General features: G+C 36.3%; 2 protein-coding genes across 2 annotated transcripts; both read right to left on the bottom strand.

Annotated features, from left to right (window-relative positions):
* Positions 1 to 14,153: 14,153 nt before the first annotated feature.
* LOC18436395 (WAT1-related protein At3g30340) lies at positions 14,154 to 38,829 on the bottom strand. The gene is made up of 6 exons (XM_088847784.1): positions 38,571 to 38,829; positions 38,426 to 38,496; positions 38,135 to 38,327; positions 24,373 to 24,775; positions 15,546 to 15,697; positions 14,154 to 14,220 (listed from the first exon to the last, which is right to left on the bottom strand). Exons 1-6 carry the CDS (start codon positions 38,777 to 38,779, stop codon positions 14,154 to 14,156), a joined length of 1,095 nt encoding a protein of 364 aa, XP_088703910.1. The 5' UTR covers positions 38,780 to 38,829.
* A 20,622-nt stretch (positions 38,830 to 59,451) lies between these two features.
* LOC18436394 (berberine bridge enzyme-like D-2) lies at positions 59,452 to 61,255 on the bottom strand. Its single transcript, XM_006846414.2, has one exon. It carries the CDS (start codon positions 61,093 to 61,095, stop codon positions 59,515 to 59,517), a length of 1,581 nt encoding a protein of 526 aa, XP_006846477.2. The 5' UTR covers positions 61,096 to 61,255; the 3' UTR covers positions 59,452 to 59,514.
* Positions 61,256 to 72,089: the final 10,834 nt, after the last annotated feature.

Below are 72,089 nucleotides of genomic sequence, written 5' to 3'. Positions count from 1 at the left end.
ATGTTTGACTCCTATTTGTTTTTCATACGTCGTTGGTTAGGAGTCTTCACGATACTGACATGGTTTGGTCACCGTCTGCTGTTCATAAGCTGACAGTTAGGAGTCTTCGTGATACTAACATGCTCAGCTCACCTTCTGATGTCCATAAGCCGGCAGTTAGGAGTCTTTGCGAAACTAGCATGCTCGTTTCTGCTTTTAATACCCATAGCCAACAGTTAAGAGTCTTCATGACACCAACATGACTAGCTCACTATCTGTTGTTCATGGTGCAGTGGTTAGGAGTCTTTGCGACACTAACAAGCTCTACTCACCTTCTGAAGCCTATGGACCGACGATTAGGAGTCTTCACGACACAAACATTCTCATTTCGCCTTTTGATGCCCATAGGCCATCGGTTAGGAGTCTTCGTGATACCGACATGCCTGACTCACTATCTATTATTCATGGACTGGCAGTTTGGAGTCATCGTGACACTAATATGCTTAGCTCGCCTTTTGATGCCCATAGGCTGGCAGTTAGGAGTCTTCACAACACTAACATGTTGGCTCCCCATCAGATGTTCATAAGTCGTCAGTTAGGAGTCTTTGTGACACTTACATGCTTGGATCGCCATTTGTTGTTCATAAGCTGGCAGCTAGGAGTCTTCATGACACTAACATGCTCAACACACCATCTCTTGTTCATAAGCAGACAATTAGGAGTCTTCGCGACACTAAAATGTTCGTTTCGCCTTCAGATGCCTATAAGTTAGTGGTTAGGAGTCTTCGTGACATTAACATGCCCGGCTCGCTTTCTGCTATTCATGGACTGGTAGTTTTGAGTCTTCACGACACTAACATGCCTAGCTCCCTTTTTAATGCCCATTGGCTGATAGTTAAGAGTGTCCGTGACACTAGCAGACTTGGCTCCGCATCTGTAGTTTTTTAAGTCGATGGTTAAGAGTATTTGCGATACTAACATGCTCGGCTCGCCTTCTCATGCCCATAAGCTGGCAGTTATGAGTCTTTGCGACATTAACAGTCTCACTTTTCCTTCTGAAGCCCATAGGCCGACAGTTACGAGTCTTCACGATACAAACATACTTGTCTCCCCATTTGCTGTTGGATGCTCTGAAATGTGGATGCTTAAAAAATGGGAATGTTTCGACAAATATTAGACTTCAAATAGAAACCTAGAGGATATCACATTCGGGGCCAAATTCACTCGTACACTTCATATTAGAAATACATGCTTTATATTATACTAGGCATTGAATAATTCCAAAGGTTTATTCATCTATTACAATTTACATCAACTGAAGGAAAAAAAGATAAGTAGAACATCTTTGATTTTGACATTGAAACCTATACATTCGTTTCTAAAGGAAGAAAATACATAGGCATATCAAAAGGGAAAAGATAACATCGAGGGCATATCGGCCCATATACTTGTGGATGTAAGCAGGGATATTATCCTTCGAGTTTGGTCTTCTTAAGAGAACGGGCCTCAAATGAATTGTAGGAAACAATTATCTCTTTCTTGGTGTCATGAATATCTCCCTCTCTTTTCCACTCTTACTTCTTATGAGGTAGAACCTCGCAAGAACACCTATCTCTACTGAACTTTGTTTATTAGAAATGTGAGACTTCTCTTCAATAGAGAGGTACCCTTTTTATACTGCTAAATTATGATTTTCAAGGGATAACCATGCATTTCCCATCTTTGAATCTTCATCCTTCATCTTTATCTTGATTTTATCCATTCATTTGAATCACAGTTTGCAAGGCATAGTCCGTCTTCATAATGTTGTTTACCTCTTGTGTTATCTTTTCATGTTGCCAATCTCATTACTGGGTTGTTCACGCAGATATAATCGTTGTCGCTTATCTTTGAATTTCAAACATTCGAACCTTATGATCATGCGGGAGCAAAATCAGGGATCCGTCAGTGTTGTCAGTGGGCTGTAACCACATCTATTTGTTCAACTCAATCCATGCTATATGTTTTAAGGGTGATAAAGCAACAAGCCAATAGTTCTATGGTGCTGATCTTATGAGAGAATTCCTTATACTGAGGAAGAAATCCCTCATTTGGGAACCAAATGATGCACGACACGTAAAGCTTTTAAGGCCTTAATCATTGGGCGATGAGGATGATGGGTTAAGCCATCTTCAGGCAGCTTTAGACTGCCAATTGATATGGTGATGGGTTAAGCCATCCTTGAGTAGTGTTATACTGCCGTTAAGGCGGTGATGGGTTATGCCATCCCTGAGTAGCTTTAAACTGCCGTTGATACAAAGATGGGTTAAGCCATCCTTGGGCAACTTTAAACTGCCATTGATGCGGATATGCGTTCAGTCATCTCTGTGCAGCTTTAAACTGTCGTTGATTCGGAGATAAATTAAGCCATCCCTAAGCAACTTTAAACTTCCGTTGATGCGAAGATGCGTTAAGTCATCTCTATGCAACTTTAAACTGTCGTTGATTCGGAGATAAATTAAGGCATCCCTGAGCAACTTTAAACTGCCGTTGAGGCATAGATACGTTAAGCTATCCCTGGGTTGCTTTAAATTGCCGTTGATATGGAGATGGGTTAAGACATCCCTGGAACATCATTAAGGGCACATTTGGGCATAAGCCTGCAGTTGATATCCCTGCAGTTGAGACAAAAAGTTCACCCAACAGTTGGGCATAAGCCTGTAGTTAGGAGCCTACGCGACAGTAACATACTTGGCTTGCCATATGTTATTCATATGACGAGACTTTGTGACCCTAACATGTTCGTCTCGCCTTTTGTTTTCCATAAGTTGGCAGTTAGGAGTTTTCGCAACATTAACATGCCCGTTTCGGCTTCTGATGCTCATAGGCGGCGATTGGGAGTCTTCATGACACAAACATGCCTGATTCACTATCTGTTGTTCATGGATCTGAGGTTAGGGGTCTTTGCGACCCTAACATGCCTGACTTGCCTTCTGATGCCCATAGGCTGGTGGTTAGGAGTCTTCGTGACACTAATGTGGTTGGCTCACCTTCAGATGCCCATAAGCTGGAAGTTAGGAGTCTTTGTGACACTAACATTCTCAGCTCGTCTTCTGATGCCCATAGGTCGATGGTTAGGAGTCTTCGCGACATTAACATGTTTTGCTCACCCTCGGCTATCCATAAACAAGCAGTTAGACGTCTTCACCACTCTAATCTGATCGATTCGTTTTATGATATTTGTAGGCCAGTGGTTGCATCTCTGTTTGAATCGGCAGGACTCACCCGTACACAGGAGGCCCATATGAGGACGATTCTAAAAAAGCGCAAGGGGCCGTCAACCAGTTCGCAACTCTTGTGAGGTTTCATCAGAGATCTCTCTGGATTTAGCAGTAAACACAATTATTGTCAAAGAAAGTCTGGGATATCAATCAAGGACAAGAAAACTATAAAGATAACCATGATTAGATCCTCCCTGCCACCCAAAGGAATAAATGATGATCGAGTTCTTATATGTTTCTAGGATGAATTGCTACAAAAACAAGAACACCACCGACTCTTCTTCTTCTCCTCCTCCTTCACTCTTTCTTCATCCTCTTCAAACGTGAAAAGAAAAAGAAAAATAAATAAATGAAATTCCATTGAGTTGATAATCCGAAAGGAACCCCAAGTGTTGGAAAAAAGGCCATCAGGCTAAACACCCGAAAGAAAACCTGCGGGGTGATAAATAAGAAAAAGAAAAGAAAAGGAAAAAGAAAAAGAAAAAGAAAAAGAAAAAGAATGAAAAAAATAATAAAAAAGTTCGATATGTTTTTGTTTCTTCTCCAGTATCTCTAGAAATTCTTGTCAATGTCTCTACTTAAGTCAGAATGGTGCCAAAAGTGAAAGGAATGTAAAGACATCAGTCCAAGTAAATTTGAAGAGCATCGACTATCTAAACTTCAAAGGGTCAGTAGTGAAGCACCAAAATTGGAAGTCTAACGAGATTTCGAGCACTAAAGGACAGTATACCTTATTATTCAAGACATCGGCTTGCACGAAAATTTTTAGAAAGCTCTCTCTTGAGTAGTGACACAAGAGCCAAGATTGACAGATGAAAGAATACTCGATGATTCCTTGTCTTGAATAGTTCCCAAGTAGAGGCTCGGCAAGCACATATTCAAAAGAAAAAAAAAAAAACGGGGGGCTATATGGTAGCCTCAGCCGAAACTACTTACCAACCCATATTTCGAAATTCTCCTCTATTTAAAAATTCCCTCATGTGTATTAGTGCGTTTTCTAAGAAAACCTTAATTTCTTTTTTAAAATGGTATAACTAGGCACCTGGTTTCTAGTTTAAAAAATTCTCTCTTTATTTTTCAAATTTGATAAAAACGAAGGTGTTGGACAACCAATATATGATGTTACCATGTTTCTGCCTTCTCTTGAAAGCTTGAAGCATGGAATTAAATACTTATGAAAATCCTTAGGAAGATGTACCCATAGGTGTAGATACCTCATTTTTAAAAACTGGAAAATTTCGTGATTTTTCTAACTTTAGACAACCCTTGGGACCATACTATTCCAGAAATCTCTTGAACCATAGACCATCATAGTTCGTTATCCATATTCTGTGATCCAGAATCCTATAGGACCATTGTTTTAGTAATAAACAAAGTAAAAAAAGCAAAACAAATTATTTTTACTTGATTTTTAATAGGCAATATCACAAAAACTCAACTGCTAATTTTGGTCAGATTTAGGCTCCCTTTGACCCCCCAAAATGGAAATTTGGCTGGCAAATCTGCTTAAAATTGGTATATATCCATTATGGTATGATTTGAGCCTTTATATAAGCACATTTTGTGACCCATTTAGGATTGGACTGTGAGAACCCATAGGCCAGAAAATCTTAGAGAGGGAGAGAGAGCCTAGAGAGAAAACTTATGAGCAAACCTTAGAGTTAGGAAAACTTAAGCTTTAAACCTACAACCCTTAGGTTAAGAAAGCCATTCAACCAAACCAAGGCCTGGTCAAAACCTGAAAAGAGATAAAGATGACCCACGACATAAACTCAGCCGGTCTTTATACGAGCAAGGCCTCGAAGCCGCGGGAGTGTCAGGCCAACTTGCCTGGTCTAGTATTTTTTTACTCTTTCTACATTTATTTTATGTATTTATTTATTTTTATTGGTATTAAATTAGTTTTATTACATTTTATGTTGTATTTCATATTTCGGATCAATGATAGCTCTGCTACTAATCTGACAGCAGATCTGTTCACTTCTGAGAAGATTTGGCCTTAGATAAGATATTGATTGTCCCACTCTCTATCACAAATTTAAATAATTAGTTTGTGGTACGGATCTGAGGGATCTTCCTCTGAAGATCTCTCCGATTTGCATCGTAAACATTTTGGCGCCCACTGTAAGGCATTCGAGCTAGATCTGTGCATGAAAAAAAGGAAAAAGAAAAAGAAAAAGAATAAAAACATACCCAGATCTTCTTTCGAGGAGGAAGTTTTGAAAAGAAAAAAAATTAATTAAGAAAAAAGGGGCACTCAAAGACCCCTAAACATAACACCTTGTTCATATTTTCTCTCTCTACCTACTCTAACTTGCTTATAGGTTTTGGTGTTTCTGTTCCTATTACTTTGCTTGTGTTTCAAGTGGTCTTGTATGTTTTGGTTATTGGCTGGAAACTTCCAGACCTCATATTTCTCCTTCTGTATTCACCTCACTTAATATTTGTGTGTGTGTTGTGTGTGTGTGTGTGAGTGAGAGAGAGAGAGAGAGATGCATTATTATTTCTTAGTGATATTTGTTGTGAAATCGTTTAAAAGAAACTTGTTTTAGATTTAAGGTTGGTTTCCAAAAAAAAAAATCTTCCTTATTTCTTGTAACTTCTACTCTTTCTTTTCTTTCACGCCTCTAAGACCTTTATGTTTCTTTCCATAAAAAATTTTGTTAACTTGCTATTAGCTTGCTAAAGGGATAAGATTATGGTCATTTCCTTCTCTTCTTAAAAAGAGGCGGTTGATCTCTTGCTCACACCTTTCTAATTCTTTCCATCATAAATTTCTTAACTTGTTATTAGCAACCTAAAGGGATAAGAGTTCCAGTCATCTTCTTTATCTTCTTTCCTAAAAGGCTATTCCATTTGTTAAAAAACAAAATAAAACAAAGCACTTCTATTACAAAAAAAAAAGAATTCTTCTTCTACTTAAAAAAAAAACGAAAAAAAAAAAAATTTCCTTTAAAAGAGAAAACAAAAAAAGCAAAAAAAAAATTGAGGCCTTTTCAGTTTAAAAATAAATAAATAGATAATTTTGTCGATCAAAAAAGATTTTTTTTTTATAAGAAGTCTTTTTCTTTCAAAAAAAAAGAAAGATCTATTTTCCTTCAAAATAAAAATTTATTCTCTTGTAATCTAGCACTTGAATTAAAAAAAAATCACTTTTTAGGCAATTTTTCTTTCCAAAAAAAATTAAATTGTTTGGCCTTTATTTGTTCTTTTTTCCTTCTTTTTCTTAGTTTAAACAAAGCAGGAAAATCACTTCTTTTTTTTGGGGTCTTTTCCATTTCCAAAACAAACAAAGAAAACCCCTCTTTGCTTCAAACAAAAAAAAAAAAAAAACATCACTTTTGCAAAAAAACAAAAAGGGTTCATTATTGTTGAAAAGTTGTTTTTATTTTTGTAACACCATTCTTTCTCCAAACTCACACACGCACACACATAAAAAATAAAAAATAAAGGGTTTTTGATGCCATTTTTCTTATCCACTAAAAAAAGAAAAAGTATCTTTAGCCATTTTTATTTTAAAATAAAAAATCACTTTCCTAAGCAATAAAAATCAGCAAATTTTTTAGGCATTGTGCCTGATTGAGTCACCCTCAATTTGGGGCGTGCTCAACTAGGCACGGGTTGTACCCAGTTCCGCTTTTATTAACTGTATACCTTCTTAGGAGTTGCTCACCCCTACACCTCAACTGTGTTCTCAGTTGGTTGAACTCCGACTTGACGCACACATCACTTGGCACGATTTGTACTAAGTGCTCACATTCTTTCATAGTGTGTTTGCCTATTTGCTATTTTCTTTTCATTTGCATGCTTCTTTATACACTCTTTCATACAACGGCCCAGGGAAGCTTGGAAAACGAATAAAATTTTTCGAAAACCCCCAAAATCCGACATTAATTGTCATGAGGGGAACCTAGCCTTGAGAGCTGAGGCGGATGGGATTCACGTAACTTTAACAGTGATCACCCCTCCATAATCCTTAGCCTCAAAGTAACTCCACACACAGTAGGGCCTGACTGATTCCTTTAACAGGTGGTGAGGACCTACGTGGGGACCCACTCAGCCTAGCTGCATTTCTATAGTTAGGAACCCACTCAGACCTAGCGTACCCACATTTTAGGACAAAGTTTTCGAGTTCTTTGTTTGCTTATTATAATTTATTAGTCTTAGATCTCAATTCGGATCCGCTATTGGTCCGAGATGAACCCTACTGCGTCCAAGTCCAGGCTCATACTCAGCCCAGCTCAGGTTAGAACCAAATTCACAACTGGGTCTGAACCTAGGCTCCCTTTTGGTCTGAGCCAGGCTCACACCAAATCTCACCTAGACCTTAGTCCAGGTCTACACTCAGCCTAAATTTGAAACCTTCTGAGTCCAAGTCCAGGCTTGTGCTCAGCCTAACCCAGGTCCAAACAAGGTTCACACCTTGGTTTGAACCTAGGCCCCTTTTTGGTCTGAGCCAACGACTTGTACCTAACCCAACCTTGATCCAATCCGAGTCAATAACCCGTCTGATATTTGAAACCCACTAGGTCCAAGTTTAAGCTTGGACCCAGCTTAGTCCAGGTCCGAACCAAGTTCACACCCAGGTCCAAACCTAGGCCCCCTCTCGGTCCAAGCCAAGACTTGTACCCATCTAGTTTAGATCTTAGTCTAGGTCCTAGTGTAGATTTAAGGATAGAGTTATCTCTAGATATAGACTAGGTTCATCTTAGCTCAAGGTTCAAACTAAAACCCATCGAGTGTAGCAAGATCTATCCAATCTGGTCCTAAAGTATGTCTAGATTCAGAGTTATCCGAAGACATAGATTAGGCTCACCTTAGTTTAGAGTTCAAACCTAAGTCCAAACAAGGCTCACCCTTGGTCTAAGCCTCAGTTTAACATATATTCAGTCTAAGTTTAGTCAGATTCGAGTCTTAGTCCAACTAGGTCCGTTGAGGCTCAAGCAAAGCCTAGTCTAGGTCCATGTTCAAGCCAAGTCTAACCTTCTAGTTTATCACAAGTCTAGGAGTCCTGGCCCGAGATCAAAGCAGAGCAAGGTCCCACCCTATGACTCTAGCCCTGTTTAGATCTAGGGAACCCAATTAGTCTGAGAGGCACCATCATGGTGCTCCCTCACAAATCCATAGCACTCACGTCAGTGAGCCAAGTGTTGACCCACATAGAACCATACCTAGTGGTCTGAGCCGCCCAATTGGTAACCCTCAGGGCATGATTTAGAAGTCGTGGGCCAATAGTTAGTAGGGTCTGTAACACCCTAAACAGTCGAGGAGTTAAGCCTGGGGCAATCCTCTAGGAAATGGGGGTTTGCCTTACATCCAGTGACATGCCAAGAGTAAGGCCTCGGCTCAGATCCCTTAATCAACCAATCCCAGCCGGGTTAACCCCGTTGTTCAATTAGCAGCCTAGCATTTTAATCTTAGCAATCAGCTAGTTAGGGGGGCAAGTGGGTTCACACACAGTCAGCGAAAGTCTACCCAAACAACCCAACACCAGTAAAAGTAAGAGTTTTGACCTAACCAGGTATTAAGACAATCCTAGGGTAAATGCATACTTTCAAGACTTGTTGAGCTGATGGTACACTATTCAGCATAGTCAATCCAAGCAGGTTAGGTTAGAATCTCAAGCTATAATGCATGCCCAACCTATTGGCTTAAACTAGGATAATCTTAGGAGTGCTAGCCTGCCAATCCAATCGACTAGGGGCTAGGGGTCTAACTCTAGTCATCACTCGAGCCCAGGACTACCTAAGGGGCAGACTTCATTTGGCAATAGCTAACGACTCCTTTCACGCTTCCGGTCTAGTTGTGCGACAAGAGAATATCCCGACCCTAGCGTCAAATCATCGAGTAAAGATCAGGGACAAATGGACCTCACTGCCCAACGTCTGAGGGTTAATTATCATAGCAGCTCGAGTTTTCCATCCTAGTCAAGTGGTGATCCTATCCTGTAAGTCTGCATGGCCACATAGTCCAAACTCCGAGAGACGGGTCTGCTCTGACCCAATTCAACTCGGGTGAGTCTATAGGCCGACAACCAACACACCAAGTTCAACACACTCGTTTGATAGGCATGACATTAGAGAATCAGAATATGTCACTTTCTTCCGCAATGGGGTGGTCCCTTACTCATTTGACATTATGCTCAAAATAGTAGCGCATTATGAACGGGCCAAGGAGGATGAGGCCATAGTCTTTGATAACTCGACTGGTGAAGAATCCTCTCAAGAAGGAGAGGTGAATATGATCAAGAAAAACAACCTTTCTGCAAACTATTCACAAGAAAAGACTAAAAATTACTCTACCACATGGAGAATGCAAACTTCCACACCAAGGGAATTCACTCCCATTAATGAGCCTATGGTCGACGTCATTAAGAAGTTACTTAAGACAAGGTTCATAGAATTACCTGCAGTAGCAAGGATTCCTCCTTTCCATAGAGGCGATACATCTCGATGGTGTGATTAGCATCAAAATTATGCCAAAACACTGAAGAATATTGAGCTTTCAGGCATAAAGTTCAGAACCTCATTGATAACGACACGATAAGTGTTAGAAAGAAAGAGGTTGATGACAACGAAAAACCAAAAACTCTAGATGCCTCAACAAACAGTTCTGATGTCGACTCGATTAACTCAAAGGAATCACAAACTGCGCCCAAACCTGAAGAATATTCACAATGGCCTTGGAGCACAATAAGAAATCAACTGGAAAGTCCAGTAGGTGAAGAACAAATGAGCATAACCTCACCCAAGGATACTCAAGATCAAAGTAATGAGGATAGCCTTAGCTCCAAGCCCATTACCCAAGAAAGGGCAAGAGAAAGAATCATCACATGTGGAATTCCACTTCAAGATACAATCCCAAAAGTGGCAAAAGAAGTCCCCATCATCGAAAATCAAACTAGGGCAGATGATCACTTCAACCTGTACTTCCAAATTAACACAATAAATGATTCACACATGTGTGATAGTAAATCAAACTCGCAAAAGAAAAATGGAATTGAGCATAAGCTCAACCAAGACTCTGAAGCTAATGGTCTCCAAGTTCACAATGGTGAAGAATGCCTTGGTTATAGAATTATTACTCTTAAGGAAATAGAGGAGCAAATTCTTCAAGAAAACTTATTTCCTCAAAAACCAAAGGAAGCTGGTCTTTTAGAACTCTTAACAGACCCACCTGAGCCATCTTCACCAGACTCCCTCGCCAACCCACCTATATTGGGTGAGGAGCCAAGCTTAGAAGATTAATCGAGTCACCCTTTGAGATGAACCCAATTATAGATGATGGAGAAACAAAGAGCTTATATTTGACTATTCCAAAAGATTTTACACCTCCACTAATGTTGAAAGACCTCGAACCTTTAGAACTTATAAAGGGGTCACCCGGGCCACCTTCACAAGACTTTGTGGATGATTCGCCCATCTGGGACAAAGAACAAAATGTTAAAGGCCGAATTGGTCATCTCCTAAAGAGGAAGGATTTCCAGAACTTAAGTAGGGCAGAAGCACAACTCCGATAACCGGGGTACCCCCATATCAAGAAAGTTCATCTCATGAAGAACAAGTTACTAACAGAACCGAAATCCTTACAGGGGCAATCCCATCAAGCTACTCAATAGGGACAGTCTCCTCTCATGAAGAGAGCACAACAAGGGTAGTTAATAAGATTGAGCCATTATCGGTTAACTCCCAACATACCATAAGGCCATCTAAAATAACTCATTCACTCTTCTTGTGCCAAAGTCTCACCTGAACTCAAATACTGATAGGAGCTTACTACGGAATTAGCTTCTGAAAAGAAATACAAAATTTGGAATGAAAGAGAATTGAAAAGGAGTTCGATGATCACTCACCCCTTGCAGAAAGCCAAATGGGGCATTCATGCCTCAAACTAAAAAAGACATTAATGCCTAATGAGTACAACATTATCTCATTAAGAAAAAAACCTAATGATGTTGTCTGTCCACATAAAAGATTGAGGGATTAGGAAAGTAATAATGATTCTTAGTCCCAAAATCAAGGTTCAAGTGGGGCAATTCAATGGATAAATCTAAGGGGAACTCGACGACCATTGTCAACGAGATATTAGATGCCAACCTAGGGTAAGGGAAATCAAAGGATAACTGATATTAGAACCTCCTTACTACCTAGATAAGGGAAAGATGATCAAATTCTTACATAGCCTTGAAGAAAAATGCCAAAAAAAAAAAAAAATTCTTCTCCTTCTCCTTCGTCATCTTCTTCAAAAGTAAAGAAAACGTTCCGCTGGGATGAAGATCTGAAAAGGACCCCAAGCTTTGGAAAAAAGGCAACGGGGCCAAACACCCGAAGGAACCCCGGGTGATGAAAAATAAATTAAAAAAAAGAAATCCTTCGGGCTTAAATTCCGAAAGGAACCCAAAATGTTGAAAAAAAAGCTATCGGGCTGAACACCCGAAAGGTATCCTGGGGTGATGAAAATGAAGAAGTTCTCTCCTTTCCTTATATTCTCCAAAGTCTTAAACATCTTCTCTTCCTTCTTCCTGAGTCAGAATGGTGTCAAAGTAAAAATCAATGACCATTAGCTTGATGGAACATTGTTAATAGCCTCGATCATCTGGATTTTGAAAGGTGAATGGCGTAGGAACAAAATTAGAAATCCAAAGAGATTATGAACACCTAGGGGTAGTATCATGTATTTTCAAGACTATGTTTTGCTCGCAAACTCTACAGAACTCTCTTTTGAATTGAAATACAAGAGCTAATATTGGAAGATAAAGGAACGCTCGATGATTCCTCATCCCGAAGATTCCAGCAAGGACCCGATACACTCATATAGGGTCCATCAAAGGGGTCGCAAGTGGATAAACTGTAAGTCTCACATTTTTTAAAAAAAATAAAAAAAAAAAAATTTTAGTTCAAATCTTTTCTTTAAAAAAATATTCCATGGTTGTATGAGTATAACTGCTAACTACCCTATCCATTGCTGCATCATGTTAGACTGCTTAGAGGGTTATATGGTTGTTGAAGCTAAAATTGCTAACTAAAAATTTGTTTTTCAAAATATCATTATCTTTTCGAAATGATTCACTATATATCTTGTGTTATCGAAAAATTTAATTTTTATGTTAAAATCATGACCTGCCCAAATACTGGGTTCTATTTCAAAACTCTCCCTGTTTTCAAAATTTTTAAAATTTCTTTTGAAACGAATGAGCTTGGACACCGGTATATGACGATTATTGCGTTGTCGCCTCATCTCTCTTCAGAATTGATCAGGAAAACATTTTCCTAAAACAAGTAAAACCTATAGAAGACCTTAGGAAACCCTAAGGAAATCAAAAAAATTGCCAAGTTTAAGAATTTGAAATTGTGAAAACCCATAAAGTTTAGTGGCATGGCCGAAAATCCAACTCGAATTTCAAGCTTGTGTAACTCACCGATACCTCATGCCGAAAACCCTAAGATTAAATACCCTATGTGGGTGAGCAAGGAATGCAATGTCTTGGAGGGATAGTTGGTGTGCCATCTGACCACGAAACGTAAAGATGAAATTTAAAATGATTGCATTATTTTTGCCACTCACCTGCTCCTTGAAGGATATGGAGCGCCAAAGAGTGTCCATATTTTTGCCACGCACCTGTCCCTCGAAGGACAGGGAGTGCCAAAGAGGGGCAACTGTAGATACCCCATATTTAAAAACTGGCAAATTCCATGATTTTCCTAACCTTAGATAACAACCCCCTAGAAATTTTGGCTAAGTGAATTCCTAAAAACCTTGATTCCGAACTCTAAGACCACACAAACCCTAGTGAACCTTGGAATACCTAGACCCAGTTACATTGTCCAAAAACCATCCAAAACCCTATCCCAAAACATTGTAGACCCCAAGATCTTTTCCACGATTTATGAATCACTCAAATCGGACCTACAGATCAAAAGTTAGATGACTTAAAAGATAATATAGGAAAATTACAAAATTGCCCCTAGGCCAGGGCCACGCAAGGTGCCATGTGTCACACAAGGTTTCGCAACATGCCATGCCTCGACGGCCCGAATGCCCTTATCCATTTTTTAGAGAGATAAACTATCTCAAAAAAATTTGAGAGAGAAACTTTCTTAAATTTTTAAGTTGGATGTGTTCTCGCTCTACGTGCATGTTTCCAATGATGTTTGTCAAACATGGGAAAAAGCATGCTTAAGTATCATTTTCCTGTAAATTGTTTGCATATGTAAATATTTTTCATGTAAATACTTTCTTGGCAAACTTTCACCAGTACAAAACGACCCCTAATAGCAAACTAGGTTATGGATAAAAGATGATCCAAACATGAGATTTGCATAACTTGGGTACCATTCAAAACCATCCAAATAAGTCCTACTTGAGTAACCAAGATTTTACATAATCAAGGTTTGATATAACAAGTATATGATAAACAAACACTTTATAGATGTTTGCTCTAAATGTATATGAGGCCCTCAACTTTGGGACAAGGATGACAAGAACTATGCAGTGAAAGTAGAATACAAATATTTAAAGAACATGGAGTTAGGAAAAGAATGGAGCAGGAAGAATGTGCTTATTCACAGAGTACAGCAAGGCATTTTGCCAACTATTTAGATGGCATTGGATGCATTTTCCTCATTTGTGGTGGTAGTGGTGGTGGTGGTGGTGGCGGCGGCGGCTCGGACATTATTGGTAGAGAAGCTGCAGCAGCAGCCTTGCTTCTCCTTGTTTATCCCCCACAACAAACAGTACAACCCGCCACCTATCAATATCGATCCAAGCAAACTGCACAATGAAAGATGGAATAAGTGAAGGTAGTACCGTGGATCATTATTAGTACAATGTCTTTGTTTTTTAGTAAACGTTTCACTATACAGATGACAAAAGTACTGTGTTTTTTTTTTTTTAGTGATTATCAGACATGCACCATTACATAACCAGCAACATACTACAAAGAACTAGCCTTTTAAAAAATGCAACAACATTGCTAGTAAATCTATTATTCATAGTTGAAAATATAAATGTTAATGTTAGAATGGGTTTAAAAAAAAAAAAAAAAAGGTGAATTATGCATTTAGTGACGTAGTCTTACATGTAACAGCATTGTAAAGATGGATGTGAAGTGATGGTCCCTCGACAAAAAAACAAAAAACAAGGGTCTAAAATTATTCCTCATAGTACTATCATTTTTTAGTCTTTAATAGTTATTTATCTTTTACATATTCATAAGAGCACGTATATTATGTTCCCTTAGGAGAGAAGTTTACTTCAGTTACTTCTATTCCTTTGGTAAGAAGAACTATTGATATGAGTTTTTTAATCTGAAATTTTGGGAAACACCTAAGAACTAGTAAATGATTATTCTCAAAAAAAAATTTAAGTTTTCTAACGCTTAGAGCTCATTATTTATAAATTGGATAGCCTCTACTCAATATCAAGAAATAACTTTTTTTTCAAGTGCATAGAGCGTATAATTAATAAAAAAAATTATTAAGGTAAATACGTGGGTTGAATAGATTATATTACCAATTGAGATCTTAAAATTAGTTTTAGGTGGGATTTTATTTGAGGGAGTGAACGGACATCTCTACCTCCTAGAATATATTTTGACTATTAATAACCATGTCAGGGATTATATATTACTAAAAACAACGAGACTAAAATTCGTCTCAAAAATAGATTTCGAAGAGAGGATGCATTTTTACATACGAGTCACTAGATCCATTAAAACCGTGTCGTTCAAAAAATTTCACATTTTGTGGTAGTTTGCTAATTAAATAAGGCCGGATGTGGAAATATAACTAATGACGAGGGGTACACTATCTTTATGACGGCAAAGTTCAAATTTATAGTAAAAGATAAGGGTATTGTACTAACAAAGTTCTAAGACACAGGGAATGGGCCAGGTCAGATCCATATCGACTAGAACCCAGGCCCGACCTGACTAGGTTTTTGTTAGTCCGTGGCTCAACCCGAACCATTTCTCATATCTACTGCCAAATAACAAATGTGTTTTTTTATTAGATACTAATTATTTAATAAATACATCCATCATTATCTTTCTAATCTTAATTTTCGTATATTGAGGAGATTGTTAGTCCATTATCGAGATCCAGACCCACACCCATGTTTGGTCGACCCTTTGAGTAAAAGGGTCAACCTGACCCCTTTGGCACCCCTTGTTAGTGCATATTAAAAATGGTTTTCAACCCACCATGATGCCATCTCTTCATGCCAAGTAGTGCATAAGTTTTCTTTGGAAAATTAGAAAGGTGAAGAGAAACATTATAGTTGAAGAGAAAAACTAGGATATGTATCAACCTTCCTAGATACAGCTTCTTTCTAAGCCCTAGCAGATCTACAGCAGCAACTATGAGTTGAATAAGGGGGGTGAATGCTGCTGAAACGACCGGACCCCTTTGCTCCACGCACCATGCCATCCATATGAAACCTAGACCCGAGGCAACCACTCCCTGTAATTTAAAAACCATATTATATTGTTCATGTGTAGATGAGTAGATTAATTTATGTTTTCATGTTGCAGGGAACCTAGAATCATAGAATAAAAGAAGGAAAGCATATTGATAAACTGGCGTTTTTGTCAATTTATTCTTGCAAATTATTTTTTTGATATTTTTATTAGATTCTCCTGTTTTTGAAGAATACACGCTTAAAATTTTAAATTATTTGGATTTGTAAAAAAAAAATTAAAATTAAAATACAAAATGAGGTTGTGACCGTCAGATCGGCTTAGATTCAATCTAAACCGTTGGGCTCATAGGAACACATATATTGATATGACCTAATGGGCTAATCTCAGCATTTTATATATATATATATATATATATATATATATATATATATATATATATATATATATATATATATATATATATATATATCAAGGTAAAGCTTAGGTGAGCCCACTAGCTCACATGAAAAGATAAGCCCAACGGCCCAGATTGAATCTGGGCCGATCTGACGATCACGGATGTCCGGTAGTATTTGAATTTTATTTTTTTTTTTTAAAAATCTAAATCACATGAAATTTTAGGCATGTGTTTTTCTCATAAAGCCGTACCTAATAAAAATATAAAAAATTATAATCCGTGAAAAATAAAGACCAAAATACCCCTAAAATATTTTGAGGGTATTTTGATCAATTTATTTCATGTAAAAATATTTTTGATATTTTTTTAAGATTCATCTATTTTTTATGTACACACGTTCCAAATTTCAAGTGATTTAGATTCGTAAAAAAAAAATTAAAATTCAAATACTACCGGACATCTGTGATCGTCAGATCGACCTAGAATCAATCTGGACTGTTGGGTTCATTTTTTCCAATGAGCCCACTGGCTCACAGCATATATATATATATATATATATATATACAATAAGACCATTTACCTTTGATACAAGGTGGTCACATTTCCTTGTAACCATTTGATGTGAAATTTGATAGCTTAGATGTGTCACAAAGTTCGAAAAAAAAAATTTTACAAGTTTGAGCTTGGTCTATGAAATAATTGTAGCCACCCAATTTCACATCCAATGATCAAGATTAATATGACTACCTTGTATCAAAGATAAATGGTCTCACTTTATATATATATATATATATATATATATATATATATATATATATATATATATATATATAGATAGATAGAGAGAGAGAGAGAGAGAGAGAGAGAGGTGGTAATGCACAATACTAAAAGTTATTTATATTTGGGATTGTATACAATGAGATCATTTATCTTTGGTATAAGGTGGTTACAATTCCTTACAACCATTTGATGTGAAATTTGATAGCTTGGATGTGTTACAAAGTTCGAAAAAAAAAAATTGAAGTTTGAGTTTTGTCAATGAAATAATTGTAATCACCCAATTTTAGATCCAATGATCAAAATTAATGTGACCACCTTGTATCAAAGGTAGATGGTCATATTCCATACTTTCCCTTTATATTTTAGGTTAGAGAGAAATTGCCTTGGTTATGGGACATATATGGGAATAAGAGACCTTGATCATTATCCTTCCAAATAATTAAAGGACGTACGGGGTAGAGATGAGAGACTTAATAAATCCACAAAAGAGAGACAAAATTCGATAGGATGACAAGGTTGGCGTGTTTGAGGTTCATAAGAAGAAGGCTATAGAAAGATTTGAACTTGGAAGGTTCATGGTGGCAGGCAGGCCATAAAAGATGGTCACATGTGGTGGGCCATAAAAGTGGGTCATATGACTACCCAATAACAAGGAGAGCGGCCGGACATTCTACCATTCTTCTTGCAGTACCAAGAATTTCAAATAACTTTTTTTTAGAAATTACAAATATTAAACCAAGAATTTCAAATAAAGGTTTTTAGAAATTACAAATATTAAAAGTTTGAGAATAGATTGTGTTTTGTGAGCCACTATTTTAAAAGATGCGCCACCGTTTAATAATGTCCAAATGAAATGATTGTAAATGAAATGATTGTTTTGGAGATTGCAACCTTATATAAACAACATCACATAAATAAATACATAATGACATGGACTCGACCACAGGTTGGGTCCAAGTCATTTCGACACAGACCTGACTCACGGCATCAGATTTGGACCGAGTCTAGAAAGAAAAGAATAGAAAAAATTATTTTATGCTTTTCATTCTTATATATACCAAACGTGTATAGTGGGTTCAACCCCAACAAGTCATTTCAACCTGGTCGCTTCTTGGACCTGAACCCGAACCCAGTTCAGATCGATCCGCTCGATCGGCATGTTTACCCAACCCAATTGCCACTACTAATTCTTAGTAAATTAGTGTGAGGGATTAGATATGTTTGTATCTAAAAAAAATGCATTTTTTTTTTCCATTTTACTCTAATTCTCATCAAATTAGTGTGAGGGACTGGATATATTCGTATCTAAAAAAAATGAACTTTTTTTCCCATTTTACATTCGGGAACATACGATAAAATTGGTAAATGGCTTTTCCCATCTCATAATGTCCCCCAACATAGTTTAGGCTTCATTTGACATTAGCGGTAACAATGGATTGCATGATGCGTGATAGAGAAAAATGCAGGTCCTATTCCTTTTGAAAAAGAATATAGAATAACATGCAATTGCAACATTTGAGCACGAAGACCGCTCATGTGTTGTTCGTCAAAGTCCATTTTGTAGACATTCATTAGATTAAGGGATTGTCCATGTAGAGACCGTTTCTGATTTGTAGGGATTGTCCATGTAGAGACCGTTTATGATTTGTACATGAAAGTCACAATTATTCCCACGCATTAGATGTTCTCTGCTCCTTTTTGTCCATTCCTTTGTCGAGAGGTCGTTGGATGGCTTAGGTGAGTCCCGAAGTCCGATAATTCTTTTTTGGAACTTTGGTCTATCCAATGACACTCTTACAACCACCGATTTTGAAATTGAAGGGACAAAAATAATTGTGACCACTATGTTATGGACACTAGAAAGGTGTAATTAGTGTATGCAACATCCACCATATGTTGCAATGGTAGCAACTTGAGAATGTTGCGTACAATAATTGTACGTTTTTGGTATCCATAACAATTAGTGTATACAATATCCATCCAAATAGTAAACCCCTGCTTTCAAGAATAGATCAGTTTTATTAATAACAGCTGGGACTCTCTCTTCCCAAAAGCCTTTGTCAAAGTATTACCACACATCCTCAGATCATGCTCCAATGGTACTAGATATTCTTGGAGGCTCTTTTGAGCCATCACCATTTAGATTTGAACTCATGTGGTTGGAAAACAAAACTTTGCACTCGGAAGTGCTTTTGGTATGGCAAAACACAATTGTTCAAGAATGCGGTGGATTCGTTTTGGCATGAAAACTTATGGTGCTAAATCACAGGCTAAAAGATTGGGCTAACATGAATTTTTGGCATATAACAGCAAGAGTAAATCAATTTGAGAGACGTCTCAATGCTCTAAACCAATTAGAACAGTCACAAGGGGACCTTACCCCAGATCAAAAGGCTCCTAGAGACTTGATACGATACGAATTTAATAAAAAATTAAAGGCTCAGGAAATATTATGGTATCAAAGGTCTTGATCAAAATGGATTAAGGATGGGGACAACAACACCAAATACTTTCATGCTATTGTAAATTCTAGAAGAACTAATAACTTGGATGGTATTACTATCCCTTGTATCAGTGAGGGAGACCGAGAGGGTAGGGAGTCTTACATCGTGCAATTCTTTGAGAAAGCCTTTTCTTCTCATGAAAGGCTTCCTTTTTCAACAGAAGACCTTACTTTTCAAACAAGTAGAAACTGGAACTGAATCACACTTGGAGATACCTTTCACGATGAAAGGAATTAGGGAAGCAGTTTTTTCCCTTCCCAGAGATAAAGTCCCATGTCTTGATGGATTTCAAGTTTCTTTCTTTGAAGAATTCTGGGACATAACGACGGAAGACTTAATTGTTTTTCTTTGATGAATTCTACAATAATGCTACTATGAATAAAGCTCTGAACTCCATCTTTATAACCCTTGTACTTGAGAAACATCAGATAGAAACCTTACAAGATATTCGGCCTATCAGTCTTCTGACTTCGGTGTACAAGATATAAGCTAAAGTCCTTGCCAATAAATTGAAAAAAGCCATCACCAAGGTTGTACAAGGCCCCCAATCAGCCTTTATTAAAGGAAGACATATTACATATGGTATTTTGATTGCTCATGAAGTGATCCACTCAAATAGGAGTCAAAGTGGTTCAAGGATTATGTGAAAATTGGATTTTGAAAAGGCTTATGGTCGAGTTGAGTGGAGATATTTAGATGACTTCATGAGACTAATGGGATTTTGACTAAGATGGAGGCGGTGGATTAAGGGATGTCTGGTTTCATCTCACTTCCCAGTCTTAATCAATGACATGGATTGCGGTTATTTCAGGGCCACAAGAGGACATAAACTGGGAGATCCTCTGCCCCCATATCTATCTACTTTGATAGGAGATTCTTTTAGCATTATGATGAGGAATGCTATTGAGGCCAATGTTATTAAAGGATGGAAGATCCGAGGCTATGGGAATCCTATATCCCATCTCCAATATGTTGATGATACCCTCTTGTTATCTGATGTCCCTATTGGTTAGATTCAGAGTATCTAGTTGTTTCGTAAGTGTTATGAGCTGATTTAAGGGGCAAAGATAAATTTATCTAAGTCTAAACTCATTGGGATAAACTGTAGAAATGAGGATTTGAGAAGATGGGCAGCATGGTTAGGATGTGGTCTCAAGTTCCTCCCTTCACCCTACCTGGGGGTTCCACTTATTAATGGGAGATTGCCTATAACTACCAAGGATCCTCTCATCCAGAGAGCAGAACACAAACCGGATGGGTAGAAAAGCAGATATCTTTATCTGGGTGAAGGATTACCCTGATAACCTCTACAATGGCTAACTTGCCAATCTATTTTCTCTCCCTCTTCAGAGTTCCTGCTGCAGTACTTAATAAATTGGAAAAATTGATGAGGTACTTCTTATAGAGTGGCTCCTCAAAGCAGCATAAGTACAACCTGGTTAAATGGGAAAGTGTTTGTCGTCCTAAGGGAGAGGGGGTTTAGGTATTCGGAGGCTAAAACACTTCAATGATACACTCCTAACAAAATAGTGGTGGAGGGTTCGTTCAGAGTCCAGAATGCAATGGCAAGATATAATCCTGGCCAAATTGGAGTTGACCAAGCTGGGCAGTTTACCAAAAGATTACTTATAGACAGGTCAGCTTCCTCTATATGGAAAGGGATCGATTCAGTTAGGGGACTCTTCCTGACATATGCTAGAAAAAAGATTGAGAATGGTCATTCAACAAAGTTCTGGCTAATGAAATGGTTATGGAATATGCCTCTCAAAGCAAGTCAACCAGAACTCTTTAAGCTCGTCGTGTCTAAAAAAGCGACAGTATAAGAAATGGTGGATGGAGAAGGCACAGGTTGCATTTGGAATATTGTTTTGAGAAATAGAAGAATAGATCTCACTACTAAGTAACAATACATGTCTCTCTTATAGATGTTGGACTCTTTTGTTTTGTTCCCTGGAAGGGATGATGGATTCAAATGGGAACTAACAACAAATGGCTCTTTCTCTGTCAAATCCCTCTATAATGAACTCAATAATGACAGTTTTCAACCCCATAAATTGATTGACCAAGATGTAGTCTATTAAGGTTCCTCTTAGAGTCAGAGCTTTCTTGTGGTTGTTGGAGTAGGAAAATGTGTTAACGGACCAGCATAGAAAAAGTGGGAAGATATTGGTGAATGTATGTATTTTATGTAAGCTGGACACAGAGGATGGCAATCATCTCATCCTCCATTGCTCTTTTGTAAGTTCTATTTGGAATTGGGTTGCTGCCCTATCGAATTGGAAATGGGTTATGCCAGAAAGACTACATGGTTTCTTGTCAATGATTTTCCAACCCCCATTCCCTATAAAGGGTTGTGGAGGATCCTGGTAGTTGCTATTTTGTGGTTTGTTTGGAAGGAGATGAATTTACGAAGTTTCGAAGGAGAGGCAAACGATGCCAACTTCATCAAATAACAAGTTGTGAGAGGAACAATTCATTGGGCTCATTCCCTCATGAACCTCACTTGCTATCCCAAAGAGCTATTCATTTCGAGGTTATCTGATCTCTTACTTCTCACACCTAAGAAGTTATCAAATCTACCTGCTACTCTCTGCCCCCTACAGGATGGTTGAAACTTAATTTCGTCAGATCACAGGTTTGGGGGGATTTTGCGCAATCACCCTGGTGAAACTATCTTCTCCTACAGCGGCTCACTGGTATTTTGTGATATTAATGAAGCTGAACTCTGGGCAGCTAGGGAAGGAGTGACAAGATTCAATGATGACCAGTGGCAGATTATTATTGATGGAGACTCTACAAATGTGATAAATTGGTGTGAGCACCCCATTTCCACTCTTTGGCATTGGACTTTTGTTATGGACGAAATCTAGCTGGCTATTCTAGGAAAAGAGGTTCTCTTCTGTTATATTAACCGAGAGAAAAATGGCGCTGCAGATGCCTTAGCTCACCTTCTTTCTTAACCCTCCCCCTCTTCTTCTCCCTTTCTCCCTCCCCTTCCTCTTGTCTCTCCTCTCTTCCCTCTCCCCCTCTTCTTCTCCCTTTCTCCCTCCCCTTCCTCTTCTCCCTCCTCTCTTCCCTCTCCTCTCTCCCTTTTCCCCTTGCCTTTTTTTTTGTTACGTTCTTTGTAAGAACTGTAACTCTAAGCTTTACTTTTTTTTAATGGAAGTTAATGCTAAAAAAAAGAAAAAAATTAAGGTAGAGATGCAAGTGGGCTACGTGCGACTAGCCCTTGGGCTAACTTAAGCCCACTCCGATTGACTAATAGTTAGCTACAAGCAAGAAATTTTGGGCCTTGGTCCCAAATACATAGCATTGATTCTAACAACTCTAGGATTTGAACATCAAGTATAGAATCATGGCAACCAAGGTTTAAAAATACGAACCAGTGACCTAAATAGCTCGAAATCAGTCGGTTTGGCAGATCAACAGTTTGGAGTGGCGATCCGAACAAGTGAACCAGCGAATAAAAATATTTAAAAATTAGGGAATAAAAAGTAAATTGAAAAATTAAAACAATAAAAAGTGGAGACCTCTGTCGTGTAGTAAATGTTTTAACTTTGTCCTTATAAATACGATAAAAGTACGTATTATCCTTTAGTAATAATTACTCATACACCCTTACATAATGACAAAACCGCCACAAAAAGTAACTTTTAAAAAATAAGATCACATACACAACCCATTATGATATTAACCTTGTATTTTCAAGTGCATTTAATTATAGAAAAATTATATGTACCTTCCAAAATTATAGTTTCTCTCTCTCTCTCTCTCTCTCTCTCTCTCTCTCAAGTGCATTTAATTATTGCAAAAATTATAGATAGCCCCCAAAATTATAGTTACCCTCTCTCTCTCTTTCTCTCTCTCTCTCTCTCTCAATTTGTGTTCTGGAATTCTAACTGGTCCGACACAATGGATGCCCGACCAATTTTTTTTTTGTCGTCCAAGACAAAAACGTGTCAGACTACAAAAAAATTTCAATCCTACACCAAATGTACTGGACCACATTATAGGCATTCTCTAGAACACTAGTCTGACACAACGGGTGCCCAATTGCATTATAGGCACTCTGGAAAACTGATCCGGTACAACGGGTGCCGGACCACATTATAAGCACTCTGGAACATTGGTCCAGCACAACGACTGCCAATCCAAATGGCAGGTAGAGAGAGGGTGGGTGGAGAAAGAGAGATGGCAGGTAGAGATAGAGGGCAGTTTGAGAGAAAGAGAGAGGGCGGGTAGAGGGAAAGAGAGAGAGAGAGAGAGAGGGTGGTAGAGAGAGAAAGAGGAGAGAGGGTACGTAGAGAGAGTTGTAAAGGAAAAGTGAGAGAGTGTGGGTAGAGAGAAAGGGTTGTTATAAAGACACCGAAAATCATGAGGGAAGAGTGTGTTGAGAGAGTTGTAGAGAAAAAGTGAGAGAGTGTGGGAAGAGAGAGAAAGAGAGAGAAGAGAGAGGAAAAAAGTATTTTTGTTCCAATGTTATTGATTTTTTTACTGGGGAGTTAATACAAGAAAATACAGTGTTGGGGTCTAGGGTGTGATACAAAAGGCATTCTAGGGTAGGATTGTCTAGAAAGTTGATTTTGGGGGATATCTATAATTTTCCCTTAATTATACACACTGCTTAGTCAAATTCCACAAAATTATCTCAGAAATTTGTTTGACCTCATATGCTATTGTTATTCTCAACATCAAAAGACGAACCTTTCAAAAATAAAAAATTGGTTTTTAAATTCTTGATGACTTTTATCTAAAGTGAAGAACCAATCTTTTCTCTCTTGTAAGGAGACACATTTTCTAAGGTTTTCTCAAATTTGATCTGTTAGCTTGGTCTTTTTTTTAAGATAGTGTCTGTGCGGAATTTGGAGTAAAACAATTCTCTACTAATAATTTTTTTAGGATTTGTTGGACCATGAAAGTATGCTGACCCTACACATTATGTGGGGTTTCTAGCCGACCCTAGATAGTTGAGATAAGGTTTAGATTATGATGATAAAGTTAGGATGTCTAAAAACAATGAAGGAGACTACTTACCGAATAAATAATAGTGATGAGCTCCATGTGGCCTTTCAAAGCCCAATAAGAAGGCTTTCTATCAACTGATAATGTCAGTATAGCTGATAGAATCGCACCAAACAAGGACATGAACGCATTGGTAGTGTATTTAAGCGGGTATCTTGTGTCAATCTTTGCCTCTATGATGTACCTTGCCAACCAGCATATGCAGCCACCGACAAGAGCCATGGAGCCTAGGGTCCTGTTCTCTGACTGCACCATGCTGAGCTGGTAGTTGTGGTATTGTAGCCCCATGTTCCCATGCCACAAGGTAAAGATCCGGCCTCTATAGAGCATGAATAGCGTCGCACCAGCCACGCACACATGCGTGCCCACGGCCTTTGCAATATCCACTTTGCTTTTCAGGTTAATACTTTCTAACCTACAAAAACATAGGACAAGCTCCTAAGTGATTTTGGGGACTGCATAAAGAAATTAGAGGTGTTGTGAACTCTAGATATGATCCAATATTTTTATTCTTCCTGCAACAAAACAAATAAGAAAAGTGTATAATGAGATCATTTATCTTTAGTACAACGTGGTCACAATTAATTTTGACTATTTGATGTGAAATTAGATGGCTGCATTTATTCCATCACCAAACTCAAACTTCAAAAAAAAATTTCTTGAACTTTGTCATACATCTAAGCTATCACATTTCACATCGGATGTTTTGTAAGTAATTGTGACCTTGTATCAAAAGTAAATGGTCACATTGTATACATTCCCGAACAAATAATGTTGTTGACAATGACATGGAATATTTGTTTTTCCATAGAATTCCCACTTTTGTATGTGCATTAATATAAACATGTTAATATTTCATGTATACATCCAAAATTTAGGCTCAATATGATGTATAAAAATAATACTAAAAAATAATCGAAATACTTATACATACTCTAAACTGATCGATTAAGATCTGACAACTGAGATAAGAAACATTGTTATTTGTTCTATTCAAGAGGTGTTATCCCTCTGCCTTTCATTCAGATCAGACTTCACCTCTAGATTCACCTACCTATAAAAATATCTAAAAATAGAGAAAATGCTTATATTTCCCTAAAGTTATGTTTTTATGAAAATCCCACCCACCCCAACACCTGGGGAGGGGGGAAAATTACATTCAATACCCTTTATTCTTTTTTATTATATTTTCCCTAAATGGCCCTACAGTAACTTCAGATCTTGAAGCTCCAAAGTCAAGAGTCAAAATATTGATGGAAAGAATTTAAAAAATGTCAACTTGACAAATGACTATGGACCTTAAAGTTTCAAAACATTTCAACAAAACTTGGTTTTGGACCACGAAGTTCCATAGTCACAAACGGGAGTATAAAATGCCAATTATTCCCTTGAGTAAAACCTAATATAGAAGTAATTTTTGGATTGTAAATTTTGGGGTATGATTTCACCCATTGACATACCTCAGTAGCAAACATTTCCAACTTGAACTCTCCATGTACTAGAAACACATAAACATATAATATCTCAAGATTGAATAAAGACCTTCCAATTTTTGAAGGACAAGATCTAAGTGTCAAAAAACTCAAAATTCAAAAGTTTTATTTTGTAAATAATCATCTAGTGATTCTTAAGTGGCTACTAAAATTTTGATTAAAAAAATCCACCCAAGTTGGTTTTTTTATTTATTGACGGAGTAGATGTATAATATGCTCCTACTAAAGTATAGTGCATGTGCTCGAAAAATATTGTTCAGAACTGCGATCTAAAGTTATTATCAACTTGTACCTTGAATGTCTAAAGAGAGGGTTCTTTGAAAAAAATTAAGTGAGGAAAAAAAAAAGCGGGCATGAGGGTAAATTAATTAAAAAATAATTGGACAAAAATAAGATAACTAAAAGTGTGCGGTGGTACAGAGTGAGGCTCTAAACAATCAAATTAAAGCTCACCTTCAATTAGTGTCTAGAAATATGGTTTCAATATTGGAAAGAGCCTTAAATTATATTTTCATGTTTAGTTATGTTGGGTTTGGTGATAGCTAAATCATCATACCCATATATTTTTCTAAAGATTAGGGTATTATGGGAAATAAAAATTGGAGTTTCTTGGGAAGCAAGAAAGTGATATCTTTATAAGAGAGTGAAGGAGGACATAATATCTATCCCTTGAGGGTCACTCCTTTGGGGGTTATGGGAATGGATCTCTAATATGGAGATGGGTCTCCAAGAGAGAGAGACATGACCTCTGAGAGATGGGTGGTATTCGCATAAGATTTGAGTTGGTTAACTTCCACTTCTAGAGAGAGAAAATCTCTATATTGCTCTCGAGGTTAAAGGATGTTGATCGACGGTGTTACTCGGTTGGGAGAGCGAGTTTAGAAGGGAAGATCGGTGATGGTCTTTTATCAATATTTAGAGATAGTTATTATCTCTTGTAACCTAAAACTGTAATATTCATTGTAATAGTAGATTTCTCGTTGCCGAGGCTGTGGATGTAGCCTTACGGGGTGAACCATGTAAATCGTGTGTCGTTGTGGTGTGCTTTTTATATTTGCTTTATTGTTCACACTTGATTTATAGTTGTATTCATCTATTTTGCATTTAGTCAATCATGTACACGATCTTGGGTGGATTTCCGGTGTCGGGATTCCCAGTTCTGCAAGCTAAGGGGTTCCCGTGAGATCCCTACAATTGGTATTAGCAGACAAGGTGTGTATGGAGCTAAGGATTTTATTAAGAAAAAGATGAATGACGAAGGTTTATGGATACATGGTTTGAGGCGGAGAAATATGAAAGTAAAGTGTTTGTGAAAATTTCACAATGGAGGCACGTGAAAAGAAATCAAGAAATATCCATGGTTTGAAGTGGACAAATATGAAGGCAAAGTGTTTGAGAAAATTTCATAATGGAGGCAAATATGAAGAAATCAAGAAATATATTCAATGAAGGTTGTTAAGATAATTACGCTGATTTTGCTATTAAGGTGGAGATTGTTGGGTTTGGTGATAACTAAATCACCATACCCATATTTTCTTCTAAAAATTAGGGTGTTATAGGAAATAGAAATTTGAGTCTCTTGAGAAGAAAGAGAGTGAATAAAGGAGGACATAATACCCATCTTTTGAGGGTCACCGCTTTAGGGGTTATGGGAATGAATCTTCAATATGGAGATGGGTCTCCAAGAGAGAGAGGCATAACCTCTGAGACAGGGACGATATTCCCATGAGTTTTCGGTTGGTTAACTTCTACTTCTAGAGAGAGAAAATATCTATATTGCTCTCAAGGTTAGAGGATGTTGATTGACGGTGTTGGTCGATCGAGAGAGCGAGTTTAGAAGGGAAGATCAGTTATGGTCTTTACCGATGTTTAGAGATAGGTATTATCTTTTGTAACGTAAAACTGTAATTTTCATTGTGATAGTGGATTTCTAATTGCCGAGAGTGTGGATGTAGCCTTACGGGGTGAACCACGTAAATCTTGTGTTGTTATGGTGTGCTTTTTATGTTTTCTTTATTTCTTGTACTCAATTTATAGCTGTCTTCATCTACAGCGCATTTAGTCAATCATGTATATGATCTATGGTGGGATCCTGGTGTGTGGGATTCCCGGTTCCTCAAACTAAGGGGTTCCCATGAGATCCCTACAATTGGTATCAGCGCACAAGGTGTGTACAGAGCTTAGGTTTATATTAAGAAAAAGATGAATGACAAAGTTTTATGAATACATGGTTTCAGGTGGAGAAATATGAAAGCAAAGTGTTTGTGAAAATTTCACAATGGAGGCAAGTGATAAGAAATCAAGAAATATTCATGGTTTGAGGTGGATAAATATAAAGGCAAAGTGTTTGTGAAAATTCAACTATGGAGGCAAGTATGAAGAAATCAAGAAATCTATTCAATGAAGGTTGTCAAGACAATAATGATGATTTTGCTATCAAGATGGAGATTGTTGGGTTTGGTCATAGCTAAATCACCATACCTATATTTTCTTCTAAAAATTAGGGTACTATGGGAAATAAAAATTTGAGTCTCTTGAGAAGCAAGAAAGTGATATCTTTATAAGAGAGTCAAGGAGGGCATAATACCCATCCTTTGAGGTTCACCCTTTTGGGGGTTATGGGAATGGATCTCCAATATGGAGATGGGTCTCCAAGAGAGAGAGACATGACTTCTGAGAGATGGGTGGTATTCCCATAAGTTTTGGGTTGGTTAACTTCCACTTCTAGATAGAGAAAATCTGTATATTGCTCTCGAGGTTAGAGGATATTGATCGACGGTGTTGCTCGGTCGGGAGAGCGTTTAGAAGGGAAGATCAGTGATGGTCTTTTACCGATGTTTAGAGATAGATATTATTTTTTGTAACCCAAAACTATAATCTACATTGTGATAGTGGATTTCTAGTTGATGCGGCCGTGGATATAGCCTTACAGGGTGAACCACGTAAATCGTGTTTTGTTGTGATGTGCTTTTTATATTTGCTTTATTGCTCACACTAGATTTATAGTTGTATTCATCTACTTCACATCAATCATGTACACGAGCTTGGGTGGGATCCCGGTGTTTGGGATTCCCTGTTCCGCAAGCTAATGGGTTCCCGTGAGATCCTTACTATTGGTATCAGCGCACAAGGTGTGTACAGAGCTAAGGTTTATATTAAGAAAAAGATGAATGACGAAGTTTTATGGATACATGGTTTGAGGTGGAGAAATATGAAAGCAAATTGTTTGTGAAAATTTCATAATGGAGGCAAGTGAGAAGAAATCAAGAAATATCCATAGTTTGAGGTGGATAAATATGAAGGGAAAATGTTTGTGAAAAGTCCATAATAGAGGCAAGTATGAAGAAATCAAGAAATCTATTCAATGAAAGTTGTCAAGACAATTATGATGATTTTGTTATCAAGGGGGAGATTGTTGGGTTTGGTAAAAGTTAAATCACCATACCCATATTTTCTTCTAAAAATTAGGGTATTATGGGAAATAGAAATTTGAGTCTCTTGGAAAACAAGAATGTAATATATTTATAAGAGAGTGAAAGATGACATAATACCCATCCTTTGAGGATCACCCCTTTGGGAGTTATGAGAATGGATCTTCAATATGGAGATGGGTCTCCAAGAGAGAGACATGACCTCTGAGAGAGGAGCGGTATTCCCATGAGTTTTGGGTTGGTTAACTTCCACTTTTAGAGATAGAAAATCTCTATGTTGCTCTTGAGGTTAGAGGATGTTGATCGAGCTAAGGGGTTCCCGAGAGATCCCTACAAATTATAAAATTTGAAGCTTCAAAAATAGTGTAGATCAAGTAAATTTATGAAAGCTTGAAAATCTTGAAAATTGACGGTCAAAAAAATACATTACAAGATGCTCTATTTCCAAAACTTGAAATCCATTTTTTCTTATGTCCATGCATCTTGATATCGAGATGATCAATTTGATCATATTTGGGCATCAAAACAACTTTTTATCGTGGAAGTTTTGAGGTAGGCTCTAATTTGATTGTTTAGAGTCTAGGCTCTATATAAACTTTTTCCTAACTAAAATTCCCGAAATGTTTTAGTTATTTTAGTTATGTAATTTCTGTAAAAAAATAAATTTATATTTTATTCCATGCTCTTTGATGATTCTCGCACAACCCAAAATTTTCGTCTTGACCTCATTTTCTAAAAATTAATAAAACAATCCATAGTGTAGGCTCCCAATCATTTGATATTTATCAAAGGTCGGACTATTAGGAAAAGGAAAAAGTTTATCTAAGGATGCAATTTTATAATGTAGAACTACGGATGCACCTAAAAAATCTATCGGAAAACGTAGTTTTAATGTTGAAAAACCTTTTCATTGATCATCTTGATATCGAAATGTATGACCATGAAAAAGAAAAGGATTTGAAGTCTCAGAAATAGTACATTTTACAGCATATTATCTACATCGTCCATTTTTAAGATTTTCATATGTTTATAGATCTACTTGATTTTAACCATTTTTTAAATTTAAAATTTTATAATTAGATATAAAAATAGATTTTGAGATAATCCTAAGAACATTTTACATCAAAATTATATACCATGATAAAATTTGAAGGTGCACCTTGCCTCTACAACTACAGATGCATCCGTATGCCAACCGCACCCTTAGGAAAAAGTAATCACATCTCTTTTATATGTGGATGGTGCTACGCGTATAAATTTCCTATAAAAAATTTTGGAACATTCTAAAACTCGTAAGCAGCTACATTATAAATATTAAGGGATTGTATACTATGAGACCATTTATTTTTGTTATAAGGAGGTCATAATTTCTACTAGCCATTGCTTGTGAAATTGGATGGCTTGGGGTGTCACAAAGTTCGAAATATAGGGGTGTCACAAAGTTCGAAATATTTTTTTTTAACTTTGAGTCCGATCAATGACAAGCTTACAACCACCCAAATTTAAAATTAGACAGACAATAGTGATTCTAACCTCCTTGTATTAAAACTAAATGGTTTCTTTATGTACCTTTTCAAATATTAATACAATTTGTTATGAGAAATCTTTACATATAGTGGGCCTACATGTAGATAATATGTCATCCCACCCTACTTCCTATCATCCAATTTCAATGCATAGCTTTTATTGCTTCTATCACAATTGTTTGATTTTTAATTATTTCTACAAACATTTTTGAAAAATTTGTGGTGACATAACTAGGAAAAAAAGAAAAAACATATTTCTGATAAAAATAAATGACCCAAAAACACAAGTTTCAAGGTTATTATGATAATTTTCTCTCATCAGAAATATTTTGACTATTATTTTTATCGATGTATGCACACACAAAGTTTATAACAAAATGATTTATAAAATAATAAAGTAAAAAATTAAATTCCTGATCCGTTTGATAATTGTGAATGAAGCCATCTCAGTCATCAGCCGCTAATCAGATCATATGATTGAGAGCAAAGGTCATGTAAAGTTTACATGAGGGTGGCATCACATGAAAAGTTGTCCCATTTATTATTGACGAAACATTTTGTGATGTTTACAAGTAAGTATTGTCTTAACTACTCAAGGAAAGGTTTCTATACTTTCCTTACGGCATAGAAGATATATGCTTCCCACCGCCATCCAGCCGTCAAATTTAGATCAAGGGAGTCATTGACCTTTTGATTTAAATATGATACATCGGAGTATTTTATTTTTATTTTCTATATAAATTATATAAATATGAAATTTGGTATGTTTCATCATCTTAATGGAGCACACCTAAAAAAAATATTAAAAATATGTTTTCGATAAAATATAATGATCAAAATATCTCTTGAATCTTTCACAGGTATTTTGGTCATTTTATTTTATTGCGAATATTTTTTTTTATAGTTTTTATAGGTGCGAATTTAAGAAAGGGGTGGACACCCAAACTTTGTTCTCAAAATAATTTGTATAAAAAATTAATGTAAAGATGTGACATGGTGATTGGGGCCACCTCAGTGGTCATGGACGGTTGTACAGGGAGAAACATATAAATTTTATACACTAGGAGAAGAATGGAGAGTTTGTTGGCTAGTCGGATACGAGATCGACCGACCATCCATATTTATTCACTATAATATTTTATCCCTTGCAAAGCAGCCTGTACCTTTTTTTTCCATGCAGGAACAAATTCTCAACTCCGTATGGTTTTGGGTGGAGGATGTTTGGTACAAGTAGCTATGCTGTATGGCCCGTCCATTAGTATCTGGGCAAATATTATTGAATGCGATGAAACCCTATCAAAATCACTTAATCGGTGAAATGAACTTTAACATTCGATTCTGATTTTAATTAGGTATCTCCAAAAACAAAATTAAACGTTTCTCAAATTGCTATTGCTTCAAATTGGCATTGTTTTGTATTGGAAATTGAGAAAACATTACGGGCATCTCAATAATTTGACCCCCTAAGAGGCCCCAATCAAATGGCAAAGATACCCAAGTTGCTTCTCATTACAAATAAAGAATATACTTTCAGGATTAGTAATGAGGAACAACTATAGGTACTTTTTTTGTTGGGAACCAAAATATCTTATATGTATTAAATAGCAAAAATAACCCTGATTATTTCTCATTAATCCTCAATTGTGTGGTCCTTATTGGTAATGAGGAATAACTAGGGATATTTTCATCGTTCTTTTGAGGCTTTATGGGGTCAAATTACTAAAATACCTCTTATTATTCCTCTCTGAATTCAGAACAAGGGCAATTTGGAAAACTTTTAATTTTAATGAGGAGATACCTAATTGAAATGAGAAAGAAAAAGTAGCCCATCGAAATTTAGGAAAAAGCTAACAATAACTGGGTAGCTATAATGAATAGTAATATAGATGGAATCTCAGCCGTCAGATCTTCATCATGTGGTTCGGAATGCATATCACTATATGAATTTTAATAGTTTTTGTAGAAATCGGATAATAATGAAGTTTTAGACGTGTGTACTAAAAAATAGGTTACACAATTAAAAAATATATAAAACAATATTTTCAAAAATAATAAATGACCAAAATAACCTTGAAAAATGATAGGGGTAATTTGGTCATTTTAAATTATTGAAAATAATATTTTTATATTTTTATAAGGTGTATATATACATCCAAAATTTAATATTAATCAGATTTATAGAAAAAAATTAATATTAAAATAATGATATGTATTTTGAGTCACTCAATGAAGATCTAATGATTGGGATTCCACCTATATTACTAGTCATTATATACTCCAAACTTTAATAGTGATAATTTGATCCTCACCTTAAATGGTATATTCCCTTATTATTAAATTGCCCTCCTTCTCTCTTCTAGAGAATAACCAGCATCTAGCCAGCAAGGCAAAAAATCACATAGGAAGATGATTTAACTAGTTGAAAGTAACTATTTATCTTAATATATTTATCGACTTTAAATGATTCTTTATATAATTCTTAAGAGTAAACTTCTACAAATTTAAATCATATAAATTTTGGGGCAACCACTTTTCTCATCAATATGTACATAATAAAAATATTCAAAAAATAATTCATAAAAATTAAATAGAACCAAATACCCCCAAAACTTTTAGGAGTATATTGATCTATTTTATTTTTGTGAATTATTTTTTTGATTTTTTTTTTTAGATTCACCTATTTTTTAATAACATACAACTCAGAAAAAAAAATACAAAAAACTTCCAATAAAATATGAAATGTATATTAAAAGCATGATTAAACAAATCACATCTAAATGAAGTTAAAAAATTAATGAAAAAAATGGATTTTAATATCCATTTGTGCCCACCGATATTTTTGAAAATTTTCAAACTAGATGAAAAATGTAAAAATAAGCATTAAGGGTCAAAACAATTTCCAATCTTTGCCAAAATGATAAAAAAAAATTTAAGAAATTAAAAAAATGCATTATAAACAAAATCCCTTTTTTTTTTTTTTTTTATATTTTTAAAATACCTTGCCAATTCACCAAACCCGATAGAAGCTAGAACCGGCCACTTAACTGGGCGATTCCGTTTTGAATTGCCCAATTTTTCCTACAAAGATCATGACCATTAGATTAATCCAGATTCAATAGGGCCCTAAGTATAGCAGTCAGCTAGTGGGTTGACCTCATATTCTCTCTCTCTCTCTCTCTCTCTCTCTCTCTCTCTCTCTCTCTCTCTCTCTCTCTCTCTCGATCGATATATATATATATATATATACACACACACACACACACAAAGAAATAATCATGAGGGAATTTCTACAGTATTTCTCCCATAACTTATCACCATTCAAAATCCATCAAATAGTCATAATTTTTTGATAGTGTAAATTTTATTATTTTTTATAAGTCAACTTAATCTAAAATTATGTGGGTGTGTGCGCCTTAGCGAGGCACACCTAAATCAAATATAAAAATAATCAAAATAATAAAAATAGCTAAATTAACCCAGTTGAGTATTTTGACATTTTATTTTTTAAAAAATATTTTAAAAAGATATTTGTACATGCTCCAAGTTGTAGATGAATTTGATTTGTAGAAGCATTAATTAAAATTCGAATGCTATCAGACAACCGTGAACATATAATGGATTTTATGTGGTTAGGAGCCATGAGATAAATACGGTAGAAATTCGCTTAAGAGTGTTTATAAGTGTTTTTCATTCATATCTCTTTCTCTATCTATCTGTCTTGGACAAATTATCCATCTCTTTCTGGAGCTCAAGTGGTACTACAACCAAAACCCTAGCCCCAGTTTTGAGAAAGAGAGATGTTTGATATGGTGATATCAAAAATCGCGCCCATAAGAAAATCCCATGTTATATTGGATGTATATTAATATTGATATCAATAAGTTTTTCAATTTAGTTCTCCCATTCAAGTTCAACTAGATTAAGATTATTGGTTACATCTGAAGTTTGAGTTATATTTGGCATGTATAGAATTCTTATCTATTATAGGATTTTTTACATTATACATAAGGAATGAGAAAAATGGCTTTCTCAAGATAGAGAGAGGCAATGGCCCCTTGTCCATAAGAGACAAGGCCTCCACATGGAGAGAAATGAGCTGCCTGTAGAGAAAAATATTGTGATAGTACCTCCTATAGAGTGAGAGGTCGGTTTCTTATTAAGAAGCAGTTCTCATGGAGATTTACATGTTTTCCATTTTCAGAGAAAGTCTATGCTCTGAATATTCTCTTCACGGACAATAGTTTAGCTACGGAATAAAGATGGTACATCGTTGGGTGATGTTAGTAGGGAGAGTTAGTTTAAAACGATTGTTCGACTAGGTTTTGTCGAAGGTCAGAGAGGTAACTTTAGAGAGAAAACTTTGTATCTCAAAAATCTACGATGCAAGTATTATTAGCATAGTGGATTTTACTTTATAATGCACACGGATGGAGCCCCTTGGGGTCAACTACATAAATCTTTATGCTCTTATTGTATGTATGTTTTATGCTTTTTTTCTTTTACATTATAATTTTGTACTCACTGATTTTGTTTCTAGCTTATGAGTTACACAATTTTAGTAGTGTTACCGTGTGTATATATATATATATATATATCCGTATTTGTACGGATACATATCCGTATGGGTATATATCTCTTCATAATTATAAGTGTCGAGTTAGTAATTATCAGTAACGATTGAATACAGAGAGTTCCCGCAATATTCAGAGTTTCTCACATGGTATCAGAGCAATGGACTTATCAGTGACCTCAGATCTGAGGTCCGAAAATTTCAAGACCGCCTGCCCTGTTGTTGTATCATATTTGTTCCGAAAATTTCATCTGCGTCTTCCTCTCTCTCTTTCAAAGCTTGAAGTCTCTTTCTCTCTCTGCTAACAAATCTAGTTCTCTCTCTACATTTCTTCCTAGTATTTTAAGGTGTAAATATTACTTCCTCTCTCTCTCTAGAAGTTGGGTCCGACAATCTCTCCAAAATCCTGTATTTTTTGGTACACAACTAAATAATGGCTTTTGCAAAACCCCAAACCTTAGATGCAAGAGGAAGGACAAAGACTCTGGTTTTGTGCCTTTGAGAGTTGTATGTGAGAAGGTGCTCCGCATCGATCTAGGTACTACAAACTCAGCAGTGGCAGCAATAAAGGGTGGAAAGCCAACAATTGTTACAAATGCTGAGGGCTAGAGGACCACACCTTCTGTTGTGGCATACGCAAAGAATGGAGATCGTCTAGTTGGTCAAATTGCAAAGCGCCAGGTAATGGTGAACCCGATATGAATCGAACACGCAACCTCATATCTCTCTTATCTCTCAAATCTCTTCCTCTTATCTCTTGGTCTCTCTCCACTCTCAAATCTCTCGATCTCTCTCATCGTTGCCTCTTATCTTTTCCAAACGGCTATCTCTCTAAACTGCCGCAAGCTTTCTCTCTCTAAACTGTGCATCATACTTTATTTGATGATGCTTTCTCTCACACACACATCTCTTTTCAAGGTTTAAAGTTTGAACTATACGTCAAACTTTCTTTGACGCAACTCTCTCTCTCATCCCACGCCTCTTTCAAAGTCCCATTTCTCCATTGGATACCCATTAAAGTAATATCTCCCCGTTCTCTCTCAAAACAAAACAAAAACTCATCTCTCTCTCTACACATTGGATGCCCCACTTCTCTCTCTCTAATTGATCTCTTTCTTCTTTCTCTCTCTAACTGATCTCTTTCTCTCTGATCTATTTATCTTTCCCAACTTACAGCAACACAGTAATTCTCTTTTCATATGGCGCAAAGCCCATGACTTCCTTTTACTAATTTTCCCTTTTTCTGTCTGAGGGGCAAAGAGCATTCTCTTTTGTTGGTGACAGCCTTTGTTTAGTCCTATTAAAAAGCCAGTGTTTGGCGGTGGTGGAGCCCTCACTATTATGGTTTAAACATTGAGCAACTTCTTTGGAGCCATCTCTTTCTTTAGCTCTTTCAAATTTTGAGAGAGAAACTGGTAACTATGAGTCTCTCCTCACGTTTGAATCTTCTTTGTTTTGTAAACCTTTGCTACTGCCCTCCCCTTTTATGACATACCCTAGTTGATTCGGATCTAAAACCCTTCCCTAAATCCACCTCTAAAAATTGCCTCTGAATCCGGCCAATCTGCACCATCTGCAAAACAGCCATCAAGTATTGTTTTCGACTATCTAATTTCTCTCTAACGAATTATGTTTTTGACTTTCTGATTTCTCTCTACCGAGTCGTGTTTTCGACTCTCTGATTTCTCTCTATTGAGTCGTGTTTTCGACTATCTGATTTCTCTCTATCGAATCGTGTTTTTGACTCTCTAATTTCTCTTTTCCAAGTCGTGTTTTGACTCTCTAATCTGTCTCTCTGTCGAGTTTTGTTTCGACTCTCTGATGTATTTTAAATTTTACTGTTCTCAACTCCAAATAAAATGTCTAACTGTTGATCCACTGCTAATTTCTGTTGACTCTTCCATGGGCTTCCTGTTTGATGATCGCATTTATCGATCCCGGATGTTCCGAAGGCCTGTTTGTCTGATGTTGATCGAGTTTTTTTGTTACTCAATCCCGGTTGTGAGGCTGCTCTTGAGGCGGTTTGTTCTTGAGATCTGCCGCTATCTTTGCTTGTTGTTCAAGCAATCTGAGCATGGAGACCACTACTTCTATCGATCAAGCTTTGCACCTAAAGACTTGAAGATCAAACTCAGTTCTTTTTTTGCCACTTATAATTCAAACTCGAGCTGCTTTGTATCAAAGCATCTTGAGTTTGAGGGGCAGTATTACCGTACGTGTGTGTGTGTGTATATATATATATATATATATATATATATATATATATATATATATATATTGTACAGATACATATCTGTATGGGTGTATGGGTATAGATCTCTTGATAAGTATAAGTGTCTAGTTAGTAATTATCAATAACGATTGAATACAGAGAATTCTAGTAGTATTCAGAGTTTCTCACAAGTAGGATCGAAGTTTTGAGATTCATGTTTTTGCATCTAAGAGGTTTTATAATTCCTAAATGAGATTAGAGTGATCCTTGTGTGTGTGTACGTGTTTGTAAGTGTGAAAGATAGAGAGAGATGTAGCCAAAGATCTCTCTCCCTTCGGGCATGTGGCCAAAGCCTTCTCTCTCTTGAGCATGTGGCTAACACCCTCTCGTCCTTTTCTGAACTTTTTCTGCATTTTCGTAATGGTGGGCGTTGGTTCCGGTCTTTCCTCAGTTGCATAGAATCTTATCCTTTATGAATCAAGTCTAGCAAAAGAGAATTTATCATTTACAGTATTAAAATGAAGGCGTTTTAGCTGACTTACCTAAACAGTAATGACAGCAAGAAAGTAACTACAGGCACCAAATCAATGAAGGCACAAGCGTAGGTTGCCGATGTGTGTTGAAGCCCAACGAAGAAGAGAATTTGATTAAATGCAGACCTGAACCACACAACACGTTTTCTAAGTCCGCATCCACAATGCCATAAATAAAAGTAGCAGTAATCAAATTGAATCCCTATCAGTTCTTCAAGAGAGAACTCTCTATTATTTGGTAGAGTTATTATTTGTATGGGTTTTTCGTGTTTCTTCAGTGTTTCATAGCAGTTACTACTTACCCAATTATGCCACTCACGAAAAGGAGACGAAAGATGCTAAGAGTGATCTTGTTTCTGGACCTCTTTTTCCTGTGATCATTGTTCAGTTTCCATCACCGTACCACAAAAATGGTATGAGAAAATGAAAATTAAGCAGTCGTCACCTTTCAATAGGATAAGCTATGGGGCCTATGAAGATGGCGCCGATAGATTGCCGGTATGTAACTAAAATGAAAGGGCTCATTCCCTTGTCGAGCACATCTTTTACGAGTAAATCCAGGCCCGCAAACACAATTTGCACAGCCACCATAACCAAAATTGGCTTCCATATTCCATTTTCCTTCGCCTCAGAAATCATTCTCAGTGAACTCATACCTCAACTCTGGTTTTGATGGGGCTGAGCTTTTATCAAGGGGGCTAATGTGAAGTTATATTCTAGGAGAAATGGAGGCAAGAAACATTGAATTCTCTATGTTACACCCTTGTTTTAGTCTTCCAAGTTTGCTACTTCTATGCTTTTCTTTGGGGGCTGAGTACCTGGTCACCTACAAATGAAGAGAGTGAGAGTATCTTAACTCACATCAACACATGTTTTATTCCCATGATCTTAATAGCATAGGTTCGCTTTCATTCACCACTATGTAATTAGTGGGATACTTTGCTTTCATTTCAAAAAAGGCTGCCGTCTTTCGTCATAAGGAACTATCCAGCTTAGTCATAATGTTGGTTGCTGGGAGCACATCTATTACACGAGTCAATGGTGCATTCATTTGCACAACACAACATAGATTTTTCCATGGGTTGTGAAGAACCGAACCTTGGTTTTCAAGAGCTGAGTTAGTGTTTGTTACAAAACTTCATACGTTTCTCTAGAAAGATAATCTCATAGTGCCCAGCTCTCGAGTGCTTATATGCTTTACTTGTGGCTACATGTTTCTTTTAGAGAAAGTTTTGTATGTGACACCTCCCAGACATAAATTATGAAATTCCATTTCTCGGCAGTTCGATCCGAATGGGCGGCTAGAATGGCTCGTGTCATAGCGTCGCCAAAATACTATTTGATTTTTAAACTTTTTTCTTTAAAATATTTTTAAATAAAATTTGGGGGCATCCCATTTTCTTTATGGGGCACCTAGTAAAAGAAAGAAAATTTCTAAAAAAAGACCAAAAAGGCCCTACAAGTTTCAGGGGTATTTAGATAATTTTTCATCGTCAGAAATAATTTTTATCATTTTTAGGGCTACATCCACAGCAAACTGAAATCCACTACACCAATAAAGGTTACATCAAAGATTTTTGAACAAAGAGTTACCTCTCTAAACCACAAAAAACAAACCCTTTTAAAGCATTCCCCTTTCCTTCTCTTTACTTTTGGCAACCACTACCGACAGCACTAAATAAAGATGCGAGAACAACGAGATATTGACTTTCTCTCTAACTAAAAGGGAAAACAATCCACAATCTTAATGAGAACCGCTTCTCTACAAGAAATAAGCCTCTCAATATTCAAGAACAAGCCTATCAATTTCCAAAATTCTACAAAAGTTACCATCGCAATGTTTTTATCCATAGGAAGCTCCCTTCTCTCTAAGAGGAAACCCTCTCTTCTTCCTTAGAGGAAACTTTGCGTCTTATGCACATGAGGCCTTGCCCCCCTCTCTCTCTAGAGGAACCACCATTCCCATATGGTGACCCAAATATGGAATATGAATTCTTTGTATTTTCATCCCATATATAAGATTAGGAATCCATACTTAATAGAAAACTTCCTATAGATGTTACATATATCTCAAAAACCAAAGAGATATACCCAAGAGTCTTAATCTTTATGGACTTCAATTTCTTTTACAAAACTTATCAATATATCAATCCCACAAAATATGGGATTTCCTTATGTTGGTAATTTTGGATAGCACCAAATCTAGGAATCTCCACCTTGATATCAAAATCACATATTCACCATGTCAACATCCATTGTATAGCTTCATAAATTCTTTATCTTTTGCAAAATAAATTTCTTCATCATTCTTGCTGAAAAATAGTGTTTGCCATCAAATTTCTCCACCTTAAACCTTGCATTCGAAACCTTTATTGTCATATCGAAACCCCCGAAACCTGGCTCTGATACCACTAGTTGTGCGTAGAAGCTCTAAACCCGACAGATTGATTTTTTGGCAAATGAAGTACAAGAAATAAAGCATGAAACAGAAACACAAGAACACAAATATTTACGTAGTTCACCTCATAAGGACCCCATCCACGGGAATGACAAACTGAAATCCATTATACCAATAAAAGTTACATCAAAGATTTTGGAACAAAGAGTTACCTCTCTATACCATGACAAAAACCCAAGTTGAGCAAACATTTTTAAACCACTCTCCCTTCCTTATCTTTACTTTTGGCGACCATTACGAGTAACACCACGACAAAAATCCAAATCGTGTAAACCCTTTTAAATCACTCTCACTTCATTCTCTTTACTTATGACAACTATTACCGGTAATACCAGATAGAGACGCGAAAGCAACGAGAAACTAACTTTCTCTCTAACTAAAAGGGAAAACAACCAAAAATCTTTATGAGAACGCTTAAAGAACAAGCCTCTCATTTTTCAAGAGTCTACAAGAGGCATCATTATAATGTTTGTATATATAGGAAGCTCTCTTCTCTCTAAGACGAAACCATGTCTTCTCTCTAAGAGGAAACCTTACATCTTATGCACAGGAGGCCTTGCCCCCCCTCTCTCTCTAGATGAATCACCATTCCCATATGGTGACCCAAATAGGGCACATGAATTCTCTACACATTCATCCCATATATATAAGATTAGGAATCCAGACTATATAAGAAACTTCCTATAGATGTTACATATATCTCAAAAACCAAATAGTCCTAATCATTTTAGACTTATATTCTTTTACGAAACTTATCAATATCAATAACAATTATGTAAACTATAGGATTTCCTTATGTTGTTGATTTTGGATAGCACCAAATCCAATACAAGAACCGACTCCACTCAAATCTGATGCTATGTGCAGTGGCCACCTAAATTTTATATGTTAGTAGGGGTTACATGGAAAGCTTTCCCTTTATTTTTTTAAAACAGCTACTACTATGTGCTTATTCTTATTTGGGAAAGGGACGCTAGATCTTTACGATGGAAAATTTCAAACTCTTGAACTGTGTAGAGGTGTATGTAAGTAGCTATATACAAAAGTGGCACTTTATTTTTCATTGGAACTAAAAGGGAGTCGTTACTGTGTTTACAACTTTATTGTTTGCCTATTTTGGGTGCGGTTTCTATAATGTTGCAACCTTAAACAATCCAATTAAGGCGCATCTCAAAATTTTATTATAACATGTAATTTTGTTATAAAAATTTTTTAGGATTATCTTAAAATCTATTTTCATATCTAAAAATTCTAAAAATGGTTAAAATCAAGTAGATCTATAAATATATGAAAATCTAGAAAATCAACGGTGTAGATAATGTGTTGCAGTATGCACTATTTCTAGGACTCAATTTTTTTCATATTCATACGTCTCCATATAGAGACGATCGATTAGAGGGTTTTTCAATAGTAAAACAACATTTCCGATAGATTTTTTAGGTACATATGTAATTCTACATTTTAAGACTGCAATCTTATATAAACTTTTCTCATTTAATATTAAATATTATGTTAGATTTTCTAGTACCAATAAATAGGTGCTTCAAGCATGTCCAGAATGATGAATTAAATGGAGTGATATATGTTAATAATTGTTAAGATCAAAAAAATATATATGTTGATAATTGTCCATGGATTTACACAAGGCATTCTAGAGCCTTGTAGTTTTCACCATCTTCTAGAATTGCCAATTGTGTATCATGCTTTTCGGAAATGCAATCTTAGCTCTATTACAAATGGATGAAATGATATATGTTTTGACCATCATCTATGTATTTTGAAAATGGAAAACCTCACTTTGTTACTTTCTTATGCAAGGTGATATGCAAAATTATTATCACTAAAAATTCTACCATAAATAGGATAAAGATTGAGTAAAGAAATATAAATTCAACTAAACTATGATTGTTGGTTATATGTTTTAAGTTTTGAGATATAATTGACCTTTATAGAAGTTCCCTACATGGTATGGGATCTCTAACCTTATATGTATTGAATGAGAGAGAAGAGATCTGTACGCCCTAGTTGAGTTACCTCATGGGAAAGGTGGGCTTTCACTAGTGAGAGATACGCAAGGGCATCCAACAATGAGAGGCAAGAACTCTAGAAAGGCAAAAGTGAGCTTTCTAGAGAGAAAAAGTATGACGGTGCTTCTCGTAGAGAGAGAGGTGGTTTTTTTACAGATAGAATTGGCAACGAGTCATGCCTGTGTTGGATTTAGATCTAGAGCAGCCCTATTTTTCATGTCTATTTCCACTTCTCTCACCATATCTCCCTCTAGCCATTAAACCATCTCCATATAGCGGAGCATTTTCATGTCTCTTCTTCAAATCATTAGAGAGAAGAGTCGAAGTCACATCCGCCATCTCAATGGTATCTTTTCCATAGGGCAATGTTGTGATTAGATGCTCATACAAATGAGAGAGTGGAGATAACAAAATTATAGCATTATCCTCAACATCCATATTAACACCAATATTCAATAATTCATAAATAATTTTATTAAAATAATTCAAGTGTTCATGGATATCTGTACCTTCATTCATCAGCAGGATGTACAATTTTTACTTCAAAAATAATCGATTTGTGAGGGACTTCGTTATATATAAACTCCCAAGCTTCAACCAAAGACTTGATACCGAATCCTTATTGACAATATTAAATAGCACTTCACTCGAACAACACAATCAAATAGTGCTCATAGCCCTCAGATCTAAGTCTTCCCAGTCCTCATCAAACATGGATTCTGGTTTCTTTGACTTTCCTTTCAGAGCTTTATGTAGACAGCAAATCCCAAACATAGATTTGTCAAATTCCAAAATTATGACAACTATACCAATAAAAGTTATATCAAATATTTTGAAACAAATCTCGACAAAAATACAGTCGAGCAAACCCTTTTATACCCTTTTATACCAGCTCTCCCAAAAGGCACCATGCTAAGCTCTCATTTCTATTCCATAACTTGATCACTGTTTGGGAAGAGAACAACTTTGAGAGCAAGCAAGACTTTATCTCACTAACAAAGGGAAACAACCCAAAATCTCCATAGGAACCACTTCTCTACAAGAAACTTCTCACTCTGCAAGAGCCTTCAGGAGGCAACATCAACGTTTCTCTTCATAGGAAGCTCTTTTCTCTCTAAGAGGAAATTATATCTTATGTACAAGAGGCATTATCTCTCTCTCTCTCTAAAAAAACCATCATTCCCATATGGTGACCCAAATTGGGCACACAACATATCTATACTTTCATCCCATACATATAAGATTAGGATTCCATATTAAATAGAAAACTTCATATTGGTGTTATATATATCTCAATAGACTAAGAGATATATCCATCCAATAGTCTTAATCTTTTTGGATTTTTATGTCCTTTAGGAAACTTATCAATATCAATCTCAATTCCACATAATATGGGAATATCTCAATCCCACATAATATGGGAATATCTCACTCCCATATAATATGATAATATCTCAATCCCACATAATATGGGATTTTCTAATGTGGATGATTTTGGATAGCTCCAAATCCAACAATCTCTAACTTGATATCAAAATTACCTGCTCATCATGCAAACATCCATTGGATAGCTTCATAAGTTCTACACCTTTTGCCAAATAAATTCCATCATCATTCTTGCTGAAAAATAGTATTTGCCATCAAATTTCTCCATCTCGAACCTTGCATTTGAAACCTTTACTGTCATACCGAAAATCCCAAAACCAAGCTCTGATACCACTTGTTGTGCTCTGATACCACTTGTTGTGCGCGGAAGCTCTTTAAACCAGATGGGTTATTTTTTGCTAAATAAAGTATGAAAAATAAAGCATGAAACTCATACTACAAGAACACAAATATTTATGTGATTCACCCCAAAAGGGCTACATCCACGGGCACTACAAACATAAATCCACTATACCAATGAATTAGATCAAAGATTTTGGAAAAAGCCTCGATAAAAACATAGTCGAGAATACCCTTTAAAACCTGCTCTCCTAAACGGCACCATGTTATTCTCTCATTTCTATTATATAATTAGACCAATGTCTAGAAAGAGAATAACTTTGAGAGCAAATAAGACTTTATCTTACTAAAAAGGAGAAACAATCCAAAATCTCCATGAGAACCGCTTCTATACAAGAAACCTCTCACTTTACAAGAGTCTTTAGGAGGCAACATCAATGTTTCTCTTCATAGGAAGCTCTCTTCTCTCTAAGAGGAAATTGCATCTTATGCATAAGAGTCTCTTTCTCCCTCTCTCTCTAAAGGAACCACCATTTCCATATGGTGACTCAAATTGGGCACACAAATTCTCTGCACTTTTATCCCATATATATAAGATTACGAATCCCTATTAAATAGAAAACTTCCTAATGGTATTACATATACCTCAAAAAACCAAGAGATATATCAAACCAATAATCCTCATCTTTTTGGATTTCTATTCCCCTAAGAAACTTATCGATATCAATCTCAATCCCACATACTATGGGAATATCTCAATCTTACATAATATAGGAATATCTCGCTCCCACATAATATGATAATATCTCATTCCCACGTAATATGGGATTTTCTAATGTGGGTGATTTTGGATAGCATCAAATCCAACAGCCTGAGCCCTACAAGCCAGAGCTTAGCCTAGGTCTCTATAGGGTCCTAAGCTTGGCTTGGCCTCAACTGAGCTAAAGGGGCCAAGCCCGGTCCATGCTGAGTCGCACCGTGCCAAGTTAGGCATAGTAGACTCAAAGGAAAAAAGAACAAGAAAAATTTAAGGGAAAAAAGAGTTGTGCAAGGCTAGCCCCGTGCCATCTCTATTGTGGTGCTAGCCCAGGTTCGAACATGCCTCTTGCCATGCTAGCTTGGTCATCAGGCCAAATGCTATGGATCAAAATCTAGTTTATTGGTGTCAAGCCAACTAAACTGGACCAAGCCACCTGGCCCATTGCCAGCCATCCTAATAAAGAAGCAGTTCCCATGAAAAACTTGGCATTGTCTTTTAGTGAGACACAATATTACTTGTTCTCATGGATTTCTTCTTGGATGATTGTTTAGTTGTAGAATAGAGATGTATGATCGGTAGGTGATGTTGGTTGGTAGAGTTGCTATAAAAGTTCTCTCTATCAGGTTTTGTCCAGGGTTAGAGAGATAACTCCGTATCTTGAAATATGCGATGTAATTCTTATCAATATAATGGTTTTATTAGTTTGTGATGCCTGTTGATATAGCCTTTTTAGGGTGAACCACATAAATTTTTGTATTCATGCGGTGTGTGGTTTATGCTTCATTTTGGAAGCTCGTATTGTGATTTGTTGTCACCAATTTTGTTTCGAACTAGCTATTAGAATATCGGTCTACGAGATTCTAGTTTCTGCATCTAAGAGGCCTCTTGAAACCCAACATCTTCATCTTCACGTATTTTTCTAAAAGAAGAAAAATTTATTTTCCAAATTCATGGGATACTTCATTTGACCGTATGAATTTATCCATGAGCTTTAGAAAGCTCTTCCACCCTCAACTACTTAGAGGTAGGTTGGCGATTAGGGTGTGTCGGCCCGCAGACCCAGCGGGTCAACCTGAAATCAGGATTGGGTCTAGGTTCAGGTCCATATGTTGTACCCGATGGGTCAGGTCCGGGTCCAAAGGACTTGGACCTGACCTTGGGTCTAGGCCTACATCTTGCTTGGACCCTATTAGGTCGGGTTGGATCATATATATATATATATATATATATATATATATATATATATATATATATATATATATATATATATATATATATATAGGATATTCTAAACTTTACAACCATTCAAATTACAAAAGTTCAAGATAGAGAGAGTTGTGAAGGGTAGATTTATTAATTTTTTTGTCTATTTTATAAAAAAGATACTTTTGTGGGGCAAATTTGTAAATATTACTACAAGACAAAAGAGTATTTTTTTCATCTCCGTAAGGGGTAAAATTGAAATTTTAATTAAAGGGTAATGACACTCTACAAATAAAGTTTCAGGACACTAACTTTCAAAAGGTCATTATACTTTTGTACAAATTTCAAATTTGCCTTTGCTTAATGGTAAAGTTACCTATTTAAATAATTTTTTAATAAAAAAGTAATGATTGTTTTGATAAATACACCCATCATAACCCCTTCTAACTTGAACCTTTGTATTTTGAGGGGTTGTTAACTCTAGACAAACCCCATATATATATATATATATATATATATATATATATATATATATATATATATATATATATATATATATATATATATATATATATATATATATATATATATATATATATATATGTATAATATGTTGTAAGATGCACTATTTCTGAGACTCAAAATCTTTTTATTTTTCATCGTCATACATCTCGATGTCGAGATGATCCATCACAAGGTTTTTCAACATTAAAACAACATTTTTCAATGGATTTTCTAGATGCATCTGTAGTTCTACAATTTAAGGTTGCAACCTTATATAAACTTTTTCCATATATATATATATATATATATATATATATATATATATATATATGGGAAATGACCTTGTGAGACCCTCCCACACCCATGTTTGTAAGACCCTAAAGGATCACCATTAAATTTGGCACAGATCTCTAGAAAAGGCAAGTCCCACACCCATGTAATAACTTTTCTAGATATCTATGTCAAATTTAATGGTGATCCTTTGAGGTCCTACACATATGGGCGTGGGAGGGTCTCATAGGATCATTACTATATATATATATATATACTTTTTTAACAATTTCTTATATGGGTCTAGGTCAATATGACTTGGACCCCACCAGGTCAAGGTCAGTCCTAGGTCCCTAACTAGCCTAGTTGGGTCAGGTCTAAGACTGTGTCAACCTAACCAGACCCGTTGCCACCCCTAGTTAGAGGGTAGCTTTCTCATTAAAAGCAACAAATGGTAAAAAAAGTGCTTTCTGAGCTGCTACAGCAACTATCGCTTGTGTGAAAAACGTGAAAAATTTAATAGCAGTTAAATAGACATTTCCTAGCCATTTATTATTTCCTTTTTTTTTTTTTTTTTTTTTTGGTTGGTGGTTTATAGCATTACTAATGGAAAAAGTTTACATAAGTACGAGACTCTAAACAATCAAATTAAGACACACCTCAAAGATTCATTAAAAAAATGAAAACCCTCAATTTGATCATCTCAACCTCAAGATATATGGACATGAGAAGAAAAAAATTTGAAGTATTAAAAATAGTACATCCTGTAATATATTATTAGACCGTCAATTTTCATGATTTTCAAGTGTTCATAGGTCCTCTCTATTTTAGCGATAAGAATAAATTTTCTGACCATCATAAAGATTGGTAATATTAAAACAACACACTTCACCACTATTTAAAAGCCCTATTTTGATTGTTTAGAGCTTCGGCTGAATACAAACCACACCCTTAGTTAAATCCTCTTCTTCGCAGGCGTAAAACTTCTATTATAAACAGAGTGATACATGAGGCTGGCACTGAGTTACCACTATCAAATAGTGATAATTTTATTATTATGCTTATTTCTTCTTTTGACAACTTAAAGAAAGGTGCACAACAACTTTCCAAATAATCATTTGCCCTTGAGATATATATAAAAAATAATAAAAAATAAAAAATAAAATAATTTTCAATTCCTGCAAAGAGTGCATCTTAACAAGCTATCTGGATTGTTTATTTTCAAGATTTTCAAGTGTTTATAGATATGTTTAATCCACTATTCCGAAATTTTAAATTTTGTAATGAGGGTTGAACATGGATTTTCATGTCATTATAAGGATTTTGAAAACAAAACTATATGCTTGGAAAAAATTTAGATGTGTTCTTTTGGAGGCGTTTGCAGCTTTGTTGCTCATGACAAGACTCCATGGGGGAGTCGTGTAATTTGGAAATCCTTAGGGGTGGTTTTCCCATTGAGAACTAGGGCCATGTGTGGCAATTTAGGCACCACAGGACTAGGATTATGGTCCCATTCTATGCCCCAAATCATGATTGGTTTGGGCGGGGGGGGGGGGGGGGGGGGATTTGGGTGTGGGTGTGGGTGTGGGTGTGGGTGTGGGGGGTGGAGAGTTTCATGTTTGAAGTCCCATAACAGGGTGGTGGATGATTTATGGGGACTGTTGCATCTTAAGCAAAAAGCGAAGAGGCACTTTGGGTCATGGGAGGGCTCTATCAGATGATGTAGTATGGCTTGAATTTACACAGCCGAGATTATGGTACGCCTTCATTGGGGATGTTGCTGCTTCATATGAAGAGGTAGTTGGATGCTTTAAAGTCACAGTAAGCCTCAATTGGGGATAATACTTTGCGGTGTAGAGCTTGAAGGGATGGTCCTTCTCCACAGGGGATATTTATGAAGAGGTGATGGCATAGTTTAAAGTCTCACAATCGAGACTGTGGTGCGCCTCAATTGGGGGATAGAACTTTGTTGTGCTGAGTTTGGAGCAATGGTGCTCTTCCACTGGGGATAGTTATGAAGAGGTGGTGATATGGTTACAAGTCACACATTCGAGATTGTGGCATGCCTCCCTTGGGGATATTGCTGCTTCGCATAAATAGGTGGTTGCATGCTTTTAAATCACATAGTCGAGACTACAGTACACCTCCATTGGGGATATTGCTACTTTGCATAAAGAGGTGGTTACATGCTTTAAAGTCACAAGGTCAAGGCCATGGTATGCCTCAATTGGGATGGCACTTGAAGTAATGGAGTTTGAAGCGATGGTGCTTCTCCACCACGGTGTGATGAAACATCGATATGATAGGCGCTATTTGTGGGGAAGTTTCATGCAGAAACCTTATGGGGATATGTAGGAATGTGAAGCAGTTTATTGTCAGGCAAACAGACTATATGTCTTGCAGTTTAACGTCATGCTACAAGGACACAAGACTACAAGACTTTTACGTGTGATGACCCATAGAATAAGATCAACACGTCTGTCATTTGAGAGTGAGTACCCCGAAGAGTTTTCACCACACTCCTTTTATTTTCGACAGTTTTTCCCACAAAGCCCTTGGGGATTTTCACTATAGATGTCTTTTCTCTTTTATTTTTGAAATATTATTCCCACGGAAACTTTTAGGTGTCCATCATGTTCGTCATTTAGGAGTGAGTGTCCCAATGGGTCTTCACCAAACTCCCTTTATTTTCAACACTTTTACCCGTAGTGCCCTTGCGAGTTTTCAATACGATTGTCTTTTTTCTTTCCTTTTTGACATATTTGAAATTTGAGTAGAATCTTATATAGTGTTGTATAAACGAGGACATGAGTATTAAAGCATTATCTTATGTTTGCTAGTATTTCAAGCTTAGAATTTGTAAAAAAACCAATTAGAGTTGCAATTTTTCTTCTGAAGTAATGGTAAAGAAAAAATTAACGAATCGGGCTTTTGTACATTTGCCAATTTATATGAAGAATTTATGTATTTTCAAAACCTCTTTGTTCCATAATGATAAAAATTTTAAATTAATCACTTGGTACTTGGCTTTGCACACCAACACACCGGAATGTTAAACATCGTGGCCTTTATCAGTGTAATACTCCCAGCAAAAGAAAGATATCAGGACTTCCATCCATCCTATTTTTGTTCGAATCTCTAAATGATCGAGCCCCATACTGCCCTCAGCAATCTACTATCTGAAAGATGGATGCCCAAGTAATTCATAGTTAAGCTATCCACCTGAAACTCCCTCCCGTCAGCCCATTTCCCAAACTTCTATTTTTAGGCAATTAATTCCCATCAAGGTAGTCTTATGCATATTAATTTTGGCTCTTGACACCACCTAATAGCACTTTATGAACAACCAAAGTTGTTGAATTGGCTCCTTTTCTTCTTCGGTTACATGTAAGATATATATATATATATATATATATATATATATGAAAAAGCTGGAATCAGCCCACTAGCTCATATGAACATATGAGTTCAACGGTCCAGATTGAATTTAGACCGATCTGACGATCACGGATATCCGATATTATTTGAGTGTTATTTATTTTTTTACAAATCTAACTTACTTAAAATTTTAGGTGTGTGTTCATCTCATCAAGGCACATCTAATAAAAATGTATAAAAAAACTTAGTAGTGAAAAATAAAATGACCAAAATACCCCTAAAACATTTTGGGGGTATTTTGGTAAATTTATTTCATGTAAAATATTTTTTTAATATTTTTCAAAGATTCGCCTATTTTTTCACCTATTTTTTATAAACATACGCCTAAAATTTCAAATGATTTGGATTTGTAGAAAATAAAATAAAACTCAAACACTACCAGACATCTGTGATCGTCAGATCGGCCCAGATTCAATCAGAGTTGTTGGGCTCATATGTTCATATGAGCTAGTGGGCTAATCCCAGCTTTTTCTATATTTTGAAAAAAGTTGGGATTAGCTCACTAGCTCATATGAGCATATGAGCCCAACGGCCCAGATTGATATATATATATATATATATATATATATATATATATATATAGAGGAAAAGTCTTCCTAACGCCTATAGGCGAAAATAAATAGTGATTTTTCCTACCCTCATCACCGTCCAAGTTTCATCACGTGGTCACGATTGTTCAGTAGTATTTTATTTTTAAATTTTTTTTATAAATCGGAATGATCTGAAATTTGGAAGGTATGTACATCTTACTGAGTCACATCTAATAAAAATATAAAAAAATTTATCCTTGAAAAATAAATAGACCAAAATACCCCTGAAATATTTTGGGGGTATTTTGGTCAATTGTTTTCATGTAAAATATTTTTTTTATATTTTTCAAATATTCTCTTATTTTTTATGAATATAAGCTCCAAACTTTAGGTCATTCTGATTTATAAAAAAACAATGAAAAATAAAACACTACCGGACAATCATGACTGCGCGATGAACTTTGGACGATGATAGAAATAAGTGAAATCACTATTCGTTTTCGCCTATAGGCATTACATAGTGTTTTCCATCTATATATATATACTGTTGATAGGTAATGATTGGGCCAGTAATAACAATCGGCCTTTAATGATGTCTTTATGTGCTACACCAGCCAATATTTTACTGAAAGATTTAGCCACTAAAATGTAGAGGAAGGGGATAGGGGATCACCTTGTCATAGACCTCCTGAAGTTTTAAAATAACCACATGTTTTACCATTCATAATAACCAAAAAATAAGTCGTTGAAAGGCAACTTAAGATCCATTTGTCCATCTACGCCCAAAGCATCTACGCCCAAAGCCCATCAACTCAATAATTTTGTCAAGATAATCTCACTCCACGTATGCCTTATGAAAGTCTATATTGAAGAAAACTCATTTACTCCCTACAATCCTAGTATAATGTGTGAGCTCTTAATCTATGAGAGTGTCATTCATTTTATTTCTTTCTTTAATGAAGGCAATTTGGAGACCTTGAAAGACTTCACTTGTTACGCTCTTCAATATGTTTGCTAGCACTTTAGTAATGATTTTATAGGTGAAAGAAAGGAGGCAGATGGGTCCAAAATCCTGCAAAAGTCTCTATATTTTGTTTCTTTGGGACAAGCATTACGAAGGGTTAGTAATAGCATGCAATTATTTTGTATTATTATCCCCTTCTTTCACCCGCTGGAACCAAAGAACTTCCTAATCTCTTAGTAGACCCTCAAGCTCATGTTTCAAATGGTCCCTACTCATCTTCTGAACAACATCCAATCCACCGTTCTGTTGTTCGAGTTGTTTTAAGACTTGAATTCTATTCAAGGTATCTGAAATAATTTTTCCAATGTCCCCAGATTTGATATTGCCCCGCTGCTTTAATATGTGTTTCAAGAGTTTAAGTTTCTAAGCAATATTTTAACCACCCCATCCATCAATTATTGGGTTGTTCCATTCTGGTAGAACTTCATTCCTTAAGGACTTCTCACCAAGCCACATTAATTCAAAACAGAAAGAGGAAGGCCAATGGGTAGGGGTTTTACTGTTGTTTTCGAAAAACACTCTCCCACTTTTGTAAAACCAAAAAAATGATCAAACTTGGACCTTTGGTGATTAATTATTGAATTATTTGTCCATGTTTACAAAGTCCCCAATATATGCAGATGTACTTGTACATCAGAGGTAATAAAATTATCAATCATAATCATTTATGAATTATATCTTTCTACATAATTAGAATAATAAGGCTCCCGAGTTTGATTGAAATCCCCACTTCTACACCAAATTATATTAACATTGGATAGAATCGACGACAAATCATTAAAAAATCCTTCATTTTCACTAACAGTATAGGGCCATATACATTTATCACGTAAAATGCAAATTGACCAAAACCAAAGAAAATGATAGAGATAGATTGAATAGAGATATTAGAAATAGTACCTTGGAGCACTATAAGGTCTCAAACAGTCAAAAGACCACAAATATACCAAAAGGAGGAGAAAATAGAAATCCACTAAATCAGAACCCAAAAACTCCTAACAACGGATGCATCAGAGGATACCATCTTGGTTTCGTAGAGTAAAATATGCGGCTTATGCTCACACGCCAACTGCCTCAACACCTTTCTCTTTTTTGGGTCCCCTAATCCCCAAAATATGCTGAGAGCAAAAGACACCAAAGAAGGATAATATTTGTGAGTTATACTACAGGTCTTTTAGATAACTTACACGTTTCAAACCTCAAAGTCACAATGGAAATTGATGAATTTTGTAATATATATTCTAAGTGAAGGTTCAAATTGAAAGATACTTTCATGATATACAAATAATATATGATTGTCTTTATTTTTATAAATTATATTGAAATAGTGGAGGAAATGTTAGTATTTTTGTTTAATAAAACACTATAGAGTATTTCAAAATAATATCTCAATTAGTATTGTTTGTCCTAAGTGTTGAATAAATAGATAAAGAAAGTGGTGGCGTTTAGTCTCACATTGAAGACTAGAATGTGGAAGAGTAGTTTTTATATAGAAGTGCTCTTCTGCCTAATATTCATAAAACAAAGGTGTGTAAGTGTGAGTGACACAAAGCATGTGACGCACAAACGTGCGTACGTGTGCAAAGGTGCTAAGGCACTTGATGGTACATTTTGCACTTCGCATGCTTATATCTGTACTTGAAGCGCCCTAGCTTGAGCACGTGTGTGGATCAAGCCCGAGGCTCTATCCAATTTTATGTCATTCCTCGTGTCCGCACATGTGAGCGGAGGGGTGTGATGTGACATGTATATGATTCAATGGCTAATACACTAGCCAATTAGACAAGGTGTCTGTTTGCAAATCCAACGATTGATAACTATTGAATGGTGGCTGTTACATACCTAGCAGTCACATGTCATGTGAATAGTAATGGCTGTTCATATGAATAGCCACCTTAAGAACCACTATTCACTCTTTAAAAAGAACTTTTATTCCATATTTGTATTACTTTACGCTAACTCAGTCTTCTCCAACATTTTTATATTCTCTATCTCTTTAAAACAAAACATAAGCCCATTTTCTCTTTTTAAATAAACAACTCTAATGCTAAGTAAACTTGACTATATGGTACAAAACTGGACAAGTATCTTAGTGACTTTCTATTTCCAAAACTCTCAAAGACTACTTTGCTCGGATTATATTTTTATACACTATTATTTTATAGTAAAGGGGCAAACTCCAGTCTTGAGAGAGCACTTCTAGTGTAGCTATAAATAGGAAAATCAACCATTTAATTTGTTTCTCCACTTCTTTTCTACATTATATACTCGTGGCCCCGTTTCGCCCACGTTAAATTTCAACAAAAACCAGCAGTTCAACTCCTATTTATAGGCTTAATTGAGACCGCCTAGTCCCATTTTTATTGTAATTAAAACTCGTTACTAAAATTAAGCATGAACTTGAAACTTTTGTCCTTCTTAAACTAAATTAAAGACAAACTCGTCCTAAAGATAACCCTGGAAAAATACCCAAGCTTCGCATAAGCATAGCTTCTAGCTCGAAGCCATGCCTACCAATTACATTCAAATGATATCATGTACATCAGAATGACCTTTCCTTGAACGCTTGATGGAATAAATACGAAAAAGATATTAACTTTCCTCTCTTTCAAACATGTTTATTAAAAACTCAGAATCGGATCTCAGAATGGCCCTCTAATGAATAATTGAATATTAGAATCGTTTATTTGATTGGCAAGTCCAATCAAAATCGGTAGATTGTCCTAATTAAAAAAAAAATTTATTGTAAAAATAAAATTTGAATTTGGTGGGGATTGCCCAATTGTTTGGCCTGTCGTTCTTTAAACGAAACCATCCCGTTCTCTAACAAAACCGACGACCGACGGGTCTTTCGGAATGGAACCATTACTCATTCCATAAAGGAATCTAGTTGGTTCCCGTGTCAGGGTGGTTCCAATCTAAATCGAGAATTTTTTGAACATTTGATTCAAATTCATATTTACCTTAATTTCCTTTTTGCTAAGCTTATTTACCTCAACTGTCCTTAAAAAGTCAACAAAACGTCTTATCTATGCCAATAAAAGATCACAATAAGTAGTCCATCAAGCCGTAAGGACAAGCCTCTTTTCGAGAGAGGCAATAAACACACTTCTTCCTTGACATTAATTTTTTGGAATAATCATTTATGTCCATTAAATTTAAAAATAGGTAGTTGTACGAGTATCATTGAATAAACATAAAACTCTAAAAAACACAATTTCCTATTTTATAATTTATAAAGAGTCTTTGGTTTCTCTCAAGAGATTCAGTGTTCATTAATCATATGAATATATAGACTTATTTTTTATAGATAAATTATAAATCAGAAAATATAGAAATAAATCACAGTTTCTTATATTATATCTAAACTTACCATAAATACAAGATATTGTATCTACCATTCCTAAATATACAAATTATATTGTATATTTTCCCTATTAACGAGATATACAATATATACTTTTCTTTCAATAAAAAAGTTAAAAAAAAAAAAATTTAAAACTTTGTTATATATGTCAAGCAGTTAGATATAACATGAGACAACTAAAAGTGATTAAGGACTCTTCATGCCAAAACAAGAGTACGCAAGCTCTATTGATTCAAGGGAAAATTACACATATATTCATTATTTTAAGGGTTATTACAATTTCATCTAAACTTTTCTGTTATTACAACTCTATCCATTTTAAACCCATTATTACAACATTTTGCCATCATTTTCTATAATGACCAAATTGCCGTTTTTGGATTTTCAAGATCCGCAATTTATTTTTACATGAAAAAAGTATGATCGAATTTTTCGGATTTTCAATATTCAAAAATTTTAATTCAGATTTTTAAAATTAAAAAATCACAAAATAAAATAAGACTTCTTTTCGAAATAAAAAATTGACAAATGAAACTTAACCAATAAGATGTGCAAAATCACTCACAAATATTTTCTAGTCTCCACCAATAAGTAAAAAAAAAAAGAAAAGAAATAATCAGTTGGCATAAACTGTTTCAAATGTTTGCTCTTTTGAAAAAGGATAATTGTTTCATACGAGCGGGATTGCATTTCTACAATATGCAGTCCAGACGTATAAAGCATCCATCTTACAGATGGATGCAATTAGGTGGCTCATCTAAAAACAAATGTAATTAATGGTCCAAATGTTTTTTTAATATAATTATTTTTTCTAGTTTTCAAAAAAAATTTCATATTCATAATCTCCATTTTAATGATTATATATTCTCTAAAAATTAGGATCAAATTATATTAAAAATATATATTTATTACCAAGCCCTCATTTCTATAATATGTGGGCTGGCCGCATAAAAACCATGTCCTTTAAAAAATCCACATTTTACCCTCATCAAAAATTTGAAAAATCAACAATTGTTCTTTTCAAAATGGTCTACGTACAATTTCGGACCTTTGAGTAGGGGTAAGAATTGACCCAATCCGAATCCGAAACCCAGATTTCAGACCCTGTTCGGATCCGAGTACGCACTCAAAATTTGGATCCGGATTTCAATTTCAATTCGGATCCGATGCAAGTGGATCAGACATGGATCCAAATCCAGATCCAAACTGGTTTCGAATAGTAAATTTTTATTTTATATATATACATTTCTTTAGTTTAATAGTATATATAATCCGGATCCGAATCCAACCCGGTTCCATTGTACAATTTGGATCTGGATCCAGATCTAAATATCTAAGATTCGGTTTGAACCCGGATCCGATATACACTATTCGGATCTGGTCGGATCCAGCCCCGATCCGACCCATTCTCGACCCTACCTTTAAGGTCTTAAATAGTTTACGGACATCGAAGGTCCGAAATTTTTTTATTTTAGATCCTAAGGATCTGAAAATAGGCCGCACTACACCTCCAACACCCCTATCGAGCATTTTTGGGATATTTCTGATTTTAAGGTTTATTATTTATTTTTATATCAGATCCTAAAGATCAAAAAATAGGGTAATTTCGGACCTTGAAGTTCCGAAATTTTATTTATTTGGATACTGAAGATCCAAAAGTAGGACAATTTTAAAAAAAAAAATTGGGCTTCCTAAAAACGGGTATACATGTAATAAGTGTAAATTTTAGATATAATTACAATAACGCTTAAAATAACGGATATATTTATAATTTTCCCTTTATTCAATCTCGCTCAAATAATGATAATATTAGTAGTTTTCTCTTTGTGATATTAAAGAAAACATCATATTTTTGTGTTTGGGGTGTATAGAACATCATATCAGAAATATTGTACAAGAGCAGTTTTTAAGTTTGAAAGTCATGCATGGTAACCAAAATAATTTTGGGTTTAAGAATACGTCCGAGGGAAGCTATAGTTAAAAGTGTTTATATATTGTCTACAGTCTTAATATAGAATGTATAATATAATTGTTATGTATAGGAAGGGTAGGTGTCTATAATTTCCTTTTATTCTTATCATCTCTTGTTCGTCTATCTTTTCCTTATAGGCATCCAAGTCTCCCAAAGCCATGGTGAGGCCCTGTTGATCAAGCAATCTGGGAGTGGCAACTAACTATTTCTACTCGTCCACGCTATGTAACTATTTCTACTAGTCTATGCTATGTACCTAAAGACATAACTGCTCGTTTTCACAACTTATTGTTCAAACTTCATATGCTTTTTAATACATTTTGAGTTTGAGGGTGGGTGTTAAGGTAAGTAAATATTGTCTACGGAGTTAGTATGGAAGGTGTACACTATAATTGCGATGTATGGAAAGAGTATGTATAATATCTTTTATTTATAGTAAGTGTGGGTCTAATATAGGTATTTATGATTTTTTTTTTGGAAAATGGACTGATAGAGCTGCAGCCGTATCAAAATAAATAAAGCGCCTCACCTCATACTTCATTGAAATTTGCAATTCAAGTATTGAAAAACTTTTACATTGATGATCTCGGCAGGAACATTATGGTTGTGGAAAAAAATTAGGATTTCAAGTTCTAAAAATAAGGTATATTGTAACAAATTATCTAGACCGTCTATGTCGCTCTAAAATTATGCAAAATCTATACTATTTTTTTTAGTTTCAAATTTCATTGTCGGTGTTAGAGAAATTAATTTTAGAGCTACCATGGATATTTCCGTTGCCGAAAGTGTTTTCCGGATGAGGATTTTAATTAAGGCTTTATTTTATTTTCATAAAGCCTACGCCTTATAGAACCTTCACTCATGCTTTTTTGATATATTGTTTGTCTATAGACAAGTTTGCATATTCCTACAATGAACGGACACACATAGTTGCCTTCAGGAAGACTTGAGACTCCATCACAAATTTGGAAAGGAGTATCAACCCAATAAACGCTTTTGATAAAAAAGGTTGTAGCGTAAAAACTCTTCCATGACTTTCCAGGATGTCATGGTGCCCTTTTTCTAAACCTTGCAGGTGTTATCGACCCATTAAAAACTCCCGTTCAAACAAAAACCCATTAAAAACTCTTTACAAATATGGATTTAGTGCAGAAAACTCATGGTCACCATAGAAACTCTAGGGGAGGTAGCGTTGTTTATCATTCATTGTTTTAACCTGGAAGCTCTAGCAAACTCTTGGCAAAACATTTGCATGAAGGGGAATGAGCATTAGGCATGGCTGGTTAGGACTATTCGTGTCAAAATGTGATATCTTGAGTTTCATTTCTATCACATCAAAAGTTAAATTCTAAAAAAAATTAAAAATAACTCAAATGAAAGACAATTTAGTTAGAACCAATCTTGAATACTCTTGCAGCACTGAATTGGCTGATTTAAGATTGGACTTGAATGATTTTCTGCGGGCATAATAGCTTCATTATATTCACGATGGCCTGTACTTCCAAATCCATGGGATTGTTAATATACATAGTAATAAATAAAGGCGTATGGGCAGCCTGCACTCCACCTAAACTCATCCCCCATCTAGAAGAAAAGGAAAAGAAAACCATGTAGATATACTACTACAAACAAGAGACAAAGTGATAAAAAAGGTTTATTTATCCAAATCAGCCTCTGTTCTTTCTAGACATCCAATTGTAGCTAAAGGAGGTCTTGACTATACCATGGGCAAAGCCCACATCGCGGCCCGTCGAGCGGGCCCAAGACCAAGCACTATATATATATATATATATATACGCGGCCCGTCGAGCGGGCCCAAGACCAAGCACTATATATATATATATATATATATATATATATATATATATATATATATATATATATATATATATATATATATATATATATATATATATATATATATATATATATATATATATATATATATATATATATATATATATATATATATATATATATATATATATATATATATATATATATATATATATAAAAGTGTCATAACCAAAGTAAGAGGAGATAAGATACAAAATTACAAACTCCACAATTCCATGCATACAGTAGCAGCCTTTGGTGCTCCCTCAATCTTCTCACATGGCAGCTAAAGCCCCAATTGGAGGAATGCCCTGAGGGTTGCTAAACACATTATCCGGATCACACTGTTGTTTCACTCTCACCAATCTATCATAGTTACCAAGGAAGTATTTCTCACCCCAAGCTCTTGCTTCTTGTACCAACCCATCTGTTGAGTTCATATCCATGGTCCCTAGATCAAGGTCCACATAGTTCACATAAGCAGCCCTTGGTGCTTGAGACACAAATGGAGTCATGTATTGATAAAACCCTCTCAACCAATGTATATACCCATCAGCCTTTGAGTTATCCTCCTTATTCCAAGCTACCAAATACTGAATTGCATAAAGGGTGTTTGCCCTATGAGGGAATGGGATTGAATCCCATGGAATCCTGGCCATTTTTCCTCCATAAGGGTCTAAAATGACATAGCCCTTTGGCTCTTCCTCTAGTATTCTCAAAACCTTTTCTAAACCAATTTTAGGTATGGGGGTTCTCACATAGTCGGATTTTGCCTTGAAATAGTTTTTATCATGCAAAAACCTGTCTTTTAAATTTTCAAATGTGCTCCCCTCTTTAAGACCCGAAAAAAAGACTATTGACTCAATCCAACTCATTTCAAGGCACTCGTCGTACTCTATCTCTAGCTCAGGGAAAACCCCATTTATCAGATATAGGGCATAGGTCACATTCCCTAGGTACATGCCCTTAAAAGTGGCACTAATCCCTTCCTTTCTTGCTTGGGGTAACCCTGCCCCTACAAAAACTGATAAATAAAAGTCGTCCTCCAACTTGGGGCCTACATATTGCCATTTGTGCACCAACTCCAACACACTCTCCCTGCTTTTCTCTCTTGAAACTGTGAAAACAGTCACAACTTTTGGCACCTCGAGCAACCTTATTTTCCATGCATAAACCAGTCCCCAATTTCCACCTCCACCCCCACGTAAAGCCCAAAACATGTCTTCTCCCATGGCCTCTCTCTCCATAACCTCACCTCCAGAGTTTATAACAAGAGTATCTAACACATTATCAGCTGCTAAGCCATATTTCCTAGAGAGAAACCCAAACCCACCACCACTAATGTGTCCCCCACTCCCTACAGTTGGGCATGACCCTGCCGAGAACCCGAAATCACTCGTGGCTCGAGCGATCGAGTAGTAGGTCTCGCCAAGTGTTGCACCCGCTTCGACCCAAGCAGTTTGTGTTTCTAAGTCGACATGGATATTGTTTAGGTTCATGAGGTCTATTATGATAAAGGATCTATCACCTGTTGATGATAAACCCTCGTAGCTATGACCACCGCACCTTATTCGAATCTCATGAGATGTTTCCTTCGAGCATAGAATTGTTGAAGAGAGTTGAGCTTGGGTCTCTGGTAAAATCACCATTACTGGCTTTTCCATGGTAGGTTTTGTGAACCTAAGGTTTTGGATGGAGAAAGAGAGAAAGTGGTTGTAAGCGGCATCGGACGATTGCGATCGAGAGGTGAAGTTGAGGACGCCATTGGATAGAAGGCAAGATTGCAAGTCTTCTCCTAGGGCAAAGCCCAAGAGAGATATGAGGGTGTAGAGAGAGAAAATCTTTGGAGAAGACATTGCCTTGTTAGGGTGAAGTGAGGCTGGTCACCATGGCAGTGTGGTTTTAAGAGAGAAAGAAGAAGGGGACAGTGTGGACAAAGAGAACGAAAATAGTGGACAAAGAGGAGGAAGGGGCCCCATGTATGGAACACTAGAAGGCCGGCCTATTGTATTGTTGTATTCCTCACCTTTAAATATTTGCGGTTTGGAGACGCATAAGAATCATGGTTAGCCTGCATATGTATCCAAATAGAAGGGGACGAGACCTGAGGCTATCAATTGCGGTTAAGCTCAAAGTTCTCACTATTAATAAAATCACATGGACCTTGAGACATTTTATTTTATATATATATATATAACAAATGTTTCGTGCGGACTGGACCGCATTTCTACAATATGCGATTCAGATCTATAAAGCATCCATCTTAAAAATTATGCAAATAGGTGGTCAATCTAAAAAGGGAAAAGTTTATATAAAGCCGAGGCTCTAAACAATCAAATTTGAGCCTACCTCACAAATTTTAATAGAAGAAGTTGTTTTGATGCCCAAATATCCTCAAATTGATCATCTCGACATCAAGATGCATAGACATGAAAACAAAATTGGATTTCAAGTTTTGAAAATAGTGTATTTTATAACACATTTTGGACCGTCAAGCTTCAAGATTTTCAAGTTTTCATAGATCTATTTATCTACACTATTTTTGAAGCTTTAAACTTTATAAATAAAGATGAAAATATATTTTAAGGCTGTCACAAAGATTTTCAGTATTGAAACCACATTTCTCCATACTATTTTGAAGGTAGACTCTAATTTGATTGTTTGGAGCCTAGGCTCTATACAAACCACACCCATCTAAAAAACAATTGTAACTACCAATCCAAATATTTTTTTAGGGAAATTTATGTACGGACCTGTTTTGAATAGCGTTAAAATGAAATGGCTCAAAAATATGTTGTTATTACCTGGAAAAATGGGAACCGCGAATTTTTTATTTTTTACCAAGTTTGCCCCCAGTCCAATTTTAGAAACATCAAGCTGCTTTTTTTTCGAAATTTTTCCTTTTTGTGACAAGTTTGTCCTTGTTTGATTTTTGAAACCTCAGACAGCTTGGTAACATTTCAAAGTGGTCCAATGTTATCAAAATCGGACCCTATTTTTAATCATAAAGAAGAAGTGTTAGTGGTCCGGACCGTATTTTCAATAAAAATAAACACCAGTTTAACAACGGACCGTATTTTCAAACAAGACTGCTTTTTTGACAAATAAAAATTTGAGGGGAAAAAAAAGCAAAAAAAAAAACCCAAGCGAACATAAGGCAATCCTCTCTCTCATGCCAACCAAGATCTCTTTATCCCCTGCAACTTTCTCTCACTAGTTAGTGGGGCCAACCGCATCCTCTGCCGCCTATTTATACACCCATCCAAATCCCCGCAATGCACCAGTATCATAGAGAGAGAAAGAGAGAGAATAGTTAGAGAGAGTCGACGGATAATGGAAAGGGGAAGCTAAAGAGATAAAACTCATAGATTAGAGAGATGAATAGCAGCAAGGCGCTCGCTGCTATTTAGAGCTTCCATTTTCATCGCTCTCTTCCTTGTGTTCTTTCTCACTCTAACTTCTTCGAACTCAGCTCTCGCACCAGTCAAAAATAATTTCATAAAATTTCCAAGTGAAACAAGCGGTCGACCAAAAACTGTTGAAATTTCTAAACAAACGCCGACAGGGGGCAAATTTGTCCAAAAACAAAATGGGGTTCCGTCCTTCTTGGTAATATTGGCTTATTTTTTAGCTATTTCGTTACAACAGACCTTTAATCTAATCCGTACGTAAATTGCCCATTAATATAATTATTATTCTAATTTTAAAAATGTATTTATTTTTCATGTTCATGATCTCCATGTTAAATATTTGTTTACGATGCAAATCAGATAGATCTTCAGAGGAAGATCCCTCAAATTTGAACATCACGAATTGACTTTAAAAAGAAGTGATAGAGATAGTGGGGACAATCGAATTCTGATCTGATGCCATATCTACTTAAAAATGAACATATCTACTATCAGATCAGTGACAGATCCAACATCGATCCGAAGTAAGAAATACGAAATAAATGTAACAAAACTAATCTAATTCTAATTGAAATGAATAAAACAGAAAAGAAAAGCAGAAAGAGTTAAAAAAAATACCAAACCGGACCAGATGGCCCGAGGGTCCAATGGCTTCGCGGCCACGCCCATATCAGGATCGGCTAGATTTATGTCATACATCCTCTGTATCTCTCTCCAAGTTCTGACCAAGCCTTGGCATGGTTGAATGACTTTCTCGATCTAAGGGTGGCTTAAAACTAGGGTTTTCCTAGGTAGGTCAAGTCTCAGGTCCAGGATTTCTCAAGAATCTAGGTTTCGACAGGTCTCAAATTCTCAGCATATAATTCTCTGCCTATGTCTCAAACTCAAAAAAAAAAGCTCCTCGAAATCAAGCTTTTATAGCCTGAAAATCGTCTGGGATGGGAAACATGTCATAACTAGTAGATCTCCTAGCCTGGATTGCCGTTTTGGTAGTCCAAGGCTTGGGCGACACCAAGAGCATCGCCCAGGACAAAATGATCCTGGTTCATTGAACCTGGCCAAAATTTGTCTTAGGAAGGCTTGACAGGCGGAAACTACCATTTTGGACCAGTTAGAGCAGGGCAGCACTAGAAGCATCACTCAGGCCAAATGTGCTCAAAACTAACAAATTTCAATTCAAGGCTGATTTGGGCGCTGTCAAGATGCTCCCTGTCAAAAATCAACGAATTTGGGTCAGTCTTGGGCTAGGCGACACTAAGAGCATCACCTAAACCAAATTTGCTCAAAACGGTATATTTCAATTCAGGGCAGATCTTAAGGCTATCGAGATGCTGCCTACCAAAAATCAGTGGATTTGGGTCTATCTAGGCTGGGCGACACCAAGAGCGTCGCCCAGCCTTGCTCGACACCACCAGTCTAAGCAAGGTGACACTAAGAGCATCGCTCAGACCAAATCTGCTCAAAATTACAAAGTTCCAATTCATGACTGATGTACGGGCTCTTTTGACAAAACAAGGTATTTTACTATTTTTAATGATTTGTTTACTAAAACAGGGTATTCTGCAGAATTCTAGATCACAGGACAGGCAATATGGATCATGGTGGTCTATGATATGGGGGTTTGCTTGGATAGTGTGGTCTTAAGGGTTCAGAAAAACCACAGGATTTGCCAGTTTTAAAATGGTGTCTACAATTGCCCCTTATTGACACTCCCTGTCCTTCGAGGGACAGGTGAGTGACAAAGAAGTAGACACTCCTTGGCGCTCACTGTCCTTCAAGGGGCAGGTGAGCGAAAAGGATAATGCAGACATTTTAAATTTCATCCTGAAGTTTTGTGGTCAGATGGCATACCAACTATCCCTCCATGACATTGCACTCTTTGCTCACCTACCTAAGGCATTTTCATCCTAGGGTTTTCGACGTGAGATGTAGGTGAGTTATACAAGCTTAAACTCGAACTGGATTTTCTGGCCATGTCACTTAACTTCAGGGGTTTTCACAATTTCAAATTCTTAAACCTGCCATTTTCTTTGATTTTCTTTGGGTTTCCTAAGGTCTTCTATAGGCTTTTCTTGTTTTAGGAAAATGTTTGCCTGGTCAATTACTGAAGAGAGAGATGAGGAGGCAATGCGGTAATCATCATATACGGGTGTCCAAGCTCCTTCGTTTCTTAAAGCCTTTTTAGAAATTTTGAAAACAAGGGGAAATTTTGAAATGGAACCCAAAGCTTTGGACAAGTTACAATTTTAACAAAGAAATTAAAATTTTTGAAAGCACAAAATATATAATTAAAATTTGAAATGAAAAAGATAGTTTGAAGAACAAACTTTTAGTTAGCAGTTTTAGCTTCTACAACTATGTAGCCTTCTAAGCAGTTTGACATCATGCAATGATGGACAAATACACTTGACCCTTCATGTCATATGGGGCTAAATGAATACACCTGACCTTTTATGTTATACAGGGCTAGACATTTTCTGAATACACCTGACCTTTTACGTCATACGGGGACTAGACATTTTTTGAATACACCCAACCTTTTACGTCATACGGGGTTAGACGGATACACCCGACTTTTTATATTATACACGGCTAGACATTTTCTGAATACACCCGACCTTTTACGTCATACGGGATTAGACATTTTTCTTGTCTCGGCTCTTTTACGTCGCACGAGTTTGACATTTTCCTGTCTCTGCTCTTTTACGTCGCACGAGTTTGACTTGTTCCTGTCTCAACTCTTTTACGTCGTATGAATTTGACGTTTTCCTGAATTGTGATTTTGGTTTGCAGTTTAGGCTCATGCCACCAAGGAGCATCTGGAAATTTTCAAAATTAATTAAATATGTGAAAACAATCTTTTTCGTAAGAACAACGCAAAATAAAAACCAATTTTTGTCCTCGGAAGGCTCCAGAATTGGAGTGGGGGCATTTTTATCCTAAAATGTTTTGGCGACACTACCTGAGTCGCCAGGGCGACACTCCCTGGTCGCCCAATGAGCTGGGCTACACACCCTTTATCGCCCAGGCCACCGACTTCCAAATCAAATCACTTTGATTCTATAGGTTTTTGGGGTTGCCTTATGCTTATTTTTTTGAATTTTGTTTTAGTTTTCTTTTGAAATTGGTTGGTAGTTTAGGCTCGTGCCACTGAGGAGCATCTGACAAGCTTCTTGAGACTAATTTCCTTTAAAAATCATTTGAAACGGTTAATTTCATAAAAACAATTTATGAAGAAAGATGATTTTCGAATCCCAAAATGCCCTAGAATTTGAGTAGAGACATTTTTGCCCAAAAAACTTTGGGCGACACTACTTGTGTCGCGCAAACCAGGTGCACGGATTTTGGCGACACACCCTAGGTTGCCCAGGCCTCCGACCTCCGAATCTTCAATTTATCATTTTGGAAGGTCTTGGGGTTGCCTAATCCCTCTAGATGTCGAATTTGGAACCCGTAAAATAGATTTTGGATGGGATTTCTATAAATCTTCTTCCTTTCCCTTCTTTCAATCTTCATCATCTCCCTTCTTCTTTCCATCTTCATTTTCTTTCCTCCCCTTACTAGTTTTTCATCTTCTTTCTTGTTCTTCTTCTTAGTTCTCTATGGCTCCTAGGAAGAATACTGACCTTTTTAAGGGTAAGGGAAAGAGTGCAAATCGAGCTGATAATGGGAGAGATGAAGAGGCTCTCCTTCCTTTTGCTAGGGTTAGGAATTTTCCTGAAGGCCTCCCTTTCTATATTTTGCAAGGCCTAAAAACAGGTGATGTTCCTCTGCAAGTTCAGGGTTACCCTATTATCGGCCCCTAGTTCAAAGTTGGTTCCTCTCTGCTCGCCAATGGCCTGAGCTAATAGCCTTTCTGGCTTTGATTTCGATCGTGGGTATCTTGAGCGTGGCATCTTGTCATGTGAATTTTCCCCTTCTTGAGGCCCTTGCTGAGAGATTAAACTTTCAGACGATCACTTTCTTCCTCCCAATGGGAGAGACGACTCCTACTTTAGACGAAGTTGCCAGGATCTCTGGCTTGAGTTTGTCTGGTATTGCATGTCAAGGATGATTATTCCTTTTTGGGTGCGCGACTATTGGGGGCCGCCTACTCTTCTCATAGTGATTGGGTTGACATGGAGTCACTAATCCTTAATCGAGAACGATCCCGGGCTGCCAGGCAAATCTATATCTTTCTCTTTGTGCTATTTGGATTAGTTCTCTTTCTGAGTGATCGGAAGATAGTTTGTAGCTCTCTCATCCCTTTAGCCCACGCTTTATGGGAGAGAACGAGTTATATCCTTATTCCAACCATGTTAGAAGGCATATACCGGGGTCTTCTCAACCGAGTTACCTGAGGTGACCGATTTATCGAGGGCAATATTCTAATCTTGTAGGTGTTTTGGCTCTTGTTTTCCGTAGATTTGGGCCTATGAACACATCGCAGTTGTTCGTCCTCATCGATCCACGATAATTGTTTCTGCTACTCTAGGAGTGGCGTATGTCAGTGATACCACCCGGCCTCGTGATGTTAATCATTATTACAGGATTTTTAAAGAGTTGTCGTCATTCGATTGGGTGATCAGGGGCCTTGAGAATGTGCCCCTATTTCTGCCGTCTATGGGGTATTCGTGTCTCCTCTTAGCAAGGCAATACTTCAAAGAGGGCTATTTCCCTCAAAGGGTGCTTCTCCAGTTTTATCATATTCAAAATTATACATCTGTTGGAGAGGCAATTTATCGTCGCCCTGTCTTTCCACTTCAACGACACTCTTCCACCCTTCTAGTTAAAGCAGGTTTATCGTGGAAGGGGAAGAAACCTTCTTCTGACGAATGGCTGATCCAGCTAGACTAGCTCACAACCACTTCCAACTATGATTCCTGGTGGGAATGTCTCTGTCCTCTTCCATTATGCCCTAAGGCTCCAAGGCTTCCCGGCGAGTCTTCTGCCCCTACTTAGAATCCCATGCCTTTTCAAGAAGACGATGCATCTTTTTCGAATAAGCGAGTCAAATCCAACGAGGTTGTGTCGGATATCAGTTTGGAAGAAGCTGGAGTTGAGTTGGCTCGATGGGTGGCCTTTGTTGGCTCGGATATCAATTTGATATTTTTATTAGATTCTCATATTTTTGAAGAATACACACCTAAAATTTCAAATAATTTGGATTCATAAAAAAAAAAAATTTAAATTGAAATACGAAATGAGGTCGTGACCGTCAGATCGGTCCAGATTCAATCTGGGCCGTTGGGCTCATATGAACACATATGTTCATATGAGCTAGTGGACTAATCTCAGCTATTGGTTTTCCCTATGTTATACTTAGCATTGTTCATTAGCAACCTGGCACTTCATGTTGTATCCTTTGAACGTATTGGTTTTTTCTATTCCTAGGTTTTTAGAGTTTTAAATTGTTTTAAGTAGAGATAAAGACATCATGAAAAGATCTCTAGATTCAAAGAAGCATAATAGAAAATGTTTCATGTGCAAAGGTAACAGTCATGATGAGAGGAATTGCCCAACTCTAAGGGCTAGACTCAATACCGAAGAATGCAAATCAAAAGCTTCATAAATTGTCCCCCTTTCTTAAATCCATCATTTTCAATTGTTAGTGAATTCGTAATTGCTCTCTCCGTGTTTTGTTTGCAATAGAATCAAATGGCACACATGCTCCCCATGTATGAAGAGTATTGGAGATGTTGCATTGTTAATTACTGATAATTAAGTTTATTGCATTATTTACTATATTATTGTAAACTGATTTTGCAATCTCAAGTGTGAATTCCCATTGCATGTTGCAAGAAATTGGAACATACAATGTAGCTTGACGAATGGCTTTAGCAAGAAAACAATTATGTGTTGTTGCTGCAATTGCTTCTTACTTCATAAACCAAAAAAGTGGAAACTGTTATTGTTCTCGTGAACATATGTGTTCATATGAGCCCAACGGCTCAAGTTAAATATAAGTCGATCTGACGGTCACGACTTCATTTTGTGTTTGAATTTTAATGTTTTTTCTACGAATCCAAATAACTAGAAAGTTTAGGCATTCATTCTTCTCATTAAGGTGCACCTAATAAAAATATTTTAAAAATAATTCGCAAAACATAAATTGATCAAAATACCCCCGAAACATTTCAAGGGTATTTTGATTAATTTATTTCTTGCAAATTATTTTTGATATTTTTATTAGATTCTCATATTTTTGATGAATACACACTTAAAATTTAAAACTATTTGATTTGTAAAAGAAAAAAATCAAATTAAAATACAAAATGAGGTCATGATCGTCAAATCGGTTCAGATTCACTCTGGACCGTTGGGCTCATATGAACACATATGTTCATATGAGCTAGTTGGCTATCTCAGCATTTTTCATATATATATATATAGGAAAATGATCCCATACGGTGGTTCGCGTATGAGTAACTTATACGAATAACGGCAGTTATTTTGGGGATAGTTTTCAACGGCGATGCCCATTTCTTTTGCTTTCCTTTCCTCTCTCTCTCTTCGCAAGTTACCCAGTTCACCAGACGGGAGAAGCCTCCCTGCCCAGCGGGACAAGGTTACCCACTCTCTCTTTCTACACCGCCAGACGAGTGAAAGCTGCTCAGCGAGACAAAGTTACCCTCTCTCTCTCTACACAGTCTCTCCCTCCCTCTCTCTCGCTTCACATTTTTTCCCTCTCTCTCTACACAGTCTCACGAAGCCTGCCCAGGGAGACGAGCATTTTTTCCCTCTTTCTCTCTCTCAGTTGTTCCTCTCTCTACACAAGCTACATAGGAGCCCTCTCTCTCTACACAGGCTTTTTTTCCCTCTCTCTCTACACAAGCATTTTTTCCCTCTCTCTCTCTATAGAAGATTTTTTTCCCTCTCTCTTTCAGTGCCCTAATCGATCATTGGAATCCCTAACAAGCCATAGATGTTGCAAATTTCTTCGCCCTAATCGATCATTGGATTCCCTCAAACCGCCGACGTTGCAGATCAGGTTCGTTCGATTCCCTTAGGATCAGCTAAGTACCCTTCTTTGCCTCTTCATTTATGCGTGCTTTTGTGAATGTGGTCATGGTTTGTGAATGTGGTTATGGATTCATGGTCTGTGATTCCATTTGTGTTACATTGTCTAGTTTAGTACAAGTACATGCTTGTGAATATGAAATTGTTGCAAGTTTTTTTTTTTTTTAATATTACTTTATAGTAATCTGTGAATGTGTGATCGTTACAGGTTATGGATAAATGGCATGATTCTTTGAAGGTGAATGTGATTGTGTGGTGAAAATTCATTTGCCTGTAGAGCCACCCGAAATATTTAATCTTGATTTTAACCTTGTCTCACTGGGTAACCTTGTCTCGTCTGGTGAATTGGGTTTTTTGTTTTTGACAGATTAGGTTTTTGGTAGTGCTTTTGTCAATTGGGTTCCCTATCTTTTTTACGATGAGTTGGCATGATCGTTTGAAGTTTCGGAGAAATCTTGATAGCAGGAATTGCATGATTTGTATTGCTTTCTCTATGAAGGAAATTTTTAATGTTTGGCTTTATGGATAAATGGGTATTCATGGTCTACGAATGTGATTGTGTTACATCATCCGGTGAATTTTTATCTCCCTGTAGAGCCACCCAAAATATTTATTTTTTGACAAGGTGAAAATGAAGATTAAATATTTCGGGAGGCTCTACAGGGAGATAAAAATTCACAAGCCTTTTCCTTTCAATCAATTAATTTCCAATATCGCATTTGGTGTTGAACCAGTCTGTGCCTTTGAATCAATTGGTGGATAGTGATGGAAATGAATACATCGACTATATTGGTTTATGGGGGCCTACAAATATTGGCCATGCAGATGGCAAGTTGTTTTCTTTTTGCTATTGTTTGTAACCATATTCGGAATTAGTAGCCGTGCCTCTATATATGTATGTCCTGAATAGAGAGCTACTATGAGACTTTGTACTCTGGATTTCTTTTTTGTTCTCTGGATTCCATGCGATGTGTGCTCTTCATCGAATAATCAGTGAACTATTTGCCAACTTATAGTTTTGTGTAAAGTAGTTACACATCATGAGACTGAACATTTTCATGGACCTCTGTTAGGATGAGGCAGTATTCTAAATGCAGAAATACATGTATGATGATGCATGACTTCAACTTGTTTCAACTAACTTCGCTCTTTATATTAAAATTTAGAACTTCCTAAAAGGGCTCCAGCTTTTGTGCTCTTGCTTTCTTGGGAACACCCTTTTTGAGGTGGTGATCACCATTCAAGCATTAAAATGGCACAGCTGGTGAACTCAATTACTGAAAGGTACAAGGGTTATATGTCTTGTCTAAGACATAATTTTTGAATTTTGAGGAAGACAGAATTTCTGCATTTTTTATTGTATAGATGACCTTGTTCTACAGTGCAATACTTTGATTCCAGTTAGTTATTTTCCACTTTATTTCATTTTAATTACATAGATGAGAATTGATAAAGCAAGTGATTTTTTTGTTTACTTTTTCATCGTGGGTCTCAAATTTAGCACCAATAAGGTAATATGGTTACATCAAAAGTGGTCAATTTTGTATAGTTCAATATTGAATCATTTGCCAGTGTAGACCCATTGCTCTGTAAACCTTGATTCTTTAAGGGTTATTCCCTTTGCTATTTATTTCGATGGTTCCACTTGTTGACTGGTTTAATTCTTTTCTTATCTAGATGAAGTCAATAAATATTTTCATATTTAGCTTTGTATTTACAATTTGTCATGATCTTTGCCTTTTCAATATACTTTGTTCTTTGATATATTTGCAATATATTATGATGCTTGAAGTACATACTTATTTAGTCATTCGCAATGTGATTCTGATGCGATTATTGTAGGCCCTAACAATGTCATCTCATTCTACAAGTAATTGAGGATATACACCTCGACATTTCCCTAAGAGCAATATAGATTGTGCTACGAAAGCATCGACAAGCTCAAATAACCCGAATAGGATTGTACTATAAGTGTCTATTTTGTGGGTTCTTCCAATGGTGTGACGAATATGTTACCGCCGTGCAAAATGACAATTTAAGGTATCACAATACATAGGAGTGGAATCCAATGCAGGAATCAGAAGAATGTGTCATGGTCAATCAAGAAAGAAGTGTTTGCCCATGATCCGATACTTGGTGCCATAGGGCATTTGCCACAATGCTTAATCGGTGCCTTTGAGCGTTTGCAACAATTGTTGTATTTTTTGTGTATAATAAATATGTGCTTGCTTGCGCTCATGTTTTTAATATTTATAATCCTTATTCGAAACATGTGATAGCTTTTTGGCTTTTTGATATTTGCTTTTTACTAATGTAATTATTCCCATTGTGGAATTCAACTCATTCTCTTATTATGATTCATGTTATAATTGAAAGTAACAAAAAGGTTCATTTTGTAGTTGTCGAATTAAAATCTCTCTCTCTCTCTCTTTCTCTCTCTC

Source organism: Amborella trichopoda, chromosome 9 (genome assembly GCF_054954075.1).
Source record: "Amborella trichopoda isolate Santa Cruz 75 chromosome 9, AtrichopodaSantaCruz75HAP2 v2.0, whole genome shotgun sequence".
Classification (NCBI taxonomy): Eukaryota; Viridiplantae; Streptophyta; class Magnoliopsida; order Amborellales; family Amborellaceae; genus Amborella; species Amborella trichopoda.
Note: the sequence above shows the minus strand (reverse complement) of the source record. Positions and strands in the feature narration are given on the sequence as shown.

What these genes read in the sequence shown, in the direction of transcription:
- LOC18436395 (XM_088847784.1), bottom strand. Translation starts at nt 38,779, where the DNA reads ATGAGTTCACTGAGAATGATTTCTGAGGCGAAGGAAAATGGAATATGG. An exon ending in ATAGCTTATCCTATTGAAAG is followed by an intron (nt 38,497 to 38,570) that starts GTGACGACTGCT and finishes CAATGATCACAG; the next exon opens with GAAAAAGAGGTCCAGAAACA. An exon ending in TCATCACTATTATTTATTCG is followed by an intron (nt 15,698 to 24,372) that starts GTAAGTAGTCTC and finishes TTTAAATTACAG; the next exon opens with GGAGTGGTTGCCTCGGGTCT.
- LOC18436394 (XM_006846414.2), bottom strand. Translation starts at nt 61,095, where the DNA reads ATGTCTTCTCCAAAGATTTTCTCTCTCTACACCCTCATATCTCTCTTG.